Genomic DNA, 72089 nt, shown 5'->3' on the forward strand with positions numbered 1-72089 from the left:
GGGGGCAAACAGGGAGGAGAGGGGGCAAACAGGAGAGAGAGGGGGCAAACAGGAGGGAGAGGGGGCAAACAGGGAGGGAGAGGGGGCAAACAGGAGGAGAGGGGGCAAACAGGGAGGAGAGGGGGCAAACAGGAGGGAGAGGGGGCAAACAGGAGGGAGAGGGGGCAAACAGGGAGGGGGCAAACAGGAGGGAGAGGGGGCAAACAGGGAGGAGAGGGGGCAAACAGGTGGGAGAGGGGGCAAACAGGGAGGAGAGGGGGCAAACAGGAGGGAGAGGGGGCAAACAGGGAGGGGGCAAACAGGAGGGAGGGGGGCAAACAGGAGGGAGAGGGGGCAAACAGGGTGGGGGCAAACAGGAGGGAGAGGTGGCAAACAGGAGGGAGAGGGGGCAAACAGGGAGGGGGGCAAACAGGAGGGAGAGGGGGCAAACAGGAGGAGAGGGGGCAAACAGGGAGGGGGGCAAACAGGAGGGAGAGGGGGCAAACAGGGAGGAGTGGGGGCAAACAGGAGGGAGAGGGGGCAAACAGGAGGGAGAGGGGGCAAACAGGGAGGGAGAGGGGGCAAACAGGAGGAGAGAGGGCAAGCAGGGAGGAGAGGGGGCAAACAGGAGGGAGAGGGGGCAAACAGGAGGGAGAGGGGGCAAACAGGGAGGGGGGCAAACAGGAGGGAGAGGGGGTAAACAGGGAGGAGAGTGGGCAAACAGGAGGGAGAGGGGGCAAACAGGGAGGAGAGGGGGCAAACAGGAGGGAGAGGGGGCAAACAGGAGGGAAAGGGGCAAACAGGGAGGGGGCAAACAGGAGGGAGAGGGGGCAAACAGGGAGGAGAGGGGGCAAACAGGAGGGAGAGGGGGCAAACAGGGGGGAGAGGGGGCAAACAGGGAGGGAGAGGTGGCAAACAGGAGGAGAGTGGGCAAACAGGAGGGGAGAGGGGGCAAACAGGGAGAGCGGGCAAACAGGAGGGAGAGGGGGCAAACTGGAGGGAGAGGGGGCAAACAGGAGGGAGAGGGGGCAAATAGGGAGGAGAGGGGGCAAACAGGAGGGAGAGGGGGCAAACAGGGAGGGGGGCAAACAGGAGGGAGAGGGGGAAAACAGGAGGGAGAGAGGGCAAACAGGGAGGAGAGGGGGCAAACAGGAGGGAGAGGGTGCAAACAGGAGGGAGGGGGCAAACAGGGAGGAGAGGGGGCAAACAGGAGGGAGAGGGGGCAAACAGGAGGGAGAGGGGGCAAACAGGGAGGAGAGGAGGTAAACAGGAGGGAGAGGGGGCAAACAGGGAGGCGAGGGGGCAAACAGGAGGGAGAGGGGGCAAACAGGGAGGAGAGGGGGCAAACAGGAGGGAGAGGGGGCAAACAGGGAGGAGAGGGGGCAAACAGGAGGGAGAGGGGGCAAACAGGGAGGAGAGGGGGCAAACAGGAGGGAGAGGGGGCAAATAGGTGGGAGAGTGGGCAAACAGGAGGGAGAGGGAGAGCAAACAGGTGGAGGGTTGCATGGAAAAGCAGAGGGAGAGAGGTCAGTGTGGATAAGTGGGGGGGATTGGAAGGGGATTAAAGGGAGGGGTGTGGAATGTGGGGTGGAAGGGGTTGGGGGTTGGAGCAGTACATGTGCGGTTGGAGGGGAGGCAGATGTCACCATGAGGCTGTCTGGGATTGGCCAGCAGCCAATAATGAAACAGTGAGGAATATTAGAACTGTTCTCACTCTTCACAGCTGGTCCAGCTGATAGTTCCCGTTCCGGAACATAAATAATTCTGAATAAACAAGGAGATGAGAGTAAAAACCAGAACGGTCTGTATGTTCCATAAAGTGACATTCGAATAAATCAGCGTGTACGTATCTGTCTGTGCATCTCAATTTTGTGTGTGTGTGTCTTTTTGTGCGTGTATGTATGTGTGTGTGTGTGTGCCTGAGTGTGTCTTTGTGTGTGTAAGAGTGTGTCTGAGTGCGTGTGTGTCTCTGAGTGTCTGCGTCTGTGTGTCTCAGTGTGCGCGTGTGGGTATGTGGCTGAGTTTGTGCACATTTGAATGTGTGTGTGTGTCTCTGTGTGTGTCTCAGTCTGTGTGAGTGTGTCTGAGTGTGTGTGAGGATGGATCTGTGAGAATGTGTGTAAGTGTGTGTCTCAGTGTGTGTGTATGTATGTGTGTATCTGAGTTTGTCCTCTGGTATCAGAAAGACTCAATAGGCAATCAAGGTATTTTTCAATGTATAATGTCAGTTACATCACACTGTAAACTTTTGCTATAAATTCTGTGCCTTAGATTTGTGCCATCCACAACCACCTGATTAAGGAGCGTCGCTCCGAAAGCTAGTGCTTCTGATTAAACCCTGTTGGACTATAACCTGGTGTGTTGTGATGTTTAAATCTGGTATCAGTGAACCATTCTCACGGTTGTGCACTTTCTTTCACTAATCTGTTGAATAGAAGCCACTGCTTTAAACAAACAATAAACAATGGGAAAGTTCCTTACTAACGGTCACGCATGGATTAGGGACCTGTGCAGCCAAACTCCCCCAAGGCTGGACAGGGACGAGAGCCAGGACCTCCCAGGGTGGTACAGATGGACAAAGGTCAGAGACATGGAGGGGAGAGACCATCAAGTGACTTAAAACTGAGGAGAGCACGTGAACCTTTTCCAGTGGTTGGCACTGCTGCCTCACAGCACCAGGGACCCGGGTTCGATTCTAGCCTCAGGTGACTCAGGTGTGGAGTTTGCACATTCTCCCCGTGCCTGTGTGGGTTTCCCCCGGGTGCTCCGGTTTCCTCCCACAGTCCAAAGATGTGCAGGTTAGGGTGAATTAGTGATGGAAAATTGCCCATGGTGTTCAGGGATATGTAGGTTAGGTGCATTAGTCAGGAGCAAATATAGGATAATAGGTTAGGGGAATGGGTCTGGGTGGGTTACCCTTCGGAGGGTCGGTGTAGACGTGTTGGGCCGAAGGGCCTGTTTCCACACTGTAGAGATTCTATTTTCTCTCTTGTTATTTGCAAACATAAAATTCAAGGATCAAAGGCTGTAATTAGGATCCCCACCTCCCCTCCCCCAGCCCCATGTGGGAACAAACTGTGTGCTAACATTTCCATTCCTCAAAAGCTCTTCTCCTTTAATAATTGAAGCTGTTTTTGAAAAGCCTTTTGAAGTCTCTCATTCTGCAGCTGATCAGAACCCGATGTGTTCCCTGATGGGATTCCCACATCATGGAGCATCTGCTCCCTCTTGTGGCAAAGACCCTATACAGCAAGCTGAGGCCAGGTTCAGTAATGGACAATGGGGGGACAGGGGAGTGTGGGGGACTGGGTACAGGGAGTATGCACTGAGGCAAATTCTCCTCCTTCCAATTGCAGCTGCGGGTTTGTCTCTAGTCACTTGAAAAGCAACATGGAACCTTCATTTAAAATCTTAATTGAAAGACATCACTTCTGACAGTGCAGTACTCCCTCAGACACCCCCCCCCCAACACACACACACACACACACACACACACACAGGTACAGACAGATACACAGGCGTACACTCACACGCACATAGACAGACACACACAATTCCTGTACATCCTTCAGTGGTGCTCTGACCCACCCACAGAGGGCACTATGGTACTTTAAACATCGATGTGAAGGTGCTGGTGTGGGACAGGGGTAGACAAATTAAAAATCACACAACTCCAGGTTATAATCCAACAGGTTTATTTGGAAGCGCTAGCTTTTGGTACGTTGCTCTTTCACAGGTAGCTGTGGGACTGCATCATGAGACACAGAATTTATAGCAAAAGATTACAGTGTCATGCAACTGAAATGATGTATTGAAGTGACATTTCAGCTGCACGACACTGTAATCCTTTTGCTATAAATTCTGTGTTTCATGATGCAGTCCCACAGCTACCTGTGAGAGAGCAACGTACCAAAAGCGAGTGCTTCCAAATAAACCTATTGGACTATAACCTGGTGTTGTGTGATTTGTAACTTTGAAGATTGGCACTGAGTGTGATTATTGCTTCCTGTATTAAAAACCAATAGGATGCTGTCACTGTGGGATACAGGCCCCTCCCCTGGACCTGGAGATAATGAGGGAGGGGATCACCTCATCACTCTCCAAACAAACTCCCTCAGCCCGAGCTGTTGTGGCAGAGTGTATCCAGTGAGCCACAGCGCTGACCAATTTACAGAAACACACAGGACCGGGGGAGGCAGTACCCTCTCTCCAGTTGTGGCTGGGCCCAGTATTTATTGCCTGTCCCTGGTTGCCCCTTGAGAAGGTGGGGGTGAACTGCCTTCTTGAACCGCTGCAGTCCATGTGCCATGGGTAGACCCACAATGTCCTTTAGGGACGGAATTCCAGGATTCTGACCCAGCGACACTGAAGGAACGGCGATATATTTCCAAGTCAGGATGGGGAGGGGTTTGGAGAGGAACTTGCAGGGGGTGGGGTTCCTATGTACCAGCTGGCCTTTCCTTCTGGATGATGGTGATCATGGACATGGAAGGATCAGTTTGACGATCTGTGTAGATGGTACACACTGCTATGACTTTCATAGTCCCATTGTAATGGAAGCAGGAACAGGCCATTTGGCCCATCGAGCCTGCTCTGCCATTCATTAAGATCATGGCTGATGTATCCACTGTCTCAGCTCCTCCTACCCGCACTATTCCAATAACCCTGAATCCCCAACCATACAAATACCATCCAACTGGGTCTTGAATATATTTAATGAAGCTGCCTCTACTGCTTCCTTGGGGAGAAAATTCCACAGATTCACCACTCCTCTCTGGGAAAAGCAGTTCCTCCTCATCTCTGTCTTAAATCTACTCCTCCTAATCTCAAGGCAATTTCCTCTTGTCCTAGTCTCACCCACCAGCGGAAACAACTTGCCCGCCTCTGTTTTTTTCTGTCTCCTTTCATAGTTTTATATGTTTCTGTAAGATCCCCCTTATTCTTCTAAGTTCTAGCGAGTATTGTCCCAGGCGGCTCAACCTCCCCTCACAGTGTAACCTCCTCAGCTCCGGAATCAACCTGTGAACCTCCTCCTCGCCACGTCCAAAGCCAGTGTATCCTTCCTCAAGTAAAGAGGCCAGGACTGGAAACAATACTTCAGGTGCAGCCTCACCATCACCTGATACAATTCCAGCAGGACCTCCCTGCTCTTTAATTCAATCCCTATGACAATGACGGTCAATATTCTGTTTGCATACAGATTCCCTGTAGTTCCAGCAAATCAACTTGTAGTGACTGAGAGTAGGTGGCAGAGGGGGTGGAGAGAGTGAAGGGGATGGATGGTGAAGGAGGTGGATGGTGAAGGGGGTGGATGGTGAAGGGGGTGGATGGTGAAGGGGGTGGATGGTGAAGGGGGTGGATGGTGAAGGGGGTGGATGGTGAAGGAGGTGGATGGTGAAGGGGATGGATGGTGAAGGGGGTGGATGGTGAAGGGGGTGGATGGTGAAGGGGGTGGAGAGAGTGCAGGGGATGGATGGTGAAGGGGATGGATGGTGAAGGGGGTGGAGAGAGTGAAGGGGGTGGATGGTGAAGGGGGTGGATGGTGAAGGGGGTGGATGGTGAAGGGGGTGGAGAGAGTGAAGGGGATGGATGGTGAAGGGGGTGGATGGTGAAGGGGGTGGATGGTGAAGGGGGTGGAGAGAGTGAAGGGGATGGATGGTGAAAGGGGTGGAGGAGGTGGATGTGGAGCCAATCGCGTAGCTGCTTTGTGCTTATGGCCTGTAGCATGAACCAATCCTAAAGCCTCATTGGTCTTGTTTCTTTCTTAGATGTACTCACCAGTAATTGTTCCCACATCTTGGAATTGTTTGGCAGGCAGCTGTTCCCTGAGGTATCCATCATCAGGCCCAATGGTGAAGGCTGGTCGCTGCAGGTATGTGGACAGAGGGCAGGTTGCAGTTTGTGCTAGGCCCTCCAGTTTGGCAGGGATTATAACCAGCGGTGATCTCCCATTCACCAGGCCAAGACCAGACCCTGGTCACAAACTCAGAAGATAATCCCCACCTGGTCTTTAAAGCAGCTGTCTCCAGAAAGCCTGAAAAAAAGCAGCGAGTAACCACAAAGAAAGTGCCATTATTTATGCAGAAACCCCGAATATCCCAAAGAGATCAGAGCTGAAGACATGCAGCTTTGACAATAGAAGGCCACTCAGCGCTACCAATGTCGGACCCAGTTATTAAACATGTTCGGGACAAAGACTGAGCAATTTCGAGTTATCAAGACATCAAGGCAGGGGGTCCTAACTCAGGAAAACACCATTGAGCTATTACTCAGTACTGACATAGAAATGAGAGCAGCCCTGAGGGGCTGAATGGCCTACTCCTGGTGCTAGTCCTTTACCTCAGATCCACATCCCTGAACACTCAACCCAGAGGGAAATGAAACCAGTGCCATCTCACTAAGAAAACTCCAAATACTGTGACGGGGGCAAGGGGTAAGACCATAAGACCATAAGACATAGGAGCGGAAGTAAGGCCATTCGGCCCATCGAGTCCACTCTGCCATTCAATCATGGCTGATGGGCATTTCAACTCCACTTACCTGCATTCTCCCCATAGCCCAGTGTCCCACACTGAGGGGAACCGGTGATCCAGTGTCCCACACTGCCACTTGTATGAGGAAGTGCTACTTGCCCCTAAATACTTTAAGAACGGGGAAAAGGGAATGTGAGAAAGACATTGGCAAGTACCATCGGGAAAATCTTTGTAAATTTACTAAAGAAGAATTGAGGAGCTACGGGATGTGGGGCAGTTTGAGTGGGAAACAGAGAAATTGTGAAGATCTGTTCCTTGTCATCAGGAGTCTGTGGAACTCAATCAATTACACATTGTCATGTTAGTCAGAGATATACCAGGCTGTAATCTTGCTGTTACATGGGAGAGATTATTCTCCATCTCGAGAAATTTTCCAACTTCTATCTAGCTAACTGACTCCACCCACACTGTACTAATTATGCCTACAGGGAGCAACTTTGTGACCTCATCACAATATCACTCCACAGTCCGAAATTCCTTATATAGTCAACACATTCTCTCCCCAAGTCAGATCGAGACCAGAATAGCCACTGTACATGAGAAACAAATCAAACTGAGTATCCAAACGAACTTTAGAAAGTGAGAATGGAGAGAATTCAGGAATTGTCTCCCTGTATTGGAACACTGCATTTGTCCATAAGTCCAAAAGCAATAGGAACAGCAGTAGGCCATTCAGCCCCAAGAGCCTCCTCACCCATTCATTAGGATCATGGCTGATTGGACATTTCTCAGCTCCAGTCTGTTAAGTTTTAAACAGTGACAGAGTGAAACCTGTCAGCTCCAGGATTGTCACTTTAATTGTGGATATATTCCAGGAATCAGTCATTTGGGACAAAATGACTAGAAATCTGGACACATTGAGTTGATCAGGGAGAACTAACCGGAATTTGTGAAGGAACATCACATTGAATTAATTACACGGGATATGCAACCCCATTCTCAGTGATTAAAGACTTAACAACAATTTAGGTTTGTTCAATACACTGCATCATTGTATAACACCTTGATGTTTTACTTTCAATTCTGTGTCTTATGATCCTGCCCCAATAGCTACCTGATGAAGGAGCAGCGTTCCGAAAGCTAGTGCTTCCAAATAAACCTGTTGGACTATAACCCCCTGGTGTTGTGTGATTTTTAACTTTGTCCACACCAATCCAACACCAGCACCTCCACATTATGGGATATACAAGCAAAGAAACAGGCCATTCAGCCCGAGCATTCCATGCTGGCGTGTATGTTCGACTCCAGTCTCTTCCCATCATCCTTATACAACTCTGCCAGTGTCACCTATTACTCTCCCCTCTATTAGGGGCAGATTTCATATAAATGCATTTGGGTTATTTGTCTTAAACAGTGTTTGTTGGGGAAACATTCCATATTCCCAACCACTCTTAGATGAAACAGTTTCTCCTGACATTCTCTTTCTGGGTTTTTGGAGACTGCTTTCTCCTGATAGTCTTGTGTTTCTTTCTCAGTGTGTGACAGTTTCTCTGTGGCTGCTGGCTCCAGATAAGATTATTCCAATGTTCTCCCCTTTCCCATCCTTTGAAGATTGTGATCATCTAAAACTCTGTTGCCCAGGTGTGATACACACTGTTTTTTTTCTATATTATTAATATAATTTACTTTAGGTTTTTGTTTTATATTATTGGTTAAATATTGAATTCTTGATCAATAACACGTGGGTTTTCTGTGTGTCTGAAGTTAATTATTAACTTTTAACTATTTCTGTAGCCATGGGGATTTCTTTTAATACAGTTTGCAAGGGCTACTTTGGCAGCCTAATGGGATTTGCTTACTTTCGAATTTTACAGGCAGAAGTGAGTACTGCAGATGCTGGAGATTAGAGTCAAGATTAGAGTGGTGCTGGAAAAGCACAGCAGGTCAAGTAGCATCCGAGTAGCAGGAAAAATCGACGTTTCGGGCAAAAGCCCTTCATCAGGAATCCTTTCGAATTTTACAACCTAGCAAGGTAGACAATTTTACTTCAAGGTTTCAGTTTGAAATTTCTAGACTTTGGGTTTTTTAAGCTTAGAGGAGAGATTTTTGATTCAGTTTTGTTTTCTGCAGTTTTATGAAGTCCTTGCATGGAGTGGCATGTATAGAGCAGGACTTCTAAGAATGGAGAATATAATGAAACCAGAATACTTTTGTGTGTGGAATGTCATTTCATAGAATACAACAGAATCCCTACAGTTTGGAAACAGGCCATTCAGCCCAGTAAGTCCACACTGACCCTCTGACAAGCATCCCACACAGATCCACCACTATCCCTGCATTTCCCATGGCTAATGCACCTAGCTTGCATATCCCTGGACACTACAAACTATTTAGCATAGCCAATCCACCTAGCTTACACATCTTTAAACTGGGAGAGGGAAACCAGAGCACCCAGAGGAAACCTTTGTGTATTAATGTTAGTCCCAAGCCAAGAGTGTTGGGATAAAACCCTGAAGAGGAATTGAAGCTGATTTGGTTTAAACTGAGGCATATGACAGCTCCAGGAATGAGTGATCAGAGTTGGATAAGGCTGAAGATAACAGGAACTGATAACAGGCCTTACAATGGGCTGTTATGTGAGTAGAATTGCACTGAGTCATTCAGATCAGCTAAGAGCTAAGATGCAGGAAATCAGTAACTGCTGTATTTACCAAATAAGGATGAACCACTTGGGATTGGTCATGTGCACAGATAATCCCAAATAAGGTAGACACTTGGCTCAGAGATCTGTGTATAAGGCAGCCCAGCAAACCCTGATTGTCCAGCAGGACTTTGACGAATAACACTGTAGGCAATACCCCATGTCAGGAGGCATGGTGCCAACTCTCCCTGGTAATAATATTTGGGGTTAATTACAGGACCCAGAGGTAGTGAAAGGCAGTGGTCGAGATATCTCTAGTAGTTACAAGCGTGTGTTATTCGTTTAAGTACTTTATAAATTATTTGGGTTTTATGGAGCTCTCAGTGTCTTTGCTGTATCTTTGTCTCACAGAGACGGGCAACCCCAGTCTAGACGTTAAAGTCAATGTTACCTTACATTTATTGAGGTGTTAAGAAAGAGATTCTATATGTGAACTCTATGCAGGTTTTTTTTTATTACAACCTGTAAAGGATTGATTCAGGATTGAGAGGATTCTACTTTTACCGTGTTTAAAACTCATAAAATTTGTGTCAAATAAATTGATTGGTTTATTTTTAGTAGGTTCATATCTTTTGCTTGATAAACCTCTGATTTATCATTAAAATCTGCAACATGGTATGTTTCTGTTGCAGTGAGAGAGCACCTTGTTAAAACCAAATGAAACAAAATGTCACCACTACAGCAACATGCACTGGAACATCGCAATATTCAACTATCCCTCTTCACAGACAGTTCAGACACTGATCCACATCATGGTTAGCACTGCTGCCTCACAGCGCCAGGGACCCGGGTTCGGTTTACCCTCAGGCGACTGACTGTGTGGAGTTAGCACATTCTCCCCGTTCTGCATGGATTTCCTCTGGGTGCTCCGGTTTCCTCCCACAGTCCAAAGGTGTGCAGGTCAGGGTGGATTAGCCAAGGGAAATGCAGGGTTACAGGGATAGGGTAGAGCGATGGGTCTGGGTGGGATGCTGTTTGGCAGGGGATGGGCAGTGCAGAATTGATGGGCTAAATGGCCTGCATCCACACTGTAGGGATCCTATGATTCGATGTTGGTTTTTTTTGGAGGGGGGCCAACACCACTTTTTTTCTAATCTATGAATGAGTTACCAATTTGTCTTGCGTCTAGTAATTACTCATCTCACTCTTTGGTAACACAAGTAGGCTTGGTTAAACTGCTCCTTTTAAAGCATAAATTCATCAGGTCTTGAAGAGAAGGGAGGGATCTTTTTAAGATTAAAAGCAAAATGCTGCTGATACTGGACGTCCGAAATAAAAACAGAAATTGCTGGAAGTGCTCAGCCAGTCTGGCAGCATCTTTGGAGAGAGAAACAGAGTTAACATTTTGAGTCTGATATCATTCTCCTAGAAACATTAACTCTGTTTCTCCCGTCACAGGTGCTGCCAGACCTGCTGAGTTTCTCCAGCAACTTTTTTTTTCTGTTACAGCCAGCCAAGCTGTGGGTGAGGAACTGAGGGGAGCCTGTACCCCCTGGAGATTGAGGTGTCCTGTCTGGAACCATAACAAATCCGCCCTTGGGGTCTGGTCATAATAGCTGTGAAAAAAACTCCTTCACCACCCCAACCGTTTTCCCACCACCCTCCCAAACCCCTCATCCCATTCCCCTTGTCCACCCTTCATCCTCACCCTCCTCGCCATGCCCTTCACTTCCCCAACACCTCGCTCCACTCCTCTCATACCCCCATCCTTATCTCCCTGCCCCGACTCCCCTCACCATGACCCTACTCACAAACACTGCGCTGTTATACAAACCTCCTCTGTCCCACAACCGGACTCTCTAACTCCTGCCATTCATCACATGACTGACTGTTCACCTGAGTTTGGACACCACCAGCCAATGGGCTGTTTGACTATGGGAGGCATCATATTGCTTCATTTAATCCGCCTGACGGGAATCAACATCCTGGGCACCACTGACAATAATCATGTTATCCCCACCTTGGTGGCGATCAGGTGACTCTGCACAGCACAGGGACCGACCCCGGGGGCTCTGTCACTGGCGGGGGGGCGGGGGGGGAGAGCTTGGTGTATGGTACACACAGCACACTGCCATGCCAGTGCAGTCTGGCCTGATTCTCTCCCTGTCTCTGTGTCACTCTCTCTCTCTGTGTCCCTGCATCACTCTGTCTCTTCGCTCCATCCGTTTTCTCCCCTTCCCTTTCTCTTTGTTGCTAGGCAGAATTTCCCAAGGCAAACATCCCGCCCCTTGTGTGAATATTTACACTTGTTTTGTGAATAAATTGGAATAAATTGAGACAATCTTTTTATGTGCAGGGTCTGTGTTGCCCCCACCCTTTCCTTTAACTTCCTCCCTACCTCCAGAAGGAGTTGGTCAATCTGATGAAGTCAGTGACAGTAACCCCACTGTGTAACTCAGGACTGAACTTATTCCTGGAGATTTCATCATCATGTGACCTTTTTATCTGCTGCTGCCACACCCAGTCAAATAGTCCTTTATTTACGCTCCTGTAAGCTTAAAACCACAATAAACAACAATACAAAAGTCACGCAATTTATTTTTCATGTTTGCCTTCCCCCTAGCTCTCCCTCCCTGTTACTTTCTTCCTGCCAGAAATATTTCATTTGCCAAAATGACTCTGGGCAGTTGGTACGCAGTGAAATGGGAAACAGTTTTACTGAACTCTTCAGGGTAAAAGACTGAGGCCAAAATCCCCGGTCTGAAATCTGAGGGCCATCACGTTCCTCTGTCAGCCAGTTTCACCTCAAACAGCCACTTACCCCAGAGCGCAGTTTCCTGGTTACAGTAATGGCCCCAGACTCACCCACCCAGCCACCCTCTAGCTCTCTCTCCAAATAGTGACAAGTGTCAGGAAGCTGAATATATCAAGAAAGAAAGTAAGAACTTGCATTTTGCTAGCACCTTTCACCACCTTACAACATTACAAACATGTTTAAGGCCAAACTCTTTTTGAAGCTTAATCACTGATGTAAGATCAGGGGAAATGGAAACAGGAGTAGGCCATTTGGCCCCTCAAACCTGCCCCACCATTCAATAGGATCATGGCTGATCCAACATTCCTCATGTCCACTTTCCTGCCCTTTCCCCCTAACCCTTGATTCCCCTCCTGATCAAGAATCCCTCTATCTCAGCCTTAAATATACACAGGGACTCTGCCCCCACAGCTCTCTCTGTGGCAAAGTGTTCTAAAGACTCACAACTCTCAGAGAAAATAAATTCCTCCTCATCTCTGTCTTAAATCGGTGCCCCTTTATTCTGCGACTGTACCTCTGGTCCTAGACTCTCCCATGAGGGGGAAACATCCTCTCAGCATTGACCCTGCCAAGCCCCTTCAGAATCCTGTACGCTTCAATGAGGCCACCTCTCATTTTTCTAAACTCCAGCGAGTAGAGTCCCGAACTATTTAGCCTTTGATCATAAGGCAATCCCTCCATATCATGATGTGGAGGATCCAGTGTTGGTTATAGTCCAACAGGTTTATTTGGAAGCACTAGCTTTTGGAGCACTGCTCCTTTATCAGGTAGCTGTGAGCACTTCCAAATAAACCTGTTGGACTATAACCTGGTGTCGTGTGATTTTTAACTTTGTCCATCCTAGAGATCATCCCTAGTAAACTTTCTCTAACCCGCCTCCAATGAAATAATATCTTTCCTTATATAAGGGGATCAAAGCTGCTCACAGTGCTCCGGATGTGATCTCCCCAGCACCTTGTACAATTGCTGTAAGACATCCCTGCTCTTGTACTCCAATCCACTGAAATAAAGACCATTCCATTAGCATTCCCGATTACCTGCTGCACCTGTGTGCTAGCTGTCTGTGTCTCGTGCACAAGTTCCCAAGTCCCTTTGTGTTGCAGCTTTTTGCCATTTCTCTCCATTTATATAATATTCTGTTCTTTTGTTCTCCTTTCTAAAATGAACAACTTCACATTTTCTCACATGATACTCCATTTGCCAACATTTTCGCGCACTTACTGAAGCAATCATTATCTCTCCGTAAGCCTTGCGACCTGCCTTTCCACCTATTTCTGTGTCATCTGCAAATTTGGTTATAGTACATTCACTTCCTTCCTTCAAGTGATTAATATATATGGTAAACAGTTGTGGTCCCAGCAGTGATCCCTGTGGAATTGCACTGGTCACGGGTCGCCAATCTGAAAAATAACCCCTTCTCCCCACTTACCATTTCCTGCCCATGGGCCAATTCTTTATCCACATCAATATACTACCTCCATCTCTGTGAATTCTTAGTTTATGACTTAACCTTTAGTGAGCATCCTTGTTGAATGCCTTCTGGAAGTTCAAATAGAAGATATCTACTGGTTCCCCTCTGCCCATTCTAAGATGTCGGGAACACTATAGCCCACAGCATTTATAAAGCATTTTCAATGTAACATTCCTTACCGTGAACAATGAAACAGAAATGGGTCACTTCAGCTGACTGTTGAGACAGCAGCTTCAATGACCCACGCCCTCATTGGGATTCCACCTCTGACCCTCGGAGCCTGCCTGAGAGTGACCACCTTCCCCAGTAGCTGTGCTGGCCACCCACAGCTTGCTGACCAGGACAGGTCAGTCTGCCGATGGTCATTAAAAGGCATGGTGTGGATTTGGGATTCACCTTTAGCTGCTATGCAGGGCATTCTGACCCAGTGGGAAACTCAGGTGAGATTTAATATTTTAGCAAAAGGTGCAGCATCTCATTAGACACTGATCAGACAGACTTGTGTCTCAGAAATTGCCGTTAAACACACTGTAGCAGGTTAGGGCTGCTACTTGATAGTGTAAGCAGGAAGACAGAACAAGCATTGGACAATTATTGAGGTTTCCTTGAAGGGGAAGAGATCAAAAAACAGTCTGAAGCATAAACAAGAATTTTAGTTGTTGCTCAGAACTGACCTTGTCATCATAAGGTGTGTGTCCAGGGGGACAGGGTGAGTGAATGTCGCTCCTTCACAGCTTTTGTGTACCTTCATATCCACGGCCTCGGTCTCTCTCCCCATGGACCCCCTGAGCTGCTGAAAACATTGGGCCACAGCAAAGGGAGGAGCCTGATTAAAACTTTTCACTCAGAGGGAGAATTCTGCACAATCCCAGAGACTTGGCCTTTCAGCTGCTTGGCGTTGCCATGGCAATCTGCCTGCCACTGCGGACGTGAGGCCTTGCACACACACCCTTACCAACAGGAGGTGCACAATCCACCTGACACGCAGGCTTATGGCCTAGCCTGCATGGACTCTGCTCCCCGTCTCCCTGGCAACCAGCCGGCTGCCTCTTTCTTTTACTGCACTTCATCCAAAGTACAGCCCACTGTCCCTTCACAGAGAATGATTGCCTCGAGCGAGGATCCCTGAGGCTACACTGATATCAGTCCTAACAAACCAAAACCCTTCGGAAACCATTCGGTCTGCACACAGCTCACAGTGTAGACAAAGACAGGTAGGAGAAACTGGGGCACGAGGAATTACAGCACAAAACTACACTCTTAGACTCTCTGCGCATATTTATACATCACCTTAACATCCTCCTACCCACTTATAAAAACATTCAGAATTATCCTTGGCTTTACACTCCTGGGACAAAGAGAACATCATGGTCACAAACCCCTGGTTCAGCTTCAGCCGAAATTTGGGAGAAAGTGATAACTACAGATGCTGGAGATCACAGTCAAAACAGGGGGTGCTGGAAAAGCACAGCCACTCAGGCAGCATCTGAGGAGCAGGACAGTCGACATTTCGAGCATATCTCTCAGCCCCCTTGGGCTTATGCTCAAAACATCAACTCTCCTGCTCCTTGGATGCTGCCTGACCAGCTGTGCTTTTCCAGCACCACACGTTTTGACTTCCAGCTGAAATGTGTCCAACTCTAGGCCACACATCTTATGAAGATCGTCACGCATCTGAACGAGATCATGGGATCTACAAGAATAGGACTATGCTGGAATGAGGGACTTCAGTTACACAGAGGGACAGAGAGAGAGAGAGAACTGAGAGAGAGAGAGAGAGAGAGAGAGGCTGGGAACGTGCTCCTTACAACATGAACATTAAGAGGAGTTTCAATCAGGACACTCAGAATGATGAAGGGCTTTGCTAGAGTAAAATAAAACTGTTTCCTTCAGCAAGTCATTTGGTAATGAATAGATGAATTAGCCATAAGATAATGAGAGGTTTTTAGACAGTAGGTTGTGATCTGGAGGGAGCTGGAAACAAATTCAATTCAGGTCAGCCCAAGGGCCTTATCACGCAGTGTTGGGAGTCACAGATTGATGTAATTTACACAAATGCTCCTGCAGACTGGGTTAGTGTCATGTTTAAGAGTCAAGTTCTGAAATTCCTTAAATCCGCTTTTGTCAGTGAGAATTTATTTTAAAACTTGCTTTTGGACTGCTTCGATTGGCAGAAAATCTGGAATAGATTAGGAAAAGAAATCTGCTGAGATCAAATTGGGACAGACCTGTCAATTTGGGGAAATTCCTCACCCACCCATACCAACTAATCCTTTTATCCTGTTCTCCCTGGGTTATTATGTGGCTGCCCCGCAAATATATCGATCATCTCCGTGTGGGAATAAGTTCCACACCAATGGTCCTCCAGAATTCCTGCTCAGATTTATTACTGACTGTCTGATTTGATGGCCCTCGATTGCCCTGAACTCATCGAAAGGTGGGAATGTCCTCCGTTAGTCTAAAGTCTCAAATCTTCCTCTGACAATCTCTATCAGCTCGTTTTTTTTTAACCTTCTGCTTTCCAGAGAAAAGAGCTGACGTTTGTTCAGATTTTCCTGAATTGAGGGATCTTCTGCAGTTCAGGCCTAAGCCCTCACTAACTGGTGCAGTCAGACCCTCCCCATACTGAGGGGTTTCACACTGCCTTCTTTCAAATGAAGCAGCAAGCTGGGGTCCTGTCTGCCTGTTAACATGGGGGAGAGGGATTCAATGGAATTATTGGAAGAAGGGCAGGATTTCTAATCAACATTCCTTTTCTAACGAGACAGATTAGAAACAGATCCGTTTGTCACTCCATCGCTCACTGCTGGTGTTTGCTTTTTACTGAAGCGCAATGATTAAGACCATGTGACATTGGAGCCGAATTAGGCCATTCAGCCCATTCAGTCTGCTCCACCATTCAATGAGATCATAGCCCAACCTGATAATCCTCAACTCCACTTTCCTGCCTTTTCCCCATTACCCATGATTCCTTTACTATCTATCTCGGCGTTGAATATACTTAATGCCCCAGCCTTGACAGCCCTCTGTGGTAAAGAATTTCACAGACTCACTCCCCTCTGAGAGAAGATGTTCCATCTTATCTCTGTCTTAAATGTGCGACCTTCATCCTCTGGTCCTAGACTCTCCCACAACGGGAAACAACCTCTCCACATCCAATGTTCTCTAAGAAAATTCTATGTTTCAATAAAGTTGTCTCTCATTCCACCCAACTCAACCTTTCCTCCTAAGCCGCTCCCTCCATTCCCAGGATCAGCTCAGTGAATTTTCTCTGGATTGCCTCCTGCCATATCTCTCCTGAGATAAGGGCCCAGAGCTGCTCACAATGTTCTAGGTGTGGTCTAACTAGGGCCTTGTATGGATTTAGCAAGACTTCCCTATATTTACACTCCATTCCCTTTGAAATAAGGGCCAATATTCCTTTGCCTTCCCTGTTGAACTTGGACACTAGCCTTTTGTGATTCAAGGACAAAGATTCCCTAATCCCTCTGCTCTGTCTTCAGAAATCTTCCATTGGTTAGGATACTTTTGGAGTCTCTAAGGTTCTGAATACTTTCCTAAATATCTTGAAATCTAACAAAACAAACTTAACTTTTCAATAACTCTAAGATATGGGAAAATAGTTGGCAGCAAGGCAGAATTAATCACTGACTTGTTCGTGGTTTCTGTGTACAGTTTTGTTAAAGTACCTCTCCTTTGGTGAAGAAATTGATATCTGACAAGCCTGTGTCACTTAGTACCGAGCCAAGATCTGTAGCTTGCAATGTTTGTTATTCATTCATGGGACGAGGGTGTCGCTGGCTAGGTCAGCATTTATTGCCCATCACTAATTGCCAAGAGGGCAGTTAGGAGTCAACCATATTGCTCTGATTCTGGAGTCACATGTAGACTATGTAAGGACAGCAGTTTCCTTCCCTAAAGGACATTAGTAAACCTGACCATCAACAATAGGCAATGATTCATGGTCATCATCAGATTCTTAATACCAGATTTGTTATTGAATTCAGATTCCACCATCTACTGTGATGGGATTCAAACCTGCAGAACATTAGAGGGGTCTCTGGATTAACAGTCCAGTTATAAGACCACCAGGCCATTGCCTCGACTCTCCTCTGTCCCCCAGCCTTGAACAGGACATGTTCAGAGCTCAAAAACAAAACAAACTGATCAAAGATACTGAGCCCACACCTGGGAATCTGAACAATCCGTACCTCAGTCCTTTAGTACTCGTCATGCTCCTGCAGGATGGAGATAATGCTGGAATCACTGGAATGTGGCTCCAATCTCCAAGCAAGCAGTGAGGAGGAAATTAGCTCACTGTTACATGGTATAGCCTGAGATCGATGGAGTGGTCTACTGAGCACAGTCAAGGACAAGAAAATGATTAAACAAATTAATCGATGGAATTGGTCCAAATTCAAAGCAATTTTTTGTTTGGATTTTTGAATCCAATCCAATGGCTTGAAATCACAGCTCCTGGCAAATACTCACTCCTGATTATAGTCCAGCGTTCAGGCCAAGTGACTCACTTGGCAACTGTCCAGCAAGTTGTCAACTCAATCCCACTGCAGACCGGGACAGTATAACCCTATCCCACTGCAGACCGGGACAGTATAACCCTATCCCACTGCAGACCGGGACAGTATAACCCTATCCCACTGCAGACCAGGACAGTATACCCCTATCCCACTGCAGACCGGGACAGTATAACTCTATCCCACTGCAGACCGGGACAGTATAACCCTATCCCACTGCAGACCGGGACAGTATAACCCTATCCCACTGCAGACCGGGACAGTATAACCCTATCCCACTGCAGACCGGGACAGTATAACCCAATCCCACTGCAGACCCGGACAGTATAACCCTATCCCACTGCAGACCGGGACAGTATAACCCTATCCCACTGCAGACCGGGACAGTATAACCCAATCCCACTGCAGACCAGGACAGTATAAACCTATCCCACTGCAGACCGCGACAGTATAACCCAATCCCACTGCAGACCGGGACAGTATAACCCTATCCCACTGCAGACCGCGACAGTATAACCCTATCCCACTGCAGACCGGGACAGTATAACCCTATCCCACTGCAGACCGGGACAGTATAACCCTATCCCACTGCAGACCGCGACAGTATAACCCTATCCCACTGCAGACCGGGACAGTATAACCCAATCCAACTGCAGACCAGGACAGTATAACCCTATCCCACTGCAGACCGCGACAGTATAACCCTATCCCACTGCAGACCGCGACAGTATAACCCAATCCAACTGCAGACCAGGACAGTATAACCCAATCCCACTGCAGACCAGGACAGTATAACCCAATCCCACTGCAGACCGGGACAGTATAACCCTATCCCACTGCAGACCGGGACAGTGCAACCCAATCCCACTGCAGACCAGGACAGTATAAACCTATCCCACTGCAGACCGCGACAGTATAACCCAATCCCACTGCAGACCGGGACAGTATAACCCTATCCCACTGCAGACCGCGACAGTATAACCCTATCCCACTGCAGACCGGGACAGTATAACCCTATCCCACTGCAGACCGGGACAGTATAACCCTATCCCACTGCAGACCGCGACAGTATAACCCTATCCCACTGCAGACCGGGACAGTATAACCCAATCCAACTGCAGACCAGGACAGTATAACCCTATCCCACTGCAGACCGCGACAGTATAACCCTATCCCACTGCAGACCGCGACAGTATAACCCAATCCAACTGCAGACCAGGACAGTATAACCCAATCCCACTGCAGACCAGGACAGTATAACCCAATCCCGCTGCAGACCGGGACAGTATAACCCTATCCCACTGCAGACCGGGACAGTGCAACCCAATCCCACTGCAGACCGCGACAATATAACCCAATCCAACTGCAGACCAGGACAGTATAACCCAATCCCACTGCAGACCAGGACAGTATAACCCTATCCCACTGCAGACCGCGACAGTATAACCCTATCCCACTGCAGACCAGGACAGTATAACCCTATCCCACTGCAGACCGCGACAGTATAACCCTATCCCACTGCAGACCGGGACAGTATAACCCTATCCCACTGCAGACCGGGACAGTATAACCCTATCCCACTGCAGACCGCGACAGTATAACCCTATCCCACTGCAGACCGCGACAGTATAACCCAATCCCACTGCAGACTGGGACTGTATAACCCTATCCCACTGCAGACCGCGACAGTATAACCCAATCCCACTGCAGACCAGGACAGTATAACCCTATCCCACTGCAGACTGCGACAGTATAACCCTATTCCACTGTAGACCAGGACAGTATAACCCTATCTCACTGCAGACCAGGACAGTATAACCCTATCCCACTGCAGACCAGGACAGTATAACCCTATCCCACTGCAGACCGGGACAGTATAACTCTATCCCACTGCAGACCAGGACAGTATAACCCTATCCCACTGCAGACCAGGACAGTATAACCCTATCCCACTGCAGACCGGGACAGTATAACCCTATCCCACTGCAGACCGGGACAGTATAACCCAATCCCACTGCAGACCGGGACAGTATAACTCTATCCCACTGCAGACCAGGACAGTATAACCCTATCCCACTGCAGACCGGGACAGTATAACCCAATCCCACTGCAGACCGGGACAGTATAACCCTATCCCACTGCAGACCAGGACAGTATAACCCAATCCCACTGCAGACCAGGACAGTATAACCCAATCCCACTGTAGACCAGGACAGTATAACCCTATCTCACTGCAGACCAGGACAGTATAACCCTATCCCACTGCAGACCAGGACAGTATAACCCTATCCCACTGCAGACCGGGACAGTATAACTCTATCCCACTGCAGACCAGGACAGTATAACCCTATCCCACTGCAGACCAGGACAGTATAACCCTATCCCACTGCAGACCGGGACAGTATAAACCAATCCCACTGCAGACCGGGACAGTATAACCCAATCCCACTGCAGACCAGGACAGTATAACTCTATCCCACTGCAGACCAGGACAGTATAACCCAATCCCACTGCAGACCAGGACAGAATAACCCTATCCCACTGCAGACCAGGACAGTATAACCCAATCCCACTGCAGGTCAGGACAGTATAACCCTATCCCATTGCAGACTGGGACAGTATAACCCAATCTCACTGCTGACCGGGACAGTATAGCCCAGTCCCACTGCAGACCGGGACAGTATCACCCAATCCCACTGCAGACCGGGACAGTATCACCCAATCCCACTGCAGACCGGGACAGTATAACCCTATCCCACTGCAGACCGGGACAGTATAACCCTATCCCACTGCAGACCGGGGACAGTATAACCCCATCCCACTGCAGACCGGTACAGTATAACCCCATCCCACTGCAGACCGGGACAGTATAACCCTATCCCACTGCAGACCAGGACAGTATAACCCAATCCCACTGCAGGTCAGGACAGTATAACCCTATCCCATTGCAGACTGGGACAGTATAACCCAATCCCACTGCAGGTCAGGACAGTATAACTCTATCCCACTGCAGACCAGGACAGTATAACCCTATCCCACTGCAGACCAGGACAGTATAACCCAATCTCACTGCAGACCGGGACAGTATAGCCCAGTCCCACTGCAGACCGGGACAGTATCAACCAATCCCACTGCAGACCGGGACAGTATAACCCTATCCCACTGCAGACCGGGACAGTATAACCAAATCCCACTGCAGACCGCAACAGTATAACCCTATCCCACTGTAGACCAGGACAGTATAACCCTATCTCACTGCAGACCAGGACAGTATAACCCTATCCCACTGCAGACCGGGACAGTATAACCCAATCCCACTGCAGACCGGGACAGTATAACTCAATCTCACTGCAGACCGGGACAGTATAACCCAATCCCACTACAGACCAGGACAGTATAACCCTATCCCACTGCAGACCGGGACAGTATAACCCTATCCCACTGCTGACCGGGACAGTATAACCCAATCCCACTGCAGACCGGGACTGTATAACCCTATCCCAATGCAGTCCAGGACAGTATAACCCAATCCCACTGCAGACCAGGACAGTATAACCCCAATCCCACTGCAGACTGGGACTGTATAACCCTATCCCAATGCAGACCAGGACAGTATAACCCAATCCCACTGCAGACCAGGACAGTATAACCCCAATCCCACTGCAGACCGGGACAGTATAACCCCATCCCACTGCAGACCGGGACAGTATAACCCCATCCCACTGCAGACCGGGACAGTATAACCCAATCCCACTGCAGACCAGGACAGTATAACCCAATCCCACTGCAGACCGCGACAGTATAACCCTATCCCACTGCAGACCGCGACAGTATAACCCAATCCCACTGCAGACCGGGACAGTATAACCCTATCCCACTGCAGACCGGGACAGTATAACCCAATCCCACTGCAGACCGGGACAGTATAACCCTATCCCACTGCAGACCAGGACAGTATAACCCTATCCCACTGCAGACCAGGACAGTATAACCCTATCCCACTGCAGACCGCGACAGTATAACCCAATCCCACTGCAGACCGGGACAGTATAACCCTATCCCACTGCAGACCGCGACAGTATAACCCTATCCCACTGCAGACCGGGACAGTATAACCCTATCCCACTGCAGACCGCGACAGTATAACCCTATCCCACTGCAGACCGCGACAGTATAACCCTATCCCACTGCAGACCGGGACAGTATAACCCAATCCAACTGCAGACCAGGACAGTATAACCCTATCCCACTGCAGACCGCGACAGTATAACCCTATCCCACTGCAGACCGCGACAGTATAACCCAATCCAACTGCAGACCAGGACAGTATAACCCAATCCCACTGCAGACCAGGACAGTATAACCCAATCCCACTGCAGACCGGGACAGTATAACCCTATCCCACTGCAGACCGGGACAGTGCAACCCAATCCCACTGCAGACCGCGACAGTATAACCCAATCCAACTGCAGACCAGGACAGTATAACCCAATCCCACTGCAGACCAGGACAGTATAACCCTATCCCACTGCAGACCGCGACAGTATAACCCTATCCCACTGCAGACCAGGACAGTATAACCCTATCCCACTGCAGACCGCGACAGTATAACCCTATCCCACTGCAGACCGGGACAGTATAACCCTATCCCACTGCAGACCGGGACAGTATAACCCTATCCCACTGCAGACCGCGACAGTATAACCCTATCCCACGGCAGACCGGGACAGTATAACCTTATCCCACTGCAGACCAGGACAGTATAACCCTATCCCACTGCAGACCGCGACAGTATAACCCTATCCCACTGCAGACCGGGACAGTATAACCCTATCCCACTGCAGACCGGGACAGTATAACCCTATCCCACTGCAGACCGCGACAGTATAACCCAATCCCACTGCAGACTGGGACTGTATAACCCTATCCCACTGCAGACCGCGACAGTATAACCCAATCCCACTGCAGACCAGGACAGTATAACCCTATCCCACTGCAGACTGCGACAGTATAACCCTATTCCACTGTAGACCAGGACAGTATAACCCTATCTCACTGCAGACCAGGACAGTATAACCCTATCCCACTGCAGACCAGGACAGTATAACCCTATCCCACTGCAGACCGGGACAGTATAACTCTATCCCACTGCAGACCAGGACAGTATAACCCTATCCCACTGCAGACCAGGACAGTATAACCCTATCCCACTGCAGACCGGGACAGTATAACCCTATCCCACTGCAGACCGGGACAGTATAACCCAATCCCACTGCAGACCGGGACAGTATAACTCTATCCCACTGCAGACCAGGACAGTATAACCCTATCCCACTGCAGACCGGGACAGTATAACCCAATCCCACTGCAGACCGGGACAGTATAACCCTATCCCACTGCAGACCAGGACAGTATAACCCAATCCCACTGCAGACCAGGACAGTATAACCCAATCCCACTGTAGACCAGGACAGTATAACCCTATCTCACTGCAGACCAGGACAGTATAACCCTATCCCACTGCAGACCAGGACAGTATAACCCTATCCCACTGCAGACCGGGACAGTATAACTCTATCCCACTGCAGACCAGGACAGTATAACCCTATCCCACTGCAGACCAGGACAGTATAACCCTATCCCACTGCAGACCGGGACAGTATAACCCAATCCCACTGCAGACCGGGACAGTATAACCCAATCCCACTGCAGACCGGGACAGTATAACTCTATCCCACTGCAGACCAGGACAGTATAACCCAATCCCACTGCAGACCAGGACAGAATAACCCTATCCCACTGCAGACCAGGACAGTATAACCCAATCCCACTGCAGGTCAGGACAGTATAACCCTATCCCATTGCAGACTGGGACAGTATAACCCAATCTCACTGCTGACCGGGACAGTATAGCCCAGTCCCACTGCAGACCGGGACAGTATCACCCAATCCCACTGCAGACCGGGACAGTATCACCCAATCCCACTGCAGACCGGGACAGTATAACCCTATCCCACTGCAGACCGGGACAGTATAACCCTATCCCACTGCAGACCGGGGACAGTATAACCCCATCCCACTGCAGACCGGTACAGTATAACCCCATCCCACTGCAGACCGGGACAGTATAACCCTATCCCACTGCAGACCAGGACAGTATAACCCAATCCCACTGCAGGTCAGGACAGTATAACCCTATCCCATTGCAGACTGGGACAGTATAACCCAATCCCACTGCAGGTCAGGACAGTATAACTCTATCCCACTGCAGACCAGGACAGTATAACCCTATCCCACTGCAGACCAGGACAGTATAACCCAATCTCACTGCAGACCGGGACAGTATAGCCCAGTCCCACTGCAGACCGGGACAGTATCAACCAATCCCACTGCAGACCGGGACAGTATAACCCTATCCCACTGCAGACCGGGACAGTATAACCAAATCCCACTGCAGACCGCAACAGTATAACCCTATCCCACTGTAGACCAGGACAGTATAACCCTATCTCACTGCAGACCAGGACAGTATAACCCTATCCCACTGCAGACCGGGACAGTATAACCCAATCCCACTGCAGACCGGGACAGTATAACTCAATCTCACTGCAGACCGGGACAGTATAACCCAATCCCACTACAGACCAGGACAGTATAACCCTATCCCACTGCAGACCGGGACAGTATAACCCTATCCCACTGCTGACCGGGACAGTATAACCCAATCCCACTGCAGACCGGGACTGTATAACCCTATCCCAATGCAGTCCAGGACAGTATAACCCAATCCCACTGCAGACCAGGACAGTATAACCCCAATCCCACTGCAGACTGGGACTGTATAACCCTATCCCAATGCAGACCAGGACAGTATAACCCAATCCCACTGCAGACCAGGACAGTATAACCCCAATCCCACTGCAGACCGGGACAGTATAACCCTATCCCACTGCAGACCGGGACAGTATAACCCAATCCCACTGCAGACCAGGACAGTATAACCCCAATCCCACTGCAGACCGGGACAGTATAACCCTATCCCACTGCAGACCGGGACAGTATAACCCCATCCCACTGCAGACCGGGATAGTATAACCCAATCCCACTGCAGACCGGGACAGTATAACCCAATCCCACTGCAGACCAGGACAGTATAACCCCAATCCCACTGCAGACCGGGACAGTATAACCCCATCCCACTGCAGACCGGGACAGTATAACCCTATCCCACTGCAGACCGGGACAGTATAACCCTATCCCACTGCAGACCAGGATAGTATAACCCCAATCCCACTGCAGACCGGGACAGTATAACCCCATCCCACTGCAGACCGCGACAGTATAACACTATCCCACTGCAGACCGCGACAGTAAAACCCTATCCCACTGCAGACCGGGACAGTATAACCCCATTCCACTGCAGACCGGGACAGTATAACCCCATCCCACTGCAGACCAGGACAGTATAACCCTATCCCACTGCAGACCGCGACAGTATAACCCTATCCCACTGCAGACCGCGACAGTATAACCCTATCCCACTGCAGACCGGGACAGTATAACCCCATCCCACTGCAGACCGGGACAATATAACCCCATCCCACTGCAGACCAGGACAGTATAACCCCATCCCACTGCAGACCGCGACAGTATAACCCTATCTCACTGCAGACCAGGACAGTATAACCTAATCCCACTGCAGACCGGGACAGTATAACCCTATCCCACTGTAGACCAGGACAGTATAACCCTATCTCACTGCAGACCAGGACAGTATAACCCTATCCCACTGCAGACCGGGACAGTATAACCAAATCCCACTGCAGACCAGGACAGTATAACCCTATCCCATTGCAGACCGGGACAGTATAACCCCATCCCACTGCAGACCGGGACAGTATAACCCAATCCCACTGCAGACCGGGACAGTATAACCCAATCCCACAGCAGGTCAGGACAGTATAACCCTATCTCACTGCAGACCAGGACAGTATAACCCAATCCCACTGCAGACCAGGACAGTATAACCCTATCTCACTGCAGACCAGGACAGTATAACCTAATCCCACTGCAGACCGCGACAGTATAACCCTATCCCACTGTAGACCAGGACAGTATAACCCTATCTCACTGCAGACCAGGACAGTATAACCCTATCCCACTGCAGACCGGGACAGTATAACCCAATCCCACTGCAGACCAGGACAGTATAACCTAATCCCACTGCAGACCGCGACAGTATAACCCTATCCCACTGTAGACCAGGACAGTATAACCCTATCTCACTGCAGACCAGGACAGTATAACCCTATCCCACTGCAGACCGGGACAGTATAACCCAATCCCACTGCAGACCGGGACAGTATAACTCAATCTCACTGCAGACCGGGACAGTATAACCCTATCCCACTGCAGACCGCGACAGTAAAACCCTATCCCACTGCAGACCGGGACAGTATAACCCCATTCCACTGCAGACCGGGACAGTATAACCCCATCCCACTGCAGACCAGGACAGTATAACCCTATCCCACTGCAGACCGCGACAGTATAACCCTATCCCACTGCAGACCGCGACAGTATAACCCTATCCCACTGCAGACCGGGACAGTATAACCCCATCCCACTGCAGACCGGGATAGTATAACCCCATCCCACTGCAGACCAGGACAGTATAACCCCATTCCACTGCAGACCGCGACAGTATAACCCTATCTCACTGCAGACCAGGACAGTATAACCTAATCCCACTGCAGACCGCGACAGTATAACCCTATCCCACTGTAGACCAGGACAGTATAACCCTATCTCACTGCAGACCAGGACAGTATAACCCTATCCCACTGCAGACCGGGACAGTATAACCAAATCCCACTGCAGACCAGGACAGTATAACCCTATCCCATTGCAGACCGGGACAGTATAACCCCATCCCACTGCAGACCGGGACAGTATAACCCAATCCCACTGCAGACCGGGACAGTATAACCCAATCCCACAGCAGGTCAGGACAGTATAACCCTATCTCACTGCAGACCAGGACAGTATAACCCAATCCCACTGCAGACCAGGACAGTATAACCCTATCTCTCTGCAGACCAGGACAGTATAACCTAATCCCACTGCAGACCGCGACAGTATAACCCTATCCCACTGTAGACCAGGACAGTATAACCCTATCTCACTGCAGACCAGGACAGTATAACCCTATCCCACTGCAGACCGGGACAGTATAACCCAATCCCACTGCAGACCAGGACAGTATAACCTAATCCCACTGCAGACCACGACAGTATAACCCTATCCCACTGTAGACCAGGACAGTATAACCCTATCTCACTGCAGACCAGGACAGTATAACCCTATCCCACTGCAGACCGGGACAGTATAACCCAATCCCACTGCAGACCGGGACAGTATAACTCAATCTCACTGCAAACCGGGACAGTATAACCCAATCCCACTCCAGACCAGGACAGTATAACCCTATCCCAATGCAGATCGGGACAGTATAACCCTATCCCACTGCTGACCGGGACAGTATAACCCAATCCCACTGCAGACCGGGACTGTATAACCCTATCCCAATGCAGTCCAGGACAGTATAACCCAATCCCACTGCAGACCAGGACAGTATAACCCCAATCCCACTGCAGACTGGGACTGTATAACCCTATCCCAATGCAGACCAGGACAGTATAACCCAATCCCACTGCAGACCAGGACAGTATAACCCCAATCCCACTGCAGACCGGGACAGTATAACCCTATCCCACTGCAGACCGGGACAGTATAACCCAATCCCACTGCAGACCAGGACAGTATAACCCCAATCCCACTGCAGACCGGGACAGTATAACCCTATCCCACTGCAGACCGGGACAGTATAACCCCATCCCACTGCAGACCGGGACAGTATAACCCAATCCCACTGCAGACCGGGACAGTATAACCCAATCCCACTGCAGACCAGGACAGTATAACCCCAATCCCACTGCAGACCGGGACAGTATAACCCCATCCCACTGCAGACCGGGACAGTATAACCCTATCCCACTGCAGACCGGGACAGTATAACCCAATCCCACTGCAGACCAGGACAGTATAACCCCAATCCCACTGCAGACCGGGACAGTATAACCCTATCCCACTGCAGACCAGGACAGTATAACCCCATCCCACTGCAGACCGGGACAGTATAACCCTATCCCACTGCAGACCGGGACAGTATAACCCTATCCCACTGCAGACCGCGACAGTATAACCCTATCCCACTGCAGACCAGGACAGTATAACCCCAATCCCACTGCAGACCGGGACAGTATAACCCTATCCCACTGCAGACCGGGACAGTATAACCCAATCCCACTGCAGACCAGGACAGTATAACCCCAATCCCACTGCAGACCGGGACAGTATAACCCTATCCCACTGCAGACCGGGACAGTATAACCCCATCCCACTGCAGACCGGGACAGTATAACCCAATCCCACTGCAGACCGGGACAGTATAACCCAATCCCACTGCAGACCAGGACAGTATAACCCCAATCCCACTGCAGACCGGGACAGTATAACCCCATCCCACTGCAGACCGGGACAGTATAACCCCATCCCACTGCAGACCGGGACAGTATAACCCTATCCCACTGTAGACCAGGACAGTATAACCCTATCTCACTGCAGACCAGGACAGTATAACCCTATCCCACTGCAGACCGGGACAGTATAACCCAATCCCACTGCAGACCAGGACAGTATAACCTAATCCCACTGCAGACCACGACAGTATAACCCTATCCCACTGTAGACCAGGACAGTATAACCCTATCTCACTGCAGACCAGGACAGTATAACCCTATCCCACTGCAGACCGGGACAGTATAACCCAATCCCACTGCAGACCGGGACAGTATAACTCAATCTCACTGCAAACCGGGACAGTATAACCCAATCCCACTCCAGACCAGGACAGTATAACCCTATCCCAATGCAGATCGGGACAGTATAACCCTATCCCACTGCTGACCGGGACAGTATAACCCAATCCCACTGCAGACCGGGACTGTATAACCCTATCCCAATGCAGTCCAGGACAGTATAACCCAATCCCACTGCAGACCAGGACAGTATAACCCTATCCCACTGCAGACCGGGACAGTATAACCCAATCCCACTGCAGACCAGGACAGTATAACCTAATCCCACTGCAGACCACGACAGTATAACCCTATCCCACTGTAGACCAGGACAGTATAACCCTATCTCACTGCAGACCAGGACAGTATAACCCTATCCCACTGCAGACCGGGACAGTATAACCCAATCCCACTGCAGACCGGGACAGTATAACTCAATCTCACTGCAAACCGGGACAGTATAACCCAATCCCACTCCAGACCAGGACAGTATAACCCTATCCCAATGCAGATCGGGACAGTATAACCCTATCCCACTGCAGACCGGGACAGTATAACCCCATTCCACTGCAGACCGGGACAGTATAACCCCATCCCACTGCAGACCAGGACAGTATAACCCTATCCCACTGCAGACCGCGACAGTATAACCCTATCCCACTGCAGACCGCGACAGTATAACCCTATCCCACTGCAGACCGGGACAGTATAACCCCATCCCACTGCAGACCGGGACAGTATAACCCCATCCCACTGCAGACCAGGACAGTATAACCCCATCCCACTGCAGACCGCGACAGTATAACCCTATCCCACTGCAGACCGGGACAGTATAACCCCATCCCACTGCAGACCGGGACAGTATAACCCCATCCCACTGCAGACCAGGACAGTATAACCCTATCCCACTGCAGACCGGGACAGTATAACCCTATCCCACTGCAGACCGCGACAGTATAACCCTATCCCACTGCAGACCGGGACAGTATAACCCCATCCCACTGCAGACCGGGACAGTATAACCCCATCCCACTGCAGACCAGGACAGTAGAACCCCATCCCACTGCAGACCGGGACAGTATAACCCTATCCCACTGCAGACCGCGACAGTATAACCCTATCCCACTGCAGACCGCGACAGTATAACCCTATCCCACTGCAGACCGGGACAGTATAACCCCATCCCACTGCAGACCGGGACAGTATAACCCTATCCCAATGCAGGATTTCTGAAGAACAGCAGGGAGACTGTTCCCATTCAATGAATCACTTTCATGGGACATGGGCGTCGCTGGCTGGGCCCAGCATTTATTGCCCGTCCCTCGTTGCCCCATTGAGAAGGTGGGGTTGAGCTGCCCTCTTGAACCGCTGCAGTCCATGTGCTGTGGGTAGCCCCACGATGCCCTTAGGGAGAGAATTCAAGGACTTTGACCCAGTGACAGTGAAGGAACTGCGATATTTCCAGGTCAGGATGGTGAGTGGCTTGGAGGGGAACTAGCAGGGTGTGGTGTTCCCATGTGTCTGCTACCCTTGTTCTTCGAGATGGAAGTGGTTGTGTGTTTGGAAGGTGTTGCCTGAGGATCTTTGGTGAATTTCTGCAGTGCACCTTGTAGTGGTACACACTGCTGCAACTGAGTGTTGGTGGTGGAGGAAGCGAATGGTTCTGAATGTGGTGCCAATCAAATGGCCACTTTGTCCTGGATGGTGTCAAGTTTCCACTCAATCCCTTGATCCTGCTGCTCTATTTGACATGATCACAATTGATCATACAATCCCTTCAGTGTGGAAGCAGGCCATACAGCCCACTGAGTCTACGCAGATCCTCCAAGCATCCCACGCAAACTCACCCCCCTGCCCTATCCCTGTAACCCTGTAACTTCCCATGGCCAATCCACCTAACCTGCACATTTTTGGACTGGGAAGAAACTGGAACACCCAGAGGAAACTCACGCAGACACGGGGAGAATGTGCAAACACCACACAGACAGTGACCCGAGGCTGGAATCGAATCTGTATCCCTTGCGCTGTGAGGCAGCAGTGCTAACTACTGGGCCACCATGCTGCCCGGTATTGAGCTCAATAACTTAATCCTACTTCCCCATCCATATCTCTTGATCTCTTTAGCCACAAGAGCTATATCTACCTCCTCCTTGAAAACACACAATGTTTTGGTCTCAGCACATTGTGTGCTGGTGAATTCTACAGGCTCCCCCTCTCTGGGTGAAGACATTCCTCCTCATCTCAGTCCTAAAAGATTTGACCCTTATCCTTAAGCTGTGACCCCTGGTTCTGAACTCCCCCACCACTGGGAACACCCTTCCTGCATCAAACCTGTCTCGTCCTGATTAGAATTTTATCAGTTCCTAGGAGATCCTCCTCATTTTCTAAACTCCAGTGAAAACAATCCTAACTGACTCAATCTCTCCTCATACGTCAGTCCCGTCATCCCAGAAATCAATTTGGTCAATCTTTGTTGCACTTTCTCGACAGCAAAATTCTTCCTCAGATAAAGAAACCAAAACTGCACACAATATTCCAGGTGTGGCCTCACCAAGGCCCCTGTATAATTGCAGCAAGCCATCCTGGTTCCTGGTTCCTGGACACAAATCCTCTCGCTATAGAGTCATACACACAGTTTACCTTCCTTAATGCCTGCACCCTTACTTTCAGTGACTGTATGAGGACGAATTGCACCTGTCCAGATAAGTGGGTAGCATTCCCTCACACTCCCAACTTGGGCCTTGTAGATGGTGGACAGGCTCTGGGCAGCCAGAGGAGGTGAGTTACACGCTGCAAGATTCCAAGCCTCTGACTTGCTCTTGGAGCCACTGTGTTTTTGTGATGAGGCTAGTTCAGTTTCTGGCAAATGGTAATCCCAAGAATATTGATAGCAGGGAGATTCAGAGATGGTTAATCTGTCTCTTCCTGGTATCACTGCCAATATTTACCCATCAAAAGGCAGCACCATAAACAGGCGATCCAGTCATGACCCATATTGTTAACTGCTGCAGGGACGGCCATCAGAAGCAGCTTTTATTGGGAAGCACTAAGACACACCAGTGAATGAGATCGGAGTTTCAGCTATACCTCAGCTGCTTACATTCTTGTCTCTGAGTCAAACAGTTCCAGGTTCCAGGTCTTAACCTGTGGCCATCCAGCATACACTGTGGGACAGTGCTGGTGGCATGCTGCATTGTCAGAGATGCCCTCTCAGCTGAATGTACAAGGGCCAGTGTCACTATTTTAGGTTGGGTTTCATGATGCCACAACCACAGAGAGTGCAGTCCAGGGCAGATGGCCAAATCAGAGAGAACACAAATGATCAGACAGCTGCTCTCCCACACCACGCTGCTCATCATGGACAGAGTGCAAGAGTGGTCAATATTTACCACAAACCAACCTCCTGAATATACACATAAATAAAAGTCAGAACAGAATATGCTGGGCATCCAAATTAAAGGCAGAAACTACAGGAGATACTCAGTAGGTCGGGCAGCATCTGGCAGAGAAAGCAGAGTTCATGTTTCAGGTCTAGTGACCCTTCTTCAGAACTCATCTTTCTGCTCTTTCTGTGTGACTGACTCTCACTGGGGTACAGTCCCACACACACTGACTCTCACTGGGGTACAGTCCCACACACATTGACTCTCACTAGGGTACGGTCTCACACGAACTAACACTCACTGGGGTACAGTCCCCCACACACTGACTCTTACTGGGGTACAGTCCCACACACACTGACTCTCACTGGGGTACAGTCCCCCACACACTGACTCTCACTGGGGTACAGTCCCACACACACTGACTCTCACTGGGGTACAGTCCCACACACACTGACACTCACTGGGGTACAGTCCCACACACACTGACTCTCACTGAGGTACAGTCCCCCACACACACTGACTCACTGGGGTACAGTCCCCCACACACACTGACTCTCAATGGGGTACAGTCCCACACACACTGACACTCACTGGGGTACAGTCCCATACACACTGACTCTCACTGGGGTACAGTCCCCCACACACACTGACTCACTGGGGTACAGTTCCCCACACACTGACTCTCAATGGGGTACAGTCCCACACACACTGACTCTCATTGGGGTACGGTCTCACACACACTGACTCACTGGGGTACAGTCCCAAACACACACTGACTCTCACTGGGGCACAGTCCCACACACACAATGACTCTCACTGGGGTACCATCCCCCACACACACTGATTCTCACTGGGGTACAGTCCCACACACACACTGACTTTCATTGGGGTACAATCCCACACACACTGACTCTCACTAGGGTACGGTCTCACATGCACTGACTCTCACTGGGGTACAGTCCCCCACACACACTGACTCTCACTAGGGTACAGTCTCACACACACTGACTCTCACTGGGGTACAGTCCCCCACACACACTGACTCTCACTAGGGTACAGTCTCACACACACTGACTCTCACTGGGGTACAGTCCCACACACACTGACTCTCACTTGAGTACAGTCCCCCACACACTGACTCTCAATGGGGTACAGACCCACACACACTGACTCTCACTGGGGCACAGTCCCACACACATTGACTCTCACTGGGGTACAGTCCCCCACACACACTGACTCACTGGGGTACAGGCCCCCACACACTGACTCTCAATGGGGTACAGTCCCACACACACTGACTCTCACTGGGATACAGTCCCACACACACTGACTCTCACTGGGGTACGGTCTCACACACACTGACTCACTGGGGTACAGGCCCCCACACACTGACTCTCAATGGGGTACACTCCCACACACACTGACTCTCACTGGGGTACAGTCCCAAACACACACTAACTCTCACTGGGGTACAGTCCCACACACAATGACTCTCACTGGGGTACCATCCCACACACACAACTGACTCTGACTGGGATACAGTCCCACACACACTGACTCTCACTGGGGTACAGTCCCACACACACACTGACTCACTGGGGTACAGTCCCACACACACACTGACTTTCATTGGGGTACGATCCACACACACTGACTCTCACTGGGGTACAGTCTCACACGCACTGACTCTCACTGGGGTACAGTCACCCACACACACTGACTCTCACTAGGGTACAGTCTCACACGCACTGACCCTCACTGGGGCACAGTCCCACACACTGACTCTCACTAGGGTACGGTCTCACACGAACTGACTCTCACTGGGGCACAGTCCCACACACCCTGACTCTCACTGGGATACAGTCCCACACACACTGACTCTCACTGGGGTACATTCTCACACACACTGACTCTCACTTGGGTACAGTCCCACTCACATTGACTCCCACTGGGGTATCAGTCCCAGGCACACTGCTTCTCACTGGGGTACACTCTCACACACACACTGAATCTCACTGGGGTACAGTCCCACACACACTGACTCTCACTGGGGTACGGTCTCACACACACTGACTCTCACTGGGGTACAGTCCCACACACACACTGACTCACTGGGGTACAGTCCAACACACACACTGACTCTCACTGGGGTACAATCCCACACATGCACTGACTCTCACTGGGATACAGTCCCACACACACTGACTCTCAGTGGGTTATCGGTCTCACACACACTGATTCACTGGGGTACAGTCCCACACACACACTGACTCTCCCTGGGGTACAGTCCCACACACACACTGACTCTCACTGGGGTACAGTCCCACACACACACTGACTCTCCCTGGGGTACAGTCCCACACACACACACTGACTCTCACTGGGGTGCACTCCCACACACACACTGACTCTCAATGGGGTACAGGCCCACACACACACTGACTCTCACTGGGATACAGTTCCACACACACTGACTCTCACTGGGATACAGTCCCACACACACTGACTCTCACTGGGGTACGGTCTCACACACACTGACTCACTGGGGTACAGGCCCCCACACACTGACTCTCAATGGGGTACACTCCCACACACACTGACTCTCACTGGGGTACAGTCCCAAACACACACTAACTCTCACTGGGGTACAGTCCCACACACAATGACTCTCACTGGGGTACCATCCCACACACACAACTGACTCTGACTGGGATACAGTCCCACACACACTGACTCTCACTGGGGTACAGTCCCACACACACACTGACTCACTGGGGTACAGTCCCACACACACACTGACTTTCATTGGGGTACGATCCCACACACACTGACTCTCACTGGGGTACAGTCTCACACGCACTGACTCTCACTGGGGTACAGACACCCACACACACTGACTCTCACTAGGGTACAGTCTCACACGCACTGACCCTCACTGGGGCACAGTCCCACACACTGACTCTCACTAGGGTACGGTCTCACACGAACTGACTCTCACTGGGGCACAGTCCCACACACACTGACTCTCACTGGGATACAGTCCCACACACACTGACTCTCACTGGGGTACATTCTCACACACACTGACTCTCACTTGGGTACAGTCCCACTCACATTGACTCCCACTGGGGTATCAGTCCCAGGCACACTGCTTCTCACTGGGGTACACTCTCACACACACACTGAATCTCACTGGGGTACAGTCCCACACACACTGACTCTCACTGGGGTACGGTCTCACACACACTGACTCTCACTGGGGTACAGTCCCACACACACACTGACTCACTGGGGTACAGTCCAACACACACACTGACTCTCACTGGGGTACAATCCCACACATGCACTGACTCTCACTGGGATACAGTCCCACACACACACTGACTCACTGGGGTACAGTCCAACACACACACTGACTCTCACTGGGGTACAATCCCACACATGCACTGACTCTCACTGGGATACAGTCCCACACACACTGACTCTCAGTGGGTTATCGGTCTCACACACACTGATTCACTGGGGTACAGTCCCACACACACACTGACTCTCCCTGGGGTACAGTCCCACACACACACTGACTCTCACTGGGGTACAGTCCCACACACACACTGACTCTCCCTGGGGTACAGTCCCACACACACACACTGACTCTCACTGGGGTGCACTCCCACACACACACTGACTCTCAATGGGGTACAGGCCCACACACACACTGACTCTCACTGGGGTGCACTTCCACACACACTGACTCTGACTGGGATACTGTCCCACACACACTGACTCTGACTGGGATACAGTCTCACACACACACTGACTCACTGGGATACAGTCCCACACACACACTGACTCTCACTGGGGTACCATCCCACACACACTGACTCTCACTGCGGTACGGTCTCACACGCACTGACTCTTACTAGGGTACAGTCTCACACGCACTGACTCTCACTGGGGTACAGTCCCCCACAAACACTGACTCTCACTAGGGTACAGTCTCACACGCACTGACTCTCACTGGGGCACAGTCCCATGCACACTGACTCTCACTGGGGTACAGTCCCACACACACTGACTCTCACTGGGGTACAGTCCACACATACAGACTCTCACTGGGGTACAGTCCCCCACACACACAGACTCACTGGGGTACAGTCCCACACACACTGACTCTCAATGGGGTACAGACCCCCACACATTGACTCTCACTGGGGTACAGTCCCCCACACACACTGACTCACTGGGGTAGAGTCCCCCACACACTGACTCTCAATGGGGTACAGTCCCACACACACTGACTCTCACTGGGATACAGTTCCACACACACTGACTCTCACTGGGGTACAGTCTCACACACACTGACTCACTGGGGTACAGTCCCCCACACACTGACTCTCAATGGGGTACAGTCCCACACACACTGACTCTCACTGGGATACAGTTCCACACACACTGACTCTCACTGGGGTACAGTCCCCCACACACTGACTCTCAATGGGGTACAGTCCCACACACACTGACTCTCACTGGGATACAGTTCCACACACACTGACTCTCAGTGGGGTACAGTCCCAAACACACACTGACTCTCACTGGGGTACAGTCCCTCACACACAATGACTCTCACTGTGGCACCATCCCACACACACACTGACTCTGACTGGGATACAGTCCCACACACACTGACTCTCACTGGGGCACAGTCCCACACACACTGACTCTCACTGGGGCACAGTCCCACACACACTGACTCTCACTGGGGTACAGTCCCACACACACCGACTCTCACTGGGGTACAGTCCCAAACACACACTGACTCTCACTGGGGTACAGTCCCTCACACACAATGACTCTCACTGTGGCACCATCCCACACACACACTGACTCTGACTGAGATACAGTCCCACACACACTGACTCTCACTGGGGCACAGTCCCACACACACTGACTCTCACTGGGGCACAGTCCCACACACACTGACTCTCAATGGGGTACAGACCCCCACACATTGACTCTCACTGGGGTACAGTCCCGCACACACTGACTCTCAATGGGGTACAGACCCCCACACATTGACTCTCACTGGGGTACAGTCCCCCACACACACTGACTCACTGGGGTACAGTCCCCCACACACTGACTCTCAATGGGGTACAGTCCCACACACACTGACTCTCACTGGGATACAGTTCCACACACACTGACTCTCACTGGGGTACAGTCCCAAACACACACTGACTCACTGGGGTACAGTCCCCCACACACTGACTCTCAATGGGGTACAGTCCCACACACACTGACTCTCACTGGGATACAGTTCCACACACACTGACTCTCACTGGGGTACAGTCCCCCACACACTGACTCTCAATGGGGTACAGTCCCACACACACTGACTCTCACTGGGATACAGTTCCACACACACTGACTCTCACGGGGGTACAGTCCCAAACACACACTGACTCTCACTGGGGTACAGTCCCTCACACACAATGACTCTCACTGTGGCACCATCCCACACACACACTGACTCTGACTGGGATACAGTCCCACACACACTGACTCTCACTGGGGCACAGTCCCACACACACTGACTCTCACTGGGGCACAGTCCCACACACACTGACTCTCACTGGGGTACAGTCCCACACACACCGACTCTCACTGGGGTACAGTCCCAAACACACACTGACTCTCACTGGGGTACAGTCCCTCACACACAATGACTCTCACTGTGGCACCATCCCACACACACACTGACTCTCACTGGGATACAGTCCCACACACACTGACTCTCACTGGGGCACAGTCCCACACACACTGACTCTCACTGGGGCACAGTCCCACACACACTGACTCTCAATGGGGTACAGACCCCCACACATTGACTCTCACTGGGGTACAGTCCCGCACACACTGACTCTCAATGGGGTACAGACCCCCACACATTGACTCTCACTGGGGTACAGTCCCCCACACACACTGACTCACTGGGGTACAGTCCCCCACACACTGACTCTCAATGGGGTACAGTCCCACACACACTGACTCTCACTGGGATACAGTTCCACACACACTGACTCTCACTGGGGTACAGTCTCACACACACTGACTCACTGGGGTACAGTCCCCCACACACTGACTCTCAATGGGGTACAGTCCCACACACACTGACTCTCACTGGGATACAGTTCCACACACACTGACTCTCACTGGGGTACAGTCCCCCACACACTGACTCTCAATGGGGTACAGACCCACACACACTGACTCTCACTGGGATACAGTTCCACACACACTGACTCTCACTGGGGTACAGTCCCAAACACACACTGACTCACACTGGGGTACAGTCCCTCACACACAATGACTCTCACTGTGGCACCATCCCACACACACACTGACTCTGACTGGGATACAGTCCCACACACACTGACTCTCACTGGGGCACAGTCCCACACACACTGACTCTCACTGGGGCACAGTCCCACACACACTGACTCTCAATGGGGTACAGTCCCACACACACTGACTCTCACTGGGATACAGTTCCACACACACTGACTCTCACTGGGGTACAGTCCCAAACACACACTGACTCACTGGGGTACAGTCCCCCACACACTGACTCTCAATGGGGTACAGTCCCACACACACTGACTCTCACTGGGATACAGTTCCACACACACTGACTCTCACTGGGGTACAGTCCCCCACACACTGACTCTCAATGGGGTACAGTCCCACACACACTGACTCTCACTGGGATACAGTTCCACACACACTGACTCTCACTGGGGTACAGTCCCAAACACACACTGACTCTCACTGGGGTACAGTCCCTCACACACAATGACTCTCACTGTGGCACCATCCCACACACACACTGACTCTGACTGGGATACAGTCCCACACACACTGACTCTCACTGGGGCACAGTCCCACACACACTGACTCTCACTGGGGCACAGTCCCACACACACTGACTCTCACTGGGGTACAGTCCCACACACACCGACTCTCACTGGGGTACAGTCCCACACACACTGACTCTCAATGGGGTACAGACCCCCACACATTGACTCTCACTGGGGTACAGTCCCGCACACACTGACTCTCAATGGGGTACAGACCCCCACACATTGACTCTCACTGGGGTACAGTCCCCCACACACACTGACTCACTGGGGTACAGTCCCCCACACACTGACTCTCAATGGGGTACAGTCCCACACACACTGACTCTCACTGGGATACAGTTCCACACACACTGACTCTCACTGGGGTACAGTCTCAAACACACTGACTCACTGGGGTACAGTCCCCCACACACTGACTCTCAATGGGGTACAGTCCCACACACACTGACTCTCACTGGGGTACAGTCCCCCACACACTGACTCTCAATGGGGTACAGTCCCACACACACTGACTCTCACTGGGATACAGTTCCACACACACTGACTCTCACTGGGGTACAGTCCCAAACACACACTGACTCACACTGGGGTACAGTCCCTCACACACAATGACTCTCACTGTGGCACCATCCCACACACACACTGACTCTGACTGGGATACAGTCCCACACACACTGACTCTCACTGGGGCACAGTCCCACACACACTGACTCTCACTGGGGCACAGTCCCACACACACTGACTCTCACTGGGGTACAGTCCCACACACACCGACTCTCACTGGGGTACAGTCTCACACGCACTGACTCTCACTGGGGTACAGTCACCCACACTGACTCTTACTAGGGTACGGTCTCACACGAACTGACTCTCACTGGGGCACAGTCCCACACACACTGACTCTCACTGGGGTACAGTCCCACACACACTGACTCCCACTGGGGTACAGTCCACACATACAGACTCTCACTGGGGTACAGTCCCCCACACACACAGACTCACTGGGGTACAGTCCCACACACACTGACTCTCACTGGGGCACAGTCCCACACACACTGACTCTCACTGGGGTACAGTCCTCCACACACACAGACTCTCACTAGGGTACAGTCTCACACGCACTGACTCTCACTGGGGTATGGTCTCACACGCACTGACTCTCACTGGGGTACAGTCCCCCACACACATTGACTCTCACTAGGGTACAGTCTCACACACACTGACTCTCACTGGGGTACAGTTCCCCACACACTGACTCTCACTGGGGTACAGTCCCACACACACTGACTCCCACTGGGGTACAGTCCACACATACAGACTCTCACTGGGGTACAGTCCCCTACACACACAGACTCACTGGTGTACAGTCCCACACACACTGACTCTCACTGGGGCACAGTCCCACACACACTGACTCTCACTGGGGTACAGTCCCCCACACACACAGACTCTCACTAGGGTACAGTCTCACACGCACTGACCCTCACTGGGGTACGGTCTCACACACACTGACTCTCACTAGGTACGGTCTCACATGAACTGACTCTCACTGGGGCACAGTCCCACACACCCTGACTCTCACTGGGATACAGTCCCACACACACTGACTCTCACTGGGGTACGGTCTCGCACACACTGACACTAACTGGGGCACAGTCCCACACACCCTGACTCTCACTGGGATACAGTCCCACACACACTGACTCTCACTAGGGTATGGTCTCACACACACTGACTCTCTCTAGGGTACAGTCTCACACGCACTGACTCTCACTGGGGTACAGTCCCACACACACTGACTCTCACTGGGGTACAGTCCCACACACACTGACTCCCACTGGGGTACAGTCCACACATACAGACTCTCACTGGGGTACAGTCCCCCACACACACAGACTCACTGGGGTACAGTCCCCCACACACTGACTCTCAATGGGGTACAGACCCCCACACATTGACTCTCACTGGGGTACAGTGCCCCACACACACTGACTCTCAATGGGGTACAGTCCCACACACACTGACTCTCACTGGGGTACAGTTCCACACACTGACTCTCACTGGGGTATCGGTCCCAGACACACTGACTCTCATTGGGGTGCAGTCCCACACAAACTGTCTCTCACTTGGGTACAGTCCCTCACAAACTGACTCTCACTGGGGTACAGTCCCACACACACTGACTCTCACTGGGGTACACTCCCACACACACTGACTCTCACTGGGGTACAGTCCCACACACACACTGACTCACTGGGGTACAGTCCCACACACACACTGACTCTCACTGGCGTACAATCCCACACACACTGACTCTCACTGGGGTACGGCCTCACACGCACTGACTCTCACTGGGTTTAAAGTCCCCCACACACACTGACTCTCACTGGGGTACACTCCCACACACACCGAATCTCACTGGGGCACAGTCCCACACACACTGACTCTCACTGGGGTACAGTCCCACACACACTGACTCTCACTGGGGTATCGGTCCCAGACACACTGACTCTCATTGGGGTGCAGTCCCACACAAACTGTCTCTCACTTGGGTACAGTCCCTCACAAACTGACTCTCACTGGGGTACAGTCTCACACACACTGACTCTCACTGGGGTACACTCCTACACACACTGACTCTCACTGGGGTACAGTCCCACACACACACTGACTCACTGGGGTACAGTCCCACACACACACTGACTCTCACTGGCGTACAATCCCACACACACTGACTCTCACTGGGGTACGGCCTCACACGCACTGACTCTCACTGGGTTTAAAGTCCCCCACACACACTGACTCTCACTGGGGTACACTCCCACACACACCGAATCTCACTGGGGTACGGTCTCACACACACTGACTCTCACTGGGGTACGGTCTCACACACACTGACTCACTGGGGTACAGTCCCAAACACACACTAACTCTCACTGGGGTACAGTCCCACACACAATGACTCTCACTGGGGTACCATCCCACACACACAACTGACTCTGACTGGGATACAGTCCCACACACACTGACTCTCACTGGGGTACAGTCCCACACACACACTGACTCACTGGGGTACAGTCCCACACACACACTGACTTTCATTGGGGTACGATCCCACACACACTGACTCTCACTGGGGTACAGTCTCACACGCACTGACTCTCACTGGGGTACAGTCACCCACACACACTGACTCTCACTAGGGTACAATCTCACACGCTCTGACCCTCACTGGGGCACAGTCCCACACACTGACTCTCACTAGGGTACGGTCTCACACGAACTGACTCTCACTGGGGCACAGTCCAACACACACTGACTCTCACTGGGGTACATTCTCACACACACTGACTCTCACTAGGGTACAGTCCCACTCACATTGACTCCCACTGGGGTATCAGTCCCAGGCACACTGCTTCTCACTGGGGTACACTCTCACACACACACTGAATCTCACTGGGGTACAGTCCCACACACACTGACTCTCACTGGGGTACGGTCTCACACACACTGACTCTCACTGGGTACAGTCCCACACACACACTGACTCACTGGGGTACAGTCCAACACACACACTGACTCTCACTGGGGTACAATCCCACACATGCACTGACTCTCACTGGGATACAGTCCCACACACACACTGACTCACTGGGGTACAGTCCAACACACACACTGACTCTCACTGTGGTACAATCCCACACATGCACTGACTCTCACTGGGATACAGTCCCACACACACTGACTCTCAGTGGGTTATCGGTCTCACACACACTGATTCACTGGGGTACAGTCCCACACACACACTGACTCTCCCTGGGGTACAGTCCCACACACACACTGACTCTCACTGGGGTACAGTCCCACACACACACTGACTCTCCCTGGGGTACAGTCCCACACACACACACTGACTCTCACTGGGGTGCACTCCCACACACACACTGACTCTCAATGGGGTACAGTCCCACACACACACTGACTCTCACTGGGGTGCACTTCCACACACACTGACTCTGACTGGGTTACTGTCCCACACACACTGACTCTGACTGGGATACAGTCTCACACACACACTGACTCACTGGGATATAGTCCCACACACACACTGACTGTCACTGCGGTACGGTCTCACACGCACTGACTCTCACTGGGGTACGGTCCCCCACACACACTGACTCACTGGGGTACAGTCCCACACACACACATTGACTCTCACTGGGGTACGGTCTCACACGCACTGACTCTTACTAGGGTACAGTCTCACACGCACTGACTCTCACTGGGGCACAGTCCCATGCACACTGACTCTCACTGGGGTACAGTCCCCCACACACACAGACTCACTGGGGTACAGTCCCACACACACTGACTCTCAATGGGGTACAGACCCCCACACATTGACTCTCACTGGGGTACAGTCCCGCACACACTGACTCTCACTGGGGTACAGTCCCCCACACACACTGACTCACTGGGGTACAGTCCCCCACACACTGACTCTCAATGGGGTACAGTCCCACACACACTGACTCTCACTGGGATACAGTTCCACACACACTGACTCTCACTGGGGTACAGTCTCACACACACTGACTCACTGGGGTACAGTCCCCCACACACTGACTCTCAATGGGGTACAGTCCCACACACACTGACTCTCACTGGGATACAGTTCCACACACACTGACTCTCACTGGGGTACAGTCCCCCACACACTGACTCTCAATGGGGTACAGTCCCACACACACTGACTCTCACTGGGATACAGTTCCACACACACTGACTCTCACTGGGGTACAGTCCCAAACACACACTGACTCTCACTGGGGTACAGTCCCACACACACTGACTCTCACTGGGGCACAGTCCCACACACACTGACTCTCACTGGGGTACAGTCCCACACACACACTGACTTTCATTGGGGTACAATCCCATACACACCGACTCTCACTGGGGTACAGTCTCACACGCACTGACTCTCACTAGGGTACAGTCTCACACGCACTGACCCTCACTGGGGCACAGTCCCACACACTGACTCTCACTAGGGTACGGTCTCACACGAACTGACTCTCACTGGGGCACAGTCCCACACACCCTGACTCTCACTGGGATACAGTCCCACACACACTGACTCTCACTGGGGTACAGTCCCCCACACACACTGACTCTCACTAGGGTACAGTCTCACACGCACTGACTCTCACTGGGGTACAGTCCCCCACACACACTGACTCACTGGGGTACAGTCCCCCACACACTGACTCTCAATGGGGTACAGTCCCACACACACTGACTCTCACTGGGATACAGTTCCACACACACTGACTCTCACTGGGGTACAGTCTCACACACACTGACTCACTGGGGTACAGTCCCCCACACACTGACTCTCAATGGGGTACAGTCCCACACACACTGACTCTCACTGGGATACAGTTCCACACACACTGACTCTCACTGGGGTACAGTCCCCCACACACTGACTCTCAATGGGGTACAGTCCCACACACACTGACTCTCACTGGGATACAGTTCCACACACACTGACTCTCACTGGGGTACAGTCCCAAACACACACTGACTCTCACTGGGGTACAGTCCCACACACACTGACTCTCACTGGGGCACAGTCCCACACACACTGACTCTCACTGGGGTACAGTCCCACACACACACTGACTTTCATTGGGGTACAATCCCATACACACCGACTCTCACTGGGGTACAGTCTCACACGCACTGACTCTCACTAGGGTACAGTCTCACACGCACTGACCCTCACTGGGGCACAGTCCCACACACTGACTCTCACTAGGGTACGGTCTCACACGAACTGACTCTCACTGGGGCACAGTCCCACACACCCTGACTCTCACTGGGATACAGTCCCACACACACTGACTCTCACTGGGGTACAGTCCCCCACACACACTGACTCTCACTAGGGTACAGTCTCACACGCACTGACTCTCACTGGGGTACAGTCCCACACACACTGACTCTCACTGGGGTACAGTTCCCCACACACTGACTCTCACTGGGGTACAGTCCCACACACACTGACTCCCACTGGGGTACAGTCCACACATACAGACTCTCACTGGGGTACAGTCCCCCACACACACAGACTCACTGGGGTACAGTCCCACACACACTGACTCTCACTGGGGCACAGTCCCACACACACTGACTCTCACTGGGGTACAGTCCCCCACACACACAGACTCTCACTAGGGTACAGTCTCACACGCACTGACCCTCACTGGGGTACGGTCTCACACACACTGACTCTCACTAGGGTACGGTCTCACATGAACTGACTCTCACTGGGGCACAGTCCCACACACCCTGACTCTCACTGGGATACAGTCCCACACACACTGACTCTCACTGGGGTACGGTCTCGCACACACTGACACTCACTGGGGCACAGTCCCACACACCCTGACTCTCACTGGGATACAGTCCCACACAAACTGACTCTCACTAGGGTATGGTCTCACACACACTGACTCTCACTAGGGTACAGTCTCACACGCACTGACTCTCACTGGGGTACAGTCCCACACACACTGACTCTTACTGGGGTACAGTCCCACACACACTGACTCTCACTGGGGTACAGTCCACACATACAGACTCTCACTGGGGTACAGTCCCCCACACACACAGACTCACTGGGGTACCGTCCCCCACACACTGACTCTCAATGGGGTACAGACCCCCACACATTGACTCTCACTGGGGTACAGTCCCCCACACACACTGACTCTAAATGGGGTACAGTCCCACACACACTGACTCTCACTGGGGTACAGTTCCACACACACTGACTCTCACTGGGGTATCGGTCCCAGACACACTGACTCTCATTGGGGTGCAGTCCCACACAAACTGTCTCTCACTTGGGTACAGTCCCTCACAAACTGACTCTCACTGGGGTACAGTCTCACACACACTGACTCTCACTGGGGTACACTCCCACACACACTGACTCTCACTGGGGTACACTCCCACACACACTGACTCTCACTGGGGTACAGTCCCACACACACACTGACTCACTGGGGTACAGTCCCACACACACACTGACTCTCACTGGCGTACAATCCCACACACACTGACTCTCACTGGGGTACAGTCCCCCACACACACTGACTCTCAATGGGGTACAATCCCACACACACTGACTCTCACTGGGGTACAGTCCCCCACACACACTGACTCTCAATGGGGTACAGTCCCACACACACTGACTCTCACTGGGGTACAGTTCCACACACACTGACTCTCACTGGGGTATCGGTCCCAGACACACTGACTCTCATTGGGGTGCAGTCCCACACAAACTGTCTCTCACTTGGGTACAGTCCCTCACAAACTGACTCTCACTGGGGTACAGTCTCACACACACTGACTCTCACTGGGGTACACTCCCACACACACTGACTCTCACTGGGGTACAGTCCCACACACACACTGACTCACTGGGGTACAGTCCCACACACACACTGACTCTCACTGGCGTACAATCCCACACACACTGACTCTCACTGGGGTACGGCCTCACACGCACTGACTCTCACTGGGTTTAAAGTCCCCCACACACACTGACTCTCACTGGGGTACACTCCCACACACACCGAATCTCACTGGGGCACAGTCCCACACACACTGACTCTCACTGGGGTACAGTTCCACACACACTGACTCTCACTGGGGTATCGGTACCAGACACACTGACTCTCTTTGGGGTACAGTCCCTCACAAACTGTCTCTCACTGGAGTACAGTCCCTCACAAACTGACTCTCATTGGGGTGCAGTCCCACACACACACTGACTCTCACTAGGGTACAGTCCCTCACAAACTGACTCTCACTGGGGTACAGTCCCACACACACACTGACTCTCACTAGGGTACAGTCCCTCACAAACTGACTGTCACTGGGGTACAATCCCACACACACACTGACTCTCACTGGGGTACAGTCCCACACACACACTGACTCTCACTGGGGTACAGTCCCTCACAAACTGACTCTCACTGGGGTACAGTCCCTCACAAACTGACTCTCAATGGGGTACAGTCCCACACACACACTGACTCTCACTGGGGTACAGTCCCTCACAAACTGACTCTCAATGGGGTACAGTTCTGAAGGGTCACAGGATTCAAAACATTAACTCTGTTTCTCTCCTCACAGTTGCTGTCAGTCTTATTGAGCTTCTCCAGCAATTTCTGTTATTGTTTGTGATAACACACACCTGGTCATTAACATATTACTGTTGGGATCTTGCTGTGCAAAGATTGGTTGTTGTATTTCCTACACTGTCACAACCATGATCCTTGCTAAGTATGTCGTTGGAATTGAAATACTTTGCCATGTCTGATGGTCACCTTAGGCGCGACAGGAATACATGTCTCTCTTGTTTTAAGCAAAATAGTGGAATTTTCTGAGTTACATTGGAGCAAACATCTAACTCTGAACTCAGCGAGTATTTATATCAGGAAACACAGGAAAGCATCCGATTGAAGAAAGGTCAATATTGAAAAGATAGGAGTTAATGCTTCAGGTGATGAATGATTCATCAATTTGTCTGGCTTGCTGTAGGTGCAGATTTGTTTTTCAAGTTGCTTTTAGGTAATTAAATCAAACTGGATTAAACCCAAGTGCAATCCCAAGGAGAGCAGTTTGGATTCAGCAGAATGTGCTTTTAGCAGAATGATCCTTGACTCTGTGTGTCTATCAGTCCCACGGAATGTGACTCCCGTCTCCCTGACAGGAACCTGAGCAGTTAATACCCACCATTCTGGACCTCCACATCCCCTCTCAGTCTCACTGTTCACATACTCAGTGCATGTGTTTACTGATAGAGCTTCCTCAGCCTATTTCACAACATCCGTTAAACACGATTCCAAAATTTCAGCAGCGGACAGGGGCGGAGATACCTAAAAGAGGATAAAGTGTGGTGCTGGAAAAAGCACAGCAAGTCGAGCAGCATCAGAGAGGAGGGGAGTCAACGTTTCAGGTCAGAACCTTACATCAGGATGAAATGTCGACTCCCCTTCTCCCCTGATGCTGCCTGATCTGCTTGGCCCCAACACCATCCACCCCCCTCACCCCAACACCATCCCGCCCTCACCCCAACACCACCCCCCTTCACCCCAACATCATCCCCCCCTCACCCCAACACCATCCCGCCCTCACCCCAACATCATCCCCCCCTCACCCCAACACCATCCCCCTCTCACCCCAACACCATCCCCCCCTCACCCCAACACCATCCCCCCCTTACCCCAACACCATCCACCCCCCTCACCCCAACACCATCCACCCCCCTCACCCCAACACCATCCACCCCCTCACCGCAATACCATTCCCCCCTCAACCCAACACCATCCACCCCCCTCACCCCAACACCATCCACCCCCCTCTCCCCAACACCATCCCCCCCTCACCCCAACACCATCCCCCTCTCACCCCAACACCATCCCCCCCTCACCCCAACACCATCCCCCTCTCACCCCAACACCATCCACCCCCCTCACCCCAACACCATCCACCCCCTCACCGCAATACCATTCCCCCCTCACCCCAACACCATCCCCCCCTCTCCCCAACACCATTCCCCTCTCACCCCAACACCATCCACCCCCCTCACCCAAACACCATCCACCCCCCTCACCCCAACACCATCCCCCCCTCACCCCAACACCATCCATCCCCTCACCGCAATACCATTCCCCCCTCACCCCAACACCATCCACCCCCCTCACCCAAACACCATCCACCCCCTCACCCCAACACCATCCACCCCCCTCACCCCAACACCATCCACCCCCTCACCGCAATACCATTCCCCCCTCACCCCAACACCATCCCCCCCTCACCCCAACACCATCCACCCCCCTCACCCAAACACCATCCACCCCCTCTCCCCAACACCATCCCCCCCTTACCCCAACACCATCCACCCCCCACACCCAAACACCATCCACCCCCTCACCCCAACACCATCCACCCCCCACACCCAAACACCATCCACCCCCTCACCCCAACACCATCCACCCCCCTCACCCCAACACCATCCACCCCCCTCACCCCAACACCATCCACCCCCTCACCGCAATACCATTCCCCCCTCACCCCAACACCATCCCCTCCTCACCCCAACACCATCCACCCCCCTCACCCCAACACCATCCACCCCCTCTCCCCAACACCATCCCCCCCTTACCCCAACACCATCCACCCCCCACACCCAAACACCATCCACCCCCTCACCCCAACACCATCCACCCCCCACACCCAAACACCATCCACCCCCTCACCCCAACACCATCCACCCCCCACACCCAAACACCATCCACCCCCTCACCCCAACACCATCCACCCCCCTCACCCCAACACCATCCACCCCCCTCACCCCAACACCATCCACCCCCTCACCGCAATACCATTCCCCCCTCACCCCAACACCATCCCCTCCTCACCCCAACACCATCCACCCCCCTCACCCCAACACCATCCACCCCCCTCTCCCCAACACCATCCCCCCCTCACCCCAACACCATCCCCCTCTCACCCCAACACCATCCCCCCCTTACCCCAACACCATCCACCCCCCTCACCCCAACACCATCCCCCCCTCACCCCAACACCATCCACCCCCCACACCCAAACAACATTCACCCCCTCACCCCAACACCATCCCCCCCTCACCCCAACACCATCCATCCCCTCACCGCAATACCATTCCCCCCTCACCTCAACACCATCCCCCCCTCACCCCAACACCATCCACCCCCCTCACCCCAACACCATCCCCCCCTCACCCCAACACCATCCACCCCCCTCACCCCAACACCATCCCCCCCTCACCCCAACACCATCCACCCCCCACACCCAAACAACATCCACCCCCTCACCCCAACACCATCCCCCCCTCACCCCAACACCATCCATCCCCTCACCGCAATACCATTCCCCCCTCACCTCAACACCATCCCCCCCTCACCCCAACACCATCCACCCCCCTCACCCCAACACCATCCACCCCCCTCTCCCCAACACCATCCCTCCCTCACCCCAACACCATCCACCCCCCTCACCCCAACACCATCCACCCCCCTCTCCCCAACACCATCCCTCCCTCACCCCAACACCATCCACACCCTCACCCCAACACCATTCCCCCCTCGACCCAACACCACCCCCCCAACCCAACACCATCTATCCCCCTCACCTCAATACCATCCACCCCCTCACCCCAACACCACCCACCCCCCTCACCCCAACACCACCCCCAACTCAACACCATCCATCCCCCTCACCCCAATACCATCCCCCCTCACCCCACCATCCACCCCCCTCACCCTAACTCCATCCACCCCCTCACCCCAACACCATCCCCCCTCACCCCAACACCATCCACCCTTACTCCAACACTATCTACCCCCCTCACCCCAACACCATTCCCCCCTCCCCCCAAGACTATCATCCCTCACCCCAAGATTGGCCACCCCTCTCACCCCAATACCATCCCCCCTCACCCCAACACCATCCACCACCCTCACCCTAACTCCATCTACCCCCTCACCCCAACACCATCCTCCCTCACCCCAACACCATTCCCCCCTTACTCCAACACTATCCAACCCCTCACCCCAACACCATCCACCCCCCTCACCCCAACACCATCCACCCCCCTCTCCCCAACACCATTCTCCCCTCACCCCAAAACCATCATCCCTCACCCCAAGATTGGCCAGCCCCCTCACCCCAACACTATCCCCCCTCACCCCAACACCATCCACCCTCCTCACCCCAACACCATTCAGCCCCCTCACCCCAACACCATTCACCCCCCTCACCCCAACACCATCCGACCCCTCCTCACCCCAACACCATCCACACCCCTTACCCCAACATCATCCCCCGTCACCCCAAGACAATCCACCCCACTCACCCCAACACCATCCACCCCCTCACCCCAACACCATCCCCCCTCACACCAACAACATCCACCCCCCTCATCCCAACACCATCCACCCCCCTCACCCCAAAACCATCCACCCCCCTCACCCCAACACTGCCCACACCCTCACCCCAACACCAACCCCCCTCACCCTAATACCATCCACTTCACCCCTACAACATCCACCCACCTCACCACAACACCATCCACCCCCTCACCCCAACACCAACCCCCTTCACCCCTACAACATCCACACCTCTCACCCCAACACCATTCACCCCCTCACCCAACACCATCCACCCCTCACCCCAACACCAACCCCCCTCACCCCAACACCATCCCCCTTCACCCCTACAACATCCACACCCCTCACCCCAACACTATTCACCCCCTCACCCAACACCATCCACCCCCTCACCCCAACACCAACCCCCCTCACCCCAACACCATCCCCCTTCACCCCTACAACATCCACCCCCTCACCCCAACACCATTCACCCCCTCACCCCAACACCATCCACCCCCTCACCCCAACACCATCCACCCCCCAGCCCAACACCATCCACCCCCCTCAACCCAACACCATCCACCCCCCTCAACCCAACACCATCCACCCCCTCACCCCAACACCAACCCCCCTCACCCCAACACCATCCCCCTTCACCCCTACAACATCCACCCCCTCACCCCAACACCATTCACCCCCTCACCCCAACACCATCCACCTCCCTCACTCCAACACCATCCACCCCCTCTCACCCAACACTATCCACCCCCTCACCCCAACACCATCCAGCCCCCTCACCCCAACACTATCCCCCCTCACCCCAACACCATCCACTCCCCTCACCCCAACACCATCCAGCTCCCTCACCCCAACACCATTCACCCCCCCTCACCCCAACACCATCATCCCTCACCCCAAGATTGGCCAGCCCCCTCACCCCAACACTATCCCCCCTCACCCCAACACCATTCAGCCCCCTCACCCCAACACCATTCACCCCCCTCACCCCAACACCATCCGACCCCTCCTCACCCCAACACCATCCACACCCCTTACCCCAACATCATCCCCCGTCACCCCAAGACAATCCACCCCACTCACCCCAACACCATCCACCCCCTCACCCCAACACCATCCACCCCCTCACCCCAACACCATCCCCCCTCACACCAACACCATCCCCCCTCACACCAACACCATCCACCCCCCTCATCCCAACACCATCCACCCCCTCACCCCAACACCACCCACCCCCCTCACCCCAACACCACCCCCAACTCAACTCCATCCATCCCCCTCACCCCAATACCATCCCCCCTCACCCCCAATACCATCCCCCCTCACCCCACCATCCACCCCCCTCACCCTAACTCCATCCACCCCCTCACCCCAACACCATCCCCCCTCACCCCAACACCATCCACCCTTACTCCAACACTATCTACCCCCCTCACCCCAACACCATTCCCCCCTCCCCCCAAGACTATCATCCCTCACCCCAAGATTGGCCACCCCTCTCACCCCAACACCATCCCCCCTCACACCAACACCATCCACCCCCCTCATCCCAACACCATCCACCCCAAAACCATCCACCCCCCTCACCCCAACACTGCCCACACCCTCACCCCAACACCAACCCCCCTCACCCTAATACCATCCACTTCACCCCTACAACATCCACCCACCTCACCACAACACCATCCATCCCCCCTCACCCCAACACGATCCACCCCCCTCAGCCCAACACCATCCACCCCCCTCAGCCCAACACCATCCACCCCCTCACCCCAACACCAACCCCCCTCACCCCAACACCATCCCCCTTCACCCCTACAACATCCACACCCCTCACCCCAACACCATTCACCCCCTCACCCAACACCATCCACCCCCTCACCCCAACACCAACCCCCTCACCCCAACACCATCCCCCTTCACCCCTACAACATCCACCCCCTCACCCCAACACCATCCACCCCCTCACCCCAACACCATCCACCACCCCAGCCCAACACCATCCACCCCCCTCAATCCAACACCATCCACCCCCCTCACCCAACACCATCCACCCCCTCACCCCAACACCAACCCCCCTCACCCCAACACCATCCCCTTCACCCCTACAACATCCACCCTCCCTCACCCCCACACCATCCACTCCCCTCACCCCAACACCATCCAGCTCCCTCACCCCAACACCATTCACCCCCCCTCACCCCAACACCATCCGACCCCTCCTCACCCCAACACCATCCACACCCCTTACCCCAACATCATCCCCCGTCACCCCAAGACAATCCACCCCCCTCACCCCAACACCATCCACCCCACTCACCCCAACACCATCCCCCCTCACACCAACACCATCCACCCCCCTCATCCCAACACCATCCACCCCCCTCACCCCAACACCAACCCCCCTCACCCTAATACCATCCACTTCAGATTAGATTAGATTAGATTACATTACAGTGTGGAAACAGGCCCTTGGGCCCAACAAGTCCACACCGACCCGCCAAAGCGCAACCCACCCATACATTTACCCCTTGCCTAACACGTCAGGATAATTCACCCCTACAACATCCACCCACCTCACCACAACACCATCCATCCCCCCTCACCCCAACACGATCCACCCCTCTCACCCCAACACCATCCACCCCCCTCACCCCAACACCATCCACCCCCTCACCCCAACACCATCCACCCCCCTCAGCCCAACACCATCCACCCCCTCACCCAACACCATCCACCCACTCACCCCAACACCATCCACCCCCTCACCCAACACCATCCACTCCCTCACCCCAACACCATCCACCCCCTCACCCCAACACCATCCACCCCCTCACCCCAACACTAACCCCCCTCACCCCAACACCATCCCCCTTCACCCCTACAACATCCACCCCCTCACCCCAACACCATCCACCCCCCTCAGCCCAACACCATCCACCCCCTCACCCAACACCATCCACCCCCTCACCCCAACACCATCCACCCCCCTCAGCCCAACACCATCCACCCCCTCACCCAACACCATCCACCCCCTCACCCCAACACCATCCACCCCCTCACCCCAACACCATCCACCCCCCTCAGCCCAACACCATCCACCCCCTCACCCCAACACCATCCACCCCCCTCAACGCAACACCATTGACCCCCCTCACCCAACACCATCCACCCCCTCACCCCAACACCAACCCCCCTCACCCCAACACCATCCCCTTCACCCCTACAACATCCACCCCCTCACCCCAACACCATCCACCCCCCTCAACCCAACACCATCCACCTCCCTCACCCAACACCATCCACCCCCTCACCCCAACACCAACCCCCCTCACCCCAACACCATCACCTTCACCCCTACAACATCCACCCCCTCACCCCAACACCATCCACCCCCCTCAACCCAACACCATCCACCCCCCTCACCCAACACCATCCACCCCCTCACCCCAACACCATCCACCCCCTCACCCCAACACCAATCCCCCCTCACCCCAACACCATCCACCTCCCTCACCCCAACACCATCCACCCCCTCGTTCCAACACCATCCACCCCCCTCACCCCAACACCATCCACCCCCCTCACCCCAACACCATCCACCCCCCTCTTTCCAACACCATCCACCTCCCCTCACCCCTACTCCATCCCCCCTCACCCCAACACCATCCCCCTTCACCCCACAACATCCACCCCCTCACCCCAACACCATCCCCCTTCACCCCTACAACATCCACCCCCTCACCCCAACACCATCCCCATTCACCCCTACAATATCCACCCCCTCACCCCAACACCATCCACCCCTTCACCTCAACATCAACACCCCCTCACCCCAACACCATCCCCCTTCACCCCTACAACATCCACCCCCTCACCCCAACACCATCCCCCTTCACCCCTACAACATCCACCCCCTCACCCCAACACCATCCCCATTCACCCCTACAATATCCACCCCCTCACCCCAACACCATCCACCCCTTCACCTCAACATCAACACTCCCTCACCCCAACACCATCCCCCTTCACCCCTACAATATCCACCTCCCTCACCCCAACACCAGCAGATTCCCAAATTGCCCTCAGCTACAGAGGTCCCACATTGCTGATGTCAGGGACACAAGTGCCAATAATGGATCAATATTCCAGATATTGTTTCATGAAATGCTGTAAACACCAAGCCCAGGGGAGCAAACAACCTTCACTGTACGTAGAGCTCTCTACAATTGGTCAGATCACTTTCAGGAAACCCACTGATAAATAATGATTATTATAACACAACATTAACTTTGGACCAGACACAGACACTGTGTGAGTGTGGGACTGTACCCCAGTGAGAGTCAGTGTGTGTGGGGCTGTACCCCAGTGAGAGTCAGTGTGTGTGGGGCTGTACCCCAGTGAGAGTCAGTGTGTGTGGGGCTGTACCCCAGTGAGAGTCAGTGTGTGTGGGATTGTACCCCAGTGAGAGTCAGGGTGTGTGGGACTGTACCCCAGTGAGAGTTAGTGTGTGTGGGGCTGTACCCCAGTGAGAGTCAGTGTGTGTGGGATTGTACCCCAGTGAGAGTCAGTTGTGTGGGACTGTATCCCAGTGAGAGTCAGTGTGTGGGGGACTGTATCCCAGTGAGAGTCAGTGTGTGTGGGGCTGTACCCCAGTGAGAGTCAGTGTGTGTGGGATTGTACCCCAGTGAGAGTCAGTTGTGTGGGACTGTATCCCAGTGAGAGTCAGTGTGTGGGGGACTGTATCCCAGTGAGAGTCAGTGTGTGTGGGGCTGTACCCCAGTGAGAGTCAGTGTGTGTGGGACTGTACCCCAGTGAGAGTCAGTGTGTGTGGGACTGTACCCCAGTGAGAGTCAGTGTGTGGGGGACTGTGCCCCAGTGAGAGTCAGTGTGTGGGGGGGACTGTGCCCCCGTGAGAGTCAGTGTGTGTGGGACTGTATCCCAGTGAGAGTCAGTGTGTGTGGGACTGTACCCCAGTGAGAGTCAGTGTGTGTGGGACAGTGCCCCAGTGAGAGTCAGTATGTGTGGGACTGTGCCCCAGTGAGAGTCAGTGTGTGGGGGGGACTGTGCCCCAGTAAGAGTCAGTGTGTGTGTGTGTGGGACTGTACCCCAGTGAGAGTCAGTGTGTGTGGGACTGTATCCCAGTGAGAGTCAGTGTGTGGGGACTGTACCCTAGTGAGAGTCAGTGTGTGAGTATGGGACTGTAACCCAGTGAGAGTCAGTGTGTGTGTGTGTGTGTGTGGGACTGTACCCCAGTGAGAGTCAATGTGCATGGGACTGTACCCCAGTGAGAGTCAGTGTGTGTGGGACTGTACCCCAGTGAGAGTCAGTGTGTGTGGGACTGTGCCCCAGTGAGAGTCAGTGTGTGTGGGACTGTGCCCCAGTGAGAGTCAGTGTGTGTGGGACTGTACCCCAGTGAGAGTCAGTGTGTGTGTGTGGGACTGTACCCCAGTGAGAGTCAGTGTGTGGGGACTGTGCCCCAATGAGAGTCAGTGTGTGGGGGACTGTACCCCAGTGAGAGTCAGTGTGTGGGGACTGTGCCCCAATGAGAGTCAGTGTGTGGGGACTGTGCCCCAATGAGAGTCAGTGTGTGGGGGACTGTACCCCAGTGAGAGTCAGTGTGTGTGGGACTGTACCCCAGTGAGAGTCAGTGTGTGTGGGACTGTACCCCAGTGAGAGTCAGTGTGTGGGGGACTGTACCCCAGTGAGAGTCAGTGTGTGGGGGACTGTACCCCAGTGAGAGTCAGTGTGTGTGGGACTGTACCCCAGTGAGAGTCAGTCACACAGAGAGAGAACAGACAGCACCCACTCCGCTGTTTAAATCCCTCCGCGGTAACCCTGTCACGTTGCAATATTTGTGTTATTTTGTGACCCGTCCCTCTTACCACAGAATCCGGTGACACCTGGTTTGTCTCTCCTCCTTCTGAGCAGACTGCGATGAAGCCCCTGACAGTCAAACAGCCAAGTGGCAATGAGGTTCGCTTTATGAAGGACGGTCGCCTGCCCGGAGTGTTCGAGAATGCATCCTCTCACTGACAGAATCAGTACCTTCAGTGGAACAGGAGAACACTGAAGGTCAAATGGAGATGTGCAAATCTGTGCTAATATGACAAAACCCACAGTCGCTGTAAACTTGCACAACACAGCAGGACATCAGGCTCTTCATGAATTCACATCACTATAACATATTACAAGTGTTGAGCATGGAGTCTGTTTGCCTTCTGCAGCACTTTCCAAACCTTGGTCGTTCTTGTTGAGTTCCCCTGGGGATTGCAGCCCAGTGGAGTGTGAGTAATTACTCCAATATAAAACGCTGCATTACTGAACCCGGTAGCCTGCCTCAGCACAAGGCAATAATGCAGCAGCTCCCCACAGCCCATAGGCTCAACCAGCTCCGACTGACAGCTCTGACTTTCCAGTGAATGCTTTTATATAAATTGTAACTCACTGTTTTGTGGGGACAGTCGGTGTATCGAGGAAGCCAGAGGCTGCTGTGTCACGAGCAGATGGCAAGGTCAGGAGCAGCTGTTTGATTTTAAACAGAAGGTTCTGAGGACAGAAGCAGAGATGAGAGAGTTTCAGAGAATGTGGGGAGACCAGAGAAACTGAGGCTACTCTCTTCAGAGCAGAGAAGGTTAACTCAGGAGACTGGATTGAGGGTGACCAGCATAACATTTCAGAAGTCCTTAGGTGATCACTCGAGTGGACAAGGCTGTGGGCTCAGTGCTGAGAAATGGGTCTAGAATAGGAGGTACTTGATGACTGGCATGAACATGCTGGGCTGCAGGAGCTCCCTCTGTGCTGTAAATCTCAGTGATTCCCAGTGTTGTGAATTGTGAGGGGTTTTTATAGAAGAAATAGGGGCATACAGTTTCCAATTGCCGGAGGATTAGTAAACAGAGGGATTCACATTTCAGGTAATTGAATTAACAAAAACAGGTGAGGAAATATTTTTCGCTCAGTGAGCTGTTTGTAATCTACTGCCTGGAAGGCATTCAACAGGAGCCTTTCAAAAAGGGGCACCTGCTAAAAAGTGGGAAAGGAACAGTTTCTGACCCATGAGGAACACGGGGAGGAGTGGGACCAATCTCCAAGCACCAGCACAAGGGGAAGTGAGCTGAATGCTGTTAAGATCTCTCTGAATCATGACTGTACCTCACTGAACCCCATGCCCAGTTTGTAATCTGCAATGAGACATTGAGGTGTTCATTGCAGAGACTCTGACCGACCCTCAGTATGAAGCACAGAGTCGTCACCCAGTGACTGTGGTGTTTTACAATAACAGAAGACAGGAGGAGCCTATTTTCCTGGCTCTGTGGCAGAGCAATCCATTTAGTAGCACTTGCTTTACACCTTCTCCACAGCCGTGTAAGTCTCTCCTTTCTTTAAAGTTATGTTTCAGATCATGCCGCAGTACCTTTGTTGGCAGTACATTTCCCAGGAAGGGCTATCAGATTTGAAAGGGTCACATCTGACACTGGGATATTGGAATGGAGACAGCTCTTACAATCCCCCCGAAACCCCACCCCCTGGAGCCTGGAAGGTCATTCAGCCTTGACAGTGAATGTGACCAGGAGGCAGTTGAATCTGGAGAGGGGTTTGTGCACCTGAACCAATCCAAATCAAACATCAATTCAAAGCAACCGAGCACCTCCCGAGAGCGGGGCCTTGTTGGAGCAGTCTGAGAGAATTTGCTGGTGGAATGCTGGTGTACCTCTCCAGGGATACACTGCACACCATCCCTTCCATCCTGATGCAAAGTCCCAGATTAGAAAGCTTCCCCTTCTTTTACTGCATTAGTTACTGAGGAGGCAACAATGACACACCGATTATCTTTCCCAGTTCTGACTCTCCCTTTGGGACGCATTTCGATTCAGTTTGGTATAAACTCACTCAGAAACACTGCCAGTGAAAACCATCCTGTTTAGATAATGGTGAGCAGGTATCTGCTGAATTTTCATTTCCTTTCTCCTGTGGCCTGCATCTACTGATCCTGGTCACCACTAGGAGGTGACTGAAGAAAACCATCTGTGGTCGAATGCCACACAGGAAATCAGAGCTCCACACATCCAGTTGGTCTTCATGTCTCAAGATGAAAACTTAAAAAAAATTAAAATGAGCCCAGGCTCCTGCTGCTCCCCATGACATCTTAACGGCTGGTTCGTAAACAAATCAGACCCAGCTACAAAGGCATCCACAGGTGAATATGTGACTGACTACACATGCGTGAAGGGTGACTGCTTAGCGTGATGTGGCACACCTTCAACTCCTGCTTTGTAAGAAACACAGGAAGCAAAGGTATTTGTGTGAGAGTTAACATCAGTGCTGAAGGGCAAGGCTGACATGAGATCCCTCGGAACACACTTTATGAATATGTCTGCACTTGAAATGACCCAGACACTGGCATTAAAAACAAACTCTGGCTGAAATCACTAAAACGCAGAGAGGACGGGAGACTGAGGCTGCAGAAAAAGTATATCAGGCAAACTTTGATCCTTTAGAACAAAGGCTGAGAGACAGATTGATGTACAGATCCCTCATGATCTAATTGAGTGCTGGAACATTGAGGGCTAAATGTCCCCATAGTTCTAAAGTAAAACTCAGAAATGTTTACAACTTTAAACTTGGCCCAACAAGTGTGCATCATTAAAGCAGAAGTTTCTAGGAGATTTGTATCTGACTGCTGACTGTACACAAGGTTATAATCATGAAGGAGTGTGATGCCTTTTCTGAAATCTGAGGCAGCTTCCCTGATCTGTAGGTTAAGCAAGGGCAGAAGATTTGCTCGAGGTCTGATTGAAGTGATACAGGCTCTGAGCTCCTGCAGGCCTATACTCCAGGCCTGTACTCCAGGGAAACGTCTGCTTGACTGTCCACAGGAAGAATCCACTGGATCTCTGGACCGGGTTTTCACCTTGTCCTGGGGTGGTTTTCACTGGCAGTGTTTCTGAGTGAGATTGGACGGGTTGGACCGAAGGATCTGTTTCCATGCTGTACATCTCTATGACTCTATGACTCTATTCGCTGCAGGATTCCAAGCCTCTGACCTGCTCTTGTAGCCACTGTGTTTATGTGGCTAGTCCAGTTGAGTTTCTGGTGAATGATAACTCCCAGGATGTTGATAGTGGGGGATTCAGTGATGGTAACACCATTGAATGTCAAGGAGCAGTGGTTAGATTGTCTCTTGTTGGTGATGGTCATTGCCTGGCACAATATTCCTTGCCACATGTCACCGCAAACCTGGTAATTGTCCAGATCTTATTGCATTTGGACACTGACTGTTGCAGTATCTGAGGAGCAGCTAATGGTGTTGAACATTGTGCAATCATTGGTGAACATCCCACTTCTGACCATATGATGGAGGAAAGGTCATTGATGAAGCAAGGTGAAGATGGCTGGGCCTAGGACATTGCCTTGAGGAACTCCTGCAGACATATCCTGGAGCTGAGACAACTGACTTCCAACAATCACAACCAACTTCCTTTATGCCAGGTCTGACTCTAACCAGTGGAGTGGTTGCCCCCTGATAACCATTGATTCCAGTTTAGCCAGAGCTCCTTGATACCACACTTGGTCGAATCCAGCCTTGATGTCAAGGGCTGTCCATCTCCCTTCCCCTCTGGAATCCAGCTCTTTTGTCCATGTTTGACCCAAGGCTGTAATGAGATCAGGAGCTGTATGACCCTGGGGGAACCCAAACTGGGTATCACTGAGCAGGTTATAGCTGAGCAGGTGCTGCTTGATAGCTCTGTTGGTGAGCCCTTCCATCACTTTACTGATGACCAAGAGTAGACTGATGGGGCAGTAATTGGCCGAGTTGGATCTGTTCTGCTTTTTGTGTATAGGATAAGCCTGGGTATTTTTCCACGTTGTCGGGTAGATGCCAGTGTTGAAACTGCAGGAACAGCTTGGCCAGGGGACACAGCAAGTCCTGGAGCTCCTCCTGTTTACTGGCTAACTGACACAGAGGTGCATGTAGCTATCTGTTCACAGTTCACTGCTGTTCTGATTTTCATCAAGTCGCGCCGTCTTGGATAGTGTGTGTATGAGCAGTAAAAGCTGTGATGGCTTTTCTGGTTGAATAACCTCTTGATCATCACCTAGTGGTCTTTTGCTTGAACAGGGGTTATTTAGAAGAGGTTCTAGAATGTGAAGGCTATCAGTGGAATACTCATAAAGTCATAGAGTCATAGAGATGTACAGCACGGAAACAGACCCTTCGGTCCAACCCGTCCATGTCGACCAGATAGCACAACCCAATCTAGTCCCACCTGCCAGCACCCGGCCCATATCCTTCCAAACCCTTCCTATTCATATACCCATCCAAATGCCTCTTAAATGTTGCAATTGTACCAGCCTGCACCACATCCTCTGGCAGCTCATTCCATACACGTACCACCCTCTGCGTGAAAAAGTTGCCCCTTAGGTCTCTTTTATATCTTTCCCCTCTCACCCTAAACCTATGCCCTCTAATTCTGGACTCCCCGGCCCAGGGAAAAGACTTTGTCTATTTATCCTATCCATGCCCCTCATGATTAGATAAACCTCTATAAGGTCACCCCTCAGCCTCAGACGCTCCAGGGAAAACAGGCCCAGCCTGTTCAGCCTCTCCCTGTAGCTCAGATCCTCCAACCCTGGCAATATCCTTGTAAATCTTTTCTGAACCCTTTCAAGTTTCACAACATCTGGCACCTCACCTGTGACTATCGATGATACAACTATCTCAGCAAGAGGCCCAGCAATCACTTCTCTAGCTTCCCACAGAGTTCTCAGGTACACCTGATCAGGTCCTGGGGATTTATCCACCTTTAACTGTTTCAAGACATCCAGCACTTCCTCCTCTGTAATCTGGACATTTTGCAAGATGTCACCATCTATTTCCCTACAGTCTATATCTTCTGATAGGAAGGAGACCAGAATTGCACGCAATATTCCAACAGTGGCCTAACCAATGTCCTGTACAGCTGCAACATGTCCTCCCAACTCCTGTACTCAATACTCTGACCAATAAAGGAAAGCATACCAAACGCCTTCTTCACTATCCTATCTACCTGCGACTCCACTTTCAAGGAGCTATGAACCTGCACTCCAAGGTCTCTCTGTTCAGCAACACTCCCGAGGACCTTACCATTAAGGTGTATAAGTCCTGCTAAGATTTGCTTTCCCAAAATGCAGCACCTCGCATTTATTTGAATTAAACTCCATCTGCCACTTCTCAGCCCATTGGCCCATCTGATCCAGATCCTGTTGTAATCTGAGATAACCATCTTCGCTGTCCACTACACCTCCAATTTTGGTGTCATCTGCAAACTTACTAACTGTACCTCTTATGCTCGCATCCAAATCATTTATGTAAATGACAAAAAGTAGAGGGCCCAGCACTGATCCTTGTGGCACTCCACTGGTCACAGGCCTCCAGTCTGAAAAACAACCCTCCAACCACCACCCTCTGTCTTCTACCTTTGAGCCAGTTCTGTATCCAAATGGCTAGTTTAGATTAGATTTTTTTAGATTAGATTAGATTAGATTACAGTGTGGAAACAGGCCCTTCGGCCCAACAAGTCCACACCGACCCGCCGAAGCGAAACCCACCCATACCCCTACATTTACCCCTTACCTAACACTACGGGCAATTTAGTATGGCCAATTCACCTGACCCTGCACATCTTTGGACTGTGGGAGGAAACCGGAGCACCCGGAGGAAACCCACGCAGACACGGGGAGAACGTGCAAACTCCACACAGTCAGTCACCTGAGGCGGGAATTGAACCGGGTCTCTGGCACTGTGAGGCAGCAGTGCTAACCACTGTGCGACCGTGCCGCCCTGTATTCCGTGAGATCTAACCTTGCTAATCAGACTCCCATGGGGAGCCTTGTCGAACGCCTTACTGAAGTCCATATAGATCACATCTACTGCTCTGCCCTCATCAATCCTCTTTGTTACTTCTTCAAAAAACTCAATCAAGTTTGTGAGACATGATTTCCCACGCACAAAGCCATGTTGACTATCCCTAATCAGTCCTTGCCTTTCCAAATACATGTATATCCTGTCCCTCAGGATTCCCTCCAACAACTTGCCCACCATCGAGGTCAGGCTCACCGGTCTATAGGTCCCTGGCTTGTCTTTACTGCCCTTCTTAAACAGTGGCACCACGTTTGCCAACCTCCAGTCATCCGGCACCTCACCTGTGACTATCGATGATACAACTATCTCAGCAAGAGGCCCAGCAATCACTTCTCTAGCTTCCCACAGAGTTCTCAGGTACACCTGATCAGGTCCTGGGGATTTATCCACCTTTAACTGTTTCAAGACATCCAGCACTTCCTCCTCTGTAATCTGGACATTTTGCAAGATGTCACCATCTATTTCCCTACAGTCTATATCTTCCATATCCTTTTCCACAGTAAATACTGATGCAAAATATTCATTTAGTATCTCCCCATTTTCTGTGGCTCCACACAAAGGCCGCCTTGCTGATCTTTGAGGGGTCCTATTCTCTCCCTAGTTACCCTTTTGTCCTTAATATATTGTAAAAACCCTTTGGATTCTCCTTAATTCTATTTGCCAAAGCTATCTCATGTCCCCGTTTTGCCCTCCTGATTTCCCTCTTAAGTATACTCCTACTTCCTTTATAATCTTCTAAGGATTCACTCGCTCTCTCCTATCTATACCTGACATATGCTTCCTTCTTTTTCTTAACCAAACCCTCAATTTCTTTAGTCATCCAGCATTCCCTATACCTACCAGCCTTCCCTTTCACCCTGACAGGAATATACTTTCTCTGGATTCTTGTTATCTCATTTCTGAAGGCTTCCCATTTTCCAGCCATCCCTTTACCTGCGAACATCTGCCTCCAATCAGCTTTTGAAAGTTAGATTAGATTAGATTACATTACATTACAGTACAGTGTGGAAACAGGCCCTTCGGCCCAACAAGTCCACACCGACCCGCCGAAGCGAAACCCACCCATACCCCTACATTTACCCCTTACCTAACACTACGGGCAATTTAGCATGGCCAATTCACCTGACCTGCACATCTTTGGACTGTGGGAGGAAACCGGAGTACCCGGAGGAAACCCACGCAGACACAGGGAGAATGTGCAAACTCCACACAGTCAGTCGCCTGAGGTGGGAATTGAACCCGGGTCTCCGGCGCTGTGAGGCAGCAGTGCTAACCACTGTGCCACTGTGCCACCGTGCCACCTAAAGTTCTTGCCTAATACCGTCAAAATTGGCCTTTCTCCAATTTAGAACTTCAACTTTTAGATCTGGTCTATCCTTTTCCATCACGGTGCCACGGCATGGTGGCACAGTGGTTAGCACTGCTGCCTCACAGCACCAGAGACCCGGGTTCAATTCCCACCTCAGGCGACTGACTGTGTGGAGTTTGCACATTCTCCCTGTGTCTGCGTGGGTTTCCTCCGGGTACTCCGGTTTCCTCCCACAGTCCAAAGATGTGCAGGTCAGGTGAATTGGCCATGCTAAATTGCCCGTAGTGTTAGGTAAGGGGTAAATGTAGGGGTATGGGTGGGTTGCGCTTCGGCGGGTCGGTGTGGACTTGTTGGGCCAAAGGGCCTGTTTCCACACTGTAATCTAATCTAATCACTATTTTAAAACTAATAGAATTATGGTCGCTGGCCCCAAAGTGCTCCCCCACTGACACCTCAGTCACCTGCCCTGCCTTATTTCCCAAGAGTAGGTCAAGTTTTGCACCTTATCTAGAAGGTACATCCACATACTGAATCAGAAAATTGTCTTGTACACACTTAAGAAATTCCTCTCCATCTAAACCTTTAACACTATGGCAGTCCCAGTCGATGTTTGGAAAGTTAAAATCCCCTACCATAACTACCCTATTATTCTTACAGATAGCTGAGATCTCCTTACAAGTTTGTTCTCAATTTCCCTCTGACTATTAGAGGGTCTATAATACAATCCCAATAAGGTGATCAACCCTTTCTTATTTCTCAGTTCCACCCAAATAACTTCCCTGGATGTATTTCCGGGAATATACTCCCTCAGCACAGCTGTAATGCTATCCCTTATCAAAAAAGCTCCTCCCCCTCCTCTTTTGCCTCCCTTTCTATCCTTCCTGTAGCACTTGTATCCTGGAACATTCAGCTGCCAGTCCTGCCCATCCCTGAGCCATGTTTCCGTAATTGTAATTCCAAGCCTCTGACCTACCTCCCCAAAGCCTGTCCGCTATCTACAAGGCACCAGTCAGGAGTGTGATGGAATACTCCCCACTTGCCTGGATGGGTGCAGTCCCAAGAACACTCAAGAAACTCGACATCATCCAGGACAATGCAGCCTTCTCCACTTCCATAAGCATCCACTCCCTCCACCACTGACGCTCAGTAGCAGCAGTGTGTACTATCTACAAGATGCACTCCAGAAATTCAGCAAGGCTTATTGGTCAGCACCGTCCAAACTAACAACTACTTCCATGTAGAAGGACAAGGGCAGCAGATACATGGGAACAACACCCCCTGCAAGTTCCCCTCCGAGCCCCTCACTATCCTGACTTGGAAATATATCACCATGCCTTCCCTGTCACTGGGTCAGAATCCTGGAATTCCCTCCCTAAGGGCATTGTAGGTCTACCCACAGCACATGGACTGCAAGAAGGCAGCTCAACCCCACCTTCTCAAGGGGCAAATAAATGACACCCACTTCCGACAAGTGAATAAAAAAAACCCACCAACAACCTGATTCGACAAATCTCCACAAAGATACCAAAATATCTCTCAACTCCTCTCGGAACGCCTGAACACTGAGAGAGCTCAGCAGATCTGATAACTTTACAAACTCGAGATTGAATCATAGAATTAAAGCAGGGAGGGAAACCCCTTTAAATAACAACAACAAACTTGTACTTCTGTAGCACCATTAACACAGTAAAATATCTCAGGTGCATTATCAAGTCATATACAATGACATCAGAACAGGAAACCAGTCAAAGAAATAGTTCGGCAGAAGCTTCTGAAAGGAGGATAGAGACACTCTGAGATGCTTAGAGAGGAACTTCCAACGATTGGGACCCAGGTATCAGAACGGTGGAGCAATGGGAATCGAGGGGTGCTGAAGAGGCCAGAATTAGATTAGATTACTTACAGTGTGGAAACAGGCCCTTCAGCCCAACAAGTCCACACCGACCCACCGAAGAGCAACCCACCCAGACCCATTCCCCTACATTTACCCCATCCCCTAACACTATGGGCAATTTAGCATGGCCAATTCACCTTCCCTGCACATCTTTGGACTGTGGGAGGAAACCGGAGCACCCGGAGGAAACCCACGCAGACACGGGGAGAATGTGCAAACTCCACACAGTCAGTCGCCTGAGGCGGGAATTGAACCCGGGTCTCTGGCACTGTGAGGCAGCAGTGCTAACCACTGTGCCACCGTGCCACCCAATGAGGCGATTACAGAGACTGGGGAGAGGCAACAGCAGGAGAGATGTGAAAAGAAGGAGAAAGGCACTGCCCTAGATCAGGAGCCCATGTAAAGGTCAGAGTCCAGTGCTGAAGACTGAGTTGGGTTTAATGTCAACTATGATACAGGCAGCAGAAATGTGAATTCACTTCTGTCAGTGCACAGCTGGGAAGGGGAAGATTGAAATAGTCAAGTTGACAGTAACTAGGACATGGGTGAGGGACACAGCAGCCAGTGCGAGAAGTATGGGCAGAATCTGGGGGGTGCTTTTACTGATGCAAGTGGATATAGGGTCAAAAGCGCAGCTCAGGGTCAAGACTGTAAACAGTGTAGAGACGAAACTGAAACATAACCACACTAACCTGCAGTGACTAGGCTGTCAGTTCAGCTCTGTGTTTCTGCACACAACAAGCACGTGACTGAGTGCCAATAAAATGCCAATCCTACTCTCGACTCCAACTCAGACATTCAGAACCAATCCAACAGCAATCCACTGTTCCATATATACATGCTCAAACTCAGTCAAACTTCCCTGTGGAACATGCACAGACTGACTACAGTCAGACTTGATATCTGTCTCATCCTACCTCCAGACACATGTGGGACTGCGGGCGCCTTTCGATACAAATGTCAGCAATTCTACCCCAAGATAGCATGGGCACGTAGGACCAGTAAAGAGCAAGGGTGGAGGACAGTGAGAGTCCGTCTGATGGTACTGACCAAAATGGACATGGCTTTGAGCATCAGCAGACCATCCAAACAAACTGTATTAGTCTTTCCTGGATTGTGAGTGTCACTGGCACCAAGAAAAGCTGGGATAGAATCGGAAAGCTGGGATAGAATCGGAAAGCTGGGATAGAATCGGAAAGCTGGGATAGAATGGGGAAGCTTGAAGAGGAACAAACTTGACACTGACCTGGGACTGACCTGGGACTGACCTGGGACTGAACCAGTCACCTATGGTCTCTAACACTCAACATTACACCCAATCCGTGGTAAACCCCCTCAATCTATAAACTGTAATAAAACTAAAGAAAATAATTCCTTGTGGATTGAAATCTACATTTACATTGTTTCCTGGTCCAGCTGATGTGTCTGGTCTCACTGTAACTCACACCCCCTACTCCCCCCACTCTGAATAAGAGGAGGGGGGAGGCTTGGTATTAGGTATCAGTCATGCACTCAATCTTGTCTCTGAGTTGAAGGCACTGATGGAGTGCTGCATTGGTGGAGATGCCCTTTTACAAATGAAACATTAAACTGACTCCGAATCGACCGTCTTCACTGGGGGCTGTTCCTGGTCTCCTGGCCAATATTCATCCCTTCATTGGTTTCACTAAAAGTAAAGACTGTTGAGTAATTACCACGTTTCTGTTGGAGGGATCTTGCTTTGCTGGATTCCCTACATTATAGCAGTGACCACTCATCAAAAACTTCCATACCGGCTGCAAAATACTCTGAGAGTTCCAGAGACTGTCTGCAGTCTCAGTGCGCAGGGTGTGTCTACTACAGCCTACAGCCAGTGGGACAGAAGGGAAAGCAGACTGAAAATAGACAGGAAGAAAGAACTTTTGGTTTTACTCACTGACCTATCGGGACTGGACAACTGGGGAAACTGCAGTCCAAGGCAGTGTCTGTCTTCATTAGCTTCTCAGTCTGCAATCACACTGATCCACAGGAAACTGCAGAAAGGGCGTATAATTTAACTGCAGTACAGCATGAGAACACCCTAAAGCAAGGTTAAATATTAACTTTGTAAAGTTATGGATCGCGATTAAAACGTGACAGTCACAGCGTCAGTGTTCCTTGGTGTCACATTCACAATCATTAGCCTCAAAGTCTCTGATCAAAGCCATGGTTGAAAATCAAATGGTGGTGGTACTCAGCTCCAAGACTCCAGGTTGATGAGTTCAAAACCCACCAGGGAAAGTGAATTCACTCGATTTCAAACTAACACCAGAAAATCTCACCAGTGAGGCTGGAGAATTATTTCAATAAATCTCTTCCACAGACAAAACTGGTCATCAAATCTGGGACCACACTTTCCCCAGAGTCTGGTTAAACTCTTGGCTCAGCAATAAGAGTGGCCTTTCCAAAATCCCAGAAAAAGAATAATCAAAGAACCAAAGTATTGCTCTCTGCCTCCAGAAATCTGATTACAAATCAGGTCTTTAGCCCAACCTCACTGGGGAGCACCAGGCTTCAGTTCCGTATCCTGAATCCCAGGAAGAACATACCAGCTCTGGGGTGGCTACAGCTTCACCAGGATGACCCCAAAGGCTGAACGAGTTAAATTATAATCCCTGAGAAGCCCCTTGAGTTTAAAAGACTGACTGTTGATTAGATCAAGGTGGTTAAAATGTTAAAAGGATTTAACAGAGTAGATGGACAGTAGTGTGATCAAAGGAACCTTGCTGCCAGATTTAAGAGTGGCCATTCAATGCAGGCGCTGTCACACATTGCATACTGTCAGGGGAATGGGAAACGTTCCCCCCAGCCCCTCAATAACCTGCAAACGCTAGCGATTCTTTGAAGCTTTTACAACTAGAATCAAACAGAGAATCATAAAATAAAGAAGAAGCCTTTCAGCCTATCAAGTATTACCCATGCTGGTCCCACTTTCCCACAATAGGCCCACAGCTTCCAAGTGCTCCTCCAAGTACTTCTTAAAGGTTGTGAGTATCCTGCCTCAACTCCTCTCCCAGGCAGCGCACTGCAGACTCCCATCACCCTCTAGGTGAAAAGAGTTATCCTCCAATGTCCTCTAAATGTCCTGGCTTTCACCTTGAAATTATGCAACTTGTTCTTGAGCTTCAACTGAGGGGCAAAGCTGGTTTCTATCCCCTCATAATCCTTGCCCCTCATAGTCTCTACACCTCTTTCAGATCTCCTCTGAACATTCTCTGCTGTAAAGAAACAACCTGAGCTTATCTAGCTTCTCTTCATTATTAAACTGCTCCATCTAGGAAGATTGCGTTGCAGAGCTCCACACCGTATCATGAGTAGGATGAGTTCCTGACCCGCCATGATATCCTGACACTCTGGAAAGGCTGTGGAGTCCCAGGAAACTGTCAGACAACAACTTAGCTTGGTGTTCACCATCCAGGGAATGCTGAAGAAGGGAGGAAGTACGTCTGAGGCTGGGCCCCCTGCAGGATCCTTGGACCCAATTTCCTACTGGGCCCTGGTGAAGGAGCTCGTGAAATCTCGCGAGGTGTTGGGTAAGCAGATCGGGGAGAAGCTGGCCCTGATCTCTACCATGCTGCAGAAGCAAGAACACCAGCTGGGAGTCCTGGAAAAGAGGATGGATGAGGTTGAGCACAGAGTAATAATGGTGGATGCTGATACCAGCTCCACCAAGGATAGGATCCAAGCCCTGGAGACACAGGTCCGTAATTTACTTGACCAGGTTGATGACCTCAAGAACAGGGGCAGGAGAAAACATATTCAGAATGTCAGTCTGCCAGACTGGAACTTATTGAAGACTGGTTGCCAAAATTCCTTAACTTGGAGGCTGGAATGAGAGGCTTGATAAGCGAGAGGGCTCACCGGGTCACGGTGCGGAGGTTAGGTCTGGGTCAATATCCTTGTCTTCATTTGGTGCGGTTTCATCATTATAGAGATAAGGAGAGAATCGTGGAAGCTTCCAGCATCCAGGTGAAGGATCCGAAGGCCATAATTTACGAGGGCTCTAAGATCATGTTCTTCCAGGACCTCTCAGCGGCAGTGATCCAGAAAAGAAAATCCTATGACAGTGTCAAGAGAAGACTGAGGGAGCTTGGGATGCAGTCCTCTCTGAGGGATCTGGCGGTGCCTCGGTACACCTTAGATGGATCCGTACAATCTTTGACACGTCGGAGAAGGCAAGAGACTTTGTCGACAAATTAACCTAATCTGAACAGTTTAGTATGTACAAATATTTGTGGTGTTTAGGTATGTCTTTGTTATTCTTTAAAAAACAGAGGCTTTCTTTTCCTATGTTTTTTATTGGTAATAATCTGGTTTAGACTATGTTCAGGGCAGGTGGGATGTGTATTTTCAATTCCTAACTTCAGTTATACCAAAGGATGGGTGGGGTATTTACCCCTTTTTCTTTAAAAAAAAGTTTTCTTTATTCATATTGCTATTCCATGGTGTATTTTCTTTATTTGCTGCTTGTGTTTGTGGTGTGGCTCCAGCTGGGAGGAGGGAAAATGGTTGGGATAGCTAGATGCCTACTTACGGGCAGCTTATACCCGGTTCAGGGATTTAAATGCCTGGGCTGCAGTCTTGGCAGCGGGATAGGAAATTGGGGTTTTTCGATGGGTAGTTGCCCCCTTTGGGCAGGGGCTGAGTTCCCCTATTCAGGGCTGTTGGTACTTTATAGGTTGGTTTGTGTTGTATATAATCTTTGATAGCTTTGTAGGTTTGTTAAATGTGGTGGTTTTAGTTTTATGTAGTTTTTATGTTCGATGGATCTTGTGACACTAAGACTCGGCGATTTGTGGTTTGAGTTCCTCCTTTCTGGAATTTAAATGTTACTACAGAAGGTTATGTCTAATGACTTGATTAAATGGTGTACCTGGAACATCAAGGGGAGTCACTCAGCAATTAAGAGGAAAAAGGTACTTTTGAGTCTTCGAAAGGAGAAGGTGGATATTGCTTAATTACAGGAGACACACTTGGATGATAGGGAGCATTTGAAACTACAGCAGAATGGCTTTGATCAGGTTTACTTTTCATCATTTAATACCAGGAGAAGGGGAGTGGTTATATTGGTTAGGAGGAATCTCCCATTTAAGTTACTAGAGTGTGTTAATGACACACACGGGAGGTTTGCAATTCTCAAAGCCTTGATAAACGGGGAAGAATATGGTGTTTTAAATGTTTATTGCCCTCTGGCCCATCCCCTCAAATGCGTTCTCTAAACTGATCAGTCTTGAGTCCCGGCATATCATTATAGAGGGAGATTGTAACTGTCTCATGGATCCCACCGTAGACATGTTGCCCAAAGGTCCCTCGATACCCTCTGTACAAACTAAAACGTTAGTGGATCTGTGTGTGGAGTTAGGGTTGGTGGACATCTGGAGGCATCTCCATCCTACAGGCAGGGATTTTATGTTTTTTCCCAATCCACACAGATGTCACACCAGGATTGATTTCTTTCTGACCCCTGTGGCAGCCCTGCACTTGGTGGCATCTTGTACGATTGGTAATATTACCATCTCCGATCAGATTCCAGTGTACCTGTTGGTTAAGATTAAGGACGTTCTGGTGGGCCCAAGACACTGGTGACTAGCCGGGAAGTACCTAGCATATCTCACCAGGAAAAGGAGCACCCCTCAAGCTATTACGGCAATTAGAGAAGGGTCTGAGAACCGAATATGTGACTTCAAAAAGATTGATGTGTCATTCCAGAGATTTTACTCTAAGTTATACCAATGTGAGAGTTGTGATGAGGGCCGGGCCGAGATGGAGTCCTTTCTCAAGGATCTGGAGCTCCCGGGCGTGACCCCCGAACA

The 72089-nt window shown here is 51.4% G+C and overlaps 1 long non-coding RNA gene across 1 annotated transcript; it reads right to left on the reverse strand.

Moving 5' to 3' along the window:
* Positions 1 to 1690: 1690 nt before the first annotated feature.
* LOC122539659 (uncharacterized) lies at positions 1691 to 59251 on the reverse strand. Its single transcript, XR_015752463.1, has 5 exons — positions 59044 to 59251; positions 57599 to 57699; positions 57036 to 57198; positions 5758 to 6013; positions 1691 to 1743 (listed from the first exon to the last, which is right to left on the reverse strand). It is a non-coding gene; the product is annotated as an uncharacterized LOC122539659 (long non-coding RNA).
* Positions 59252 to 72089: the final 12838 nt, after the last annotated feature.

This window comes from Chiloscyllium plagiosum, unplaced genomic scaffold (assembly GCF_037043375.1).
Source record: "Chiloscyllium plagiosum isolate Xiang-an unplaced genomic scaffold, Cpla_swu_hap1 HiC_scaffold_32, whole genome shotgun sequence".
Classification (NCBI taxonomy): domain Eukaryota; kingdom Metazoa; phylum Chordata; class Chondrichthyes; order Orectolobiformes; family Hemiscylliidae; genus Chiloscyllium; species Chiloscyllium plagiosum.